A 72,089-nucleotide genomic window follows, 5' to 3' on the forward strand; every position below is an offset into this window, starting at 1 on the left:
TTAGCCTGATCGGGAATGCAATTAGAGATCTTGTTGGTATACGGTAAAATATAGAGCTCCATTCACAACACTGGCAGGAACTCGTACGTTTGCTCAAAAGAGGCACTTTCTATTCATGTGCCAATCACCAAGCTTTTAAAAGGTTGACGGCAGTGGCAGGGATCCATGTGCTTTCAAATATTTAGCCGTAAAGAATGGGACAATTTATTTCTTAGCACAGCCGCTCAATGGAGTTGACTAAATTGTGAGCACGTTTATGATAATATGATGCTTAGATTTGCAGAATATTAAGAGGGTCTCATTAGCGGATTCACGCATTTTTATATTATCACCATTTCAACTCCAGGCCCGCCTGAAGACACCCACACAAGCACTGACTGTGGCCAACACCTGCATAAACTCATATGATGGCAGCAACAATCTATTCACACTTGAATCACAAGTATTTCTGACGCGACTGAGTACATTTTAATCAGAAGTTAATAGATTTTCTCCCCCTTTTGAGTCTCGTGATAGAAAAACAACAAAGCAGCGCTATAGATTGTTCTTGTGCAAATCTATATCTAAATGCTGCTTCACTTTGAAGGGCTATTTGGAATTCAACTCGACTTCTTTGTTTGATTAAGGTCTCTGAGTTGCTTTTATTCATCATGTTTCTTGTTTAATCATTGATTGATACTTGAGTAGCATTTCACAATTACAAGATTGTTCTCATGTCCAAGAAGCGGTCTGGTCTTGCATTTGTACTGAGCCTCTGATTACTGTATTCTAGGAACTAATGCAGTTTAATTCTAGAGAAAATATCCTGATTGCCTGGATCAAATGGTTGAAATAACTTAAGAAAAAATGTTCTGCAGCATCCGTCATTTTCACTATAGCAAGTATTGTAACAACAAGAACTTTTAGTTGACGTCAATGCGAAATCAGTATATGCTCCATTGTTGAAACTCTGCCTGAATAGGACACTTGAACTTTGCATTCATTGAATCAACTGTGAGGTCAAAACACTGACAAATACATCACCTTGAGACATAATGCTCCAGAAACTAACTGCAATCCAGTAAATACACTAATATCAAAACCGCAAGGGAGCTGGCGACAAGAAAAGTATCTCAGAACACCAATTAACTGGGAATTTTTTTTTCTTTCATTCCCTGAAGATAGCCTTTCATCTTATAAATAGTGAAAAAAAATTCTGCTTAAACAACATGGCAATGCTGATAATACCATTCGTTGAGCTGGTCTCTTGGGAAATGGGAACACAAAGGCCTTGTTGAGAACACTCTGGGTCCCAACACGAATTGTGACTGTGGCGCACCTCACCTAGAAACAGTCGCAATTTGCATTCCTCGTACTACACCGCCTTGTCCCAAAGAAGCCACTCAGAAGAACGCATAATTAGTCTTCCTTACTTCCCCTCTCCTCCCTCATCTGCACTATAACTCATGCGCTGGTTCAAACAGAGGAGAAATCCACTTTCAACTTTCAAGTTACTCCCTTTTAATTACTTTTGCTGTTTACTTTTTCCTGGGGCTGATGGGTAAATCAGAGTGTCCTCTTTTATGTTTAGATACATGTGTTTGGGCTGGGGACAGTACGTAGAAAACAAAACATGAAGTCACGTTGACATTAACTGAGGCTATATTTCTGCTACGGCTGGTGTTTATAAGTTTATAGCCACTGTATTTCTGTATCTATGAGATTTGAAACAGAATACATGGTGATCTAAGAATTTCTGGCAAATACTAATTCATTTGCAATGTCCTGCCTCAGGAGTTGAAAAATAAATAAATTCACTCCACACTTGTCTAAACTGCAGTCTCACTTTCTGGTGTTCCTGTCCATGACATGTCTTTCTCTCTCTCTCTCCCTTTCTCTCTTGGGCACATGTCTCACTATCTCTCTTCCACCTATTCATTTTCCTCCTTGTGTAACCATACCAATCACCATCTTTTTTTTCTTTTTTTCTAATTAAATATGTTTTCTGAGCCCTTTTAAAAATCCAGTTTCATCCAAATACACAATCTAATTTTTCATTTGCTTTTGTGGATGATATAAGACATCAACTCAATAATTTATTAAATTACTTTTCCCATTCATTTCCTTCTATCTATAATTGATCTTCTCAGTTGAAATTTCTGTTGTTCCTCTCACTCAGGCTGACTAGCAGAGGGGCTGGTTGACATCGCTGCACAGGGCTAAGGAGTGTGGGTAGATAGCCACTTCAAGACCAGATCTTTCTCTCTCAGACACACTCACTGCTATCTGTCACACCACTCCCTCCACCACAACATGTGCGAATGAGGTCTTCTGATATGTCAGATGACTGAAGTCTATAGTTGATGAAGTGTGCAATGTCTGCGCCACTAGAGGCACTAAACGGAATTGCAAAAGTAATGGCAAATAACTTTTGACCAACAGATAGTCCTGCCCCAAAAGTCATGACATTAATGCTGCACAAATCGAGCAATGTTTTCATAGTGCCAACTGGACTGACAGTACATTACTGTATCCTACTTATTACATGGCTGATTACCATATAAATTAATATATGGACATTAAATATAGAAGAGATATTACAAATTAAATTGATTATTATATAGCTAGCCTATCATTTTATCCTTTTTCCAGTGTATGAAACATTGAGCATAGCAATAAGACAAATAACAATATTACAGTAATATTAATACTGAAATCCCAGGAGTCCATTTTTTACTACAGTTGATAATTGAGACGCACAATGGTGACAGTTGTGTTTGTATGAAACAAGAGCGGGTTTGCGGTGTGATACTAGAGATATAAATGTAGTGGCACTTTCAGTTACACAGAAGAGTGGTCTGATATACAGCATTGCCATGGAGACTGATTAAAATAACTGATTACTAGATGGCGTGACTGACCAATCAGAATCAAGTATTCTAGAGAGCCATGTATCAATGCTAATGCTGAACACATATACAAAAACAAATAAATAGTTTATCAACACATAACGGATGAATAAAGACTGGTTCTTTATAAAAAAAAGTTTTATTGCTGTTTCTCATTCTGTGCTTTCAATCAAAAATATCGATAATTTGTGTATACAAATTTCATAACTTTATGTGATAAGAGCATAAGAAATAATAATAAAAAAAGTCATCTAACTATTGAAAGTGTGCTGCTAAATGTGCTCCCTTTGGTTCTCAAGCACTGGATAATGACAGAACAAAATATTTTATGAAATAATCACTCTGGTTGTGAATGAAAGCATAGAGAATTAAGCTCTCTTCCTGATCCTCTTTTCAGCAACTCACGCTGAGTGACTGTGAAGAAGAGGAAAGAATAATAAGTCCAAAAGAGAAAGATGAACAAAGAGAGAAAAAAATAACAGTCTTGGCAAATTGAACCATAATTAAATGCTTACAAAATTCCATGCTTAGCTCGTTTCAAAATCAGGTGGTTCTTTGAGGCAATTTCCTTTCTTTAATTACAATTTCCTGTGTGGTTTGACATTTACAATACAATCTTCTAGGAGGACCCGTTTATGATTTATTATTCGTGCCTCTATCACAATGTCAGTCTCCAGAAATGAGTTTATAAAGAAAGAGCTCAAATGATTATGGCCTTTGACCAATAAAGCAGGCTCATTATTGCAGGCCACAGGAAAGATTAACATTTCTGACAACCAAATCGAGAAAGATTAGCGGGGGAAGAGATTGTTTCAGTTTCTATTAAATAAGCAGTTGTTCTAATTCAAAACTTGATCTTCTTGCCGTGACTGAGAGAAAATACAGCAGGAGGTTGTATAAATCTTCCCAAGATTTCATAGGAATCCAAGCAAGCCTAGTCTAATAACTATAATCTTAATAACTCAAAAACGCGTCTGGTTTCAGGGCACAGAAATGCACAGAAAGGACAGACTCATATATTTTCTCTCAGCAACATAGAAACAGTCATGTTAAAAAGATTCACACATCTTTTTGCTGATACTGCTTATTAGGTTTCATCATCTAACAGACATTCTTTCCGGAAAAAAATTAGAATCAGGGGAATACAAAACATGTCATATTCTGCATCGCTTTCCCATCCAGAATAACAATCCCTACTCAATAAACCTATATTTGCAGTGAGAGAAAATAAAATCTTCCCATCGCTTCATCTCACATCCCTTTGAAGGCTTCTAGAAAATTAGCACTGCTGCTTGATTTGTGCAATCACTTCCTGGTCAATGGATCATGTTTTAACACCACCCCTGATCCATCACCATGCTGGGAGTCATATCAATGCTTTGCCATTTTCCCATTTGTGGAAGATGAGCAGATCAATTCATTTATAGCTAGTCTGTGCCTGACATCTGTTTGGGAGATTAGAACTTATTGGCTGCTTGTCTGATAGAAGGCACAAGGTTCATTAAGTCAATGGAATCCTTAATCAATGGGAAAACTTCAAGTAGCTCTCTTGCCATTAGAGCTTCATCTGCTCTATGGAGGCACTTACGATATATTTAAAGTAAGGCCTATAGTACAGATTTGACTGTATTACATTTGACTGTTTTCAACAATTGCAGAAATACTGCACAATACAACAACGTTCTTGAAGACATGGTACTGGTTGTTACGGTTCATTACGTTTTGTGGTAAAGTCTATCACACAAGCAACGCATCAAGTATTTCTACTCGGGTAAATGCATTTTGCTTTTTTGCAGAGCTTTGTTTGTCTGGTGTATTTAAATTGGTAGGGAAACAACAGAATGCCTGCCAATCCCAAAGACAAGCTCTTCTCATCAAGTGCCAGCTGAAACGTACACTGACTCTTTGAAGGTCATGCTCTCAAACACCATTCAAAACAAAATATCAACTTCCAAATCTCCCCTATTATAAATAATGACCAAACATTCACCAAACTGAATACGAATAGCGCGTCCTTGTCCACTACAACCCTCCCTCACTCCCTACTCCACCACTGATAGGGGCTCTCTTTCTGGTGATTCTTAAACACTTCTGACCACCTGAATGGTTCTCCAACTGAATGTGTGTGGTGTGTAGGACGGCCTCTGTATGCAGTTGGAAATAGGTCTGGACCTTGCTGATTGATCGTTAAGTGTTGTCCATGAGCCCATCATGCGGCTCCCACTTAATAGCCTCCACCACAGAAAGCAATCAGTGGATGTTACTGAGAGTCCCAGTGGGAGCAGCTCTGCAGTGATTGATCTGCAGTAGACCTCCAGGAGGAACATGGACAAATCCGTCCTCTACTACAACCCCAGTGTCCCTGCATGATCTCCACACAGCAACGCAAGGCTGATGGACCGCCCTCAAAAAGTCTTGCGAGAACTTTCTTTGACAACAATGGAACCATGGTGGAACGAACAGCTATGCAATACAATATTGGGTGAGCAAGACATGGTGCTTGTGATCACTTGAGACAAACCTCTGGTAATTATTGCAAAATAAATCAGTCCTGTATCACTCAGAATATAAATATATATAATGCAATAATGACTGGCAGATTTTTCATTAACCAGCATATTACATCAATCGGCCTAGCAACAAGACAAACACTGCAACAATATTAATACTGAAGTCTTCTGAGGTAATGTCAGAAATAGATAAATGAGATGCATGATGGCACAAGCGCTGTCTACGAAATCTGATTGCTCAATTGACCCTTCGCAAAGACCCACCCCCCTTAGTTACTGTTACTGTGCGTTCACACCGCCGCTGGCGAGAGTGTCAAAGTGGCCGGAAGTCATTCATTTTCAATGTGAGTCTTGGACGGCGAGAGCGTCGAGGAGAGTTGAAGTCAGGTCAACTTTATGGTAATGAGCTAAGACGCGGTTCGGCGACAACCAATCAGAATGTAGAAGTCCCCCGCTTGAGAGGATTCCAGAGAACACAGTCCTGTAAACTTTCGTTCCGACCACATTAGTTCCCAAGCAAAATAGAGGAGAGGTTGATCATTTGAATTTGATAAGAAGGCGCGCAACACTATTTATAGGCAAAAAATTTTGCGCTAGAATGCTTGTTTTTCAGCGGGAATGCAAATTAGATTAGCACTTAACCATGAACACAAAAGCCACACCACACAAATGGCTTTTAATTGGTTTATTTCGTTAGCAAATATGTCACTATAATTGTTAAGTTCTTTCCATCGATCAATTTCTTACTTTCACATTTAAAAGATTCCATGAGGTTAACTTGTACCTTACTTGGTCAGTCTGCACAAATAACGATCAACATGCTTGTTTGCTTTGTGGCCCCTTTAAATAAAGTTAAAAAAAAAGACCAAACATTCGATCTACGTCAGAGCGTTAGAGCGTCCACGAATCTTTCTACGGTGTCGCTGGAAGGGCGGCAAGAGCGAATTTTGCCGCTCTCGACGGCGACAGTGTGAACGCACAGTTAGGGGTGGGCATTTAAAAAAAAAATAATTGCATTCGAATATTCGGGCTCATAAAAATCAAATATTCGAATATTCGCTTATTTAAATGACGTTTAATGAAAAGACGTTATTTTTTAAGTTTAAGTTTTTTAAAGTTGTCGTCACCATTTCTGAACAAGCTTATGATTAGGCAATATACACAACAAGCAGGGATGCACCGATACCGGCCGATACTGAGCTCATGTACTCATGTTCGTAAAAATGCCCCTATACCAACAACCGATACCAGGAAGCGTGTGTACAGTGTTTGTGTCCAGACAAAGAAACACTGACAACATAAATTTGAATGGGTATAAAAAAGAAGGCTGTCTATGAAGTAAATGTATCTTATCAGTGGAATATTAAATGGAATATAGTAACACCAATATAGCTGTGGTGCGCGAGCTGATAAGAGAAAAATGCACAGTGGATTGAGCGCGCAGTGGCACGCTTTCGGTCTTAAAGGGGCAGCAGTTTAATAAATCTGCTGCTGTGTTTTAATGTAGGCTAAATCAAACAAAGGACAAATAAATTACTTACTGCTCTTGACTAAATAGGCTACCTTTTTCAACTTTGCAAAAAGATCTATCTATATTTAATTTATACAGTAATGAATATGTAGTGTTTTTTCACATTTCATTATTTTACTCAAATGTCTGTACTCTGTACCTGTTAGATCTACCCAAAAAACTCAAAAAACACTGTTTATTTCATTAGTAGCCTTTCTTTGTTGTATTTATTTGTACTATTTGTAATTCGATTATTTGTTCTTATTTTATTACTGACTGCTTACTTGTCTTTAATAATGTTTTAAATTCACATTAATTAGGCTGGTAGTTGTATCAAAATTGGAATAAAGAATTGATATTTCACTGGTGTCTAAACATTTGTACCACTGACCCAATCCTCAGCACTGAGCCCTGCTGAAGCAGCTCTAAATATGTGCTGTGCTATGAAATATATATTTGATGAACAAATTAAGTTTAAATTAAATAAACAACAAATATGATTGATATACTTTTGGTTTCTCTACCAATACATTTAAAAATTACAAATGCAGTGAATTGAAAATTAATTGAAAATTAAAATTACAGGGATCGGTTACGGTATTGGTATCGGCGAGAAGAAACGGCTAATAAAGCAGACTGCGCCAGATATCGTACAGAACGTACACATACACTCGAGTCAGCAGCATATGAAATCGTGTTCATATTATTCACGTTTATGTTGAGAAAAACAATAACATCCACATGCTCAAGTGAGAAAACGTGCTGCGCTGACAGATGTTTCAGAGACACAAAGATAATGGTGTTCTAAGCGAAGTTTCTAACAGTACTTTGCGTTTTCTGTTTTTAAACCTGTCTCCCTCAACGAAATTTAAAGGAGTATATGTCTCAAAATAATTTTGCTATCAGATAAATTATCCTCTCGGATCACTCGGGGTACAGCTGTGTTTACCTGCAGTGATGGACAGCTGTCTTTCCTCAGTCAACTTTCTCATTGTGGTGATGATAACTCAGATTCATTAATTTATTTGATCAAAAGTAATTCCATTTAGTAAGATAATTTTCATCATTTTCAAGTAATTCCAAACTTTGCGAGGCAGACGACGACATTATGTGATCAAATACAATCAACTTGTTAACACTCTCCACAGCGCCACCCAGTGCATTTAATTATAAAACAGATATTTACCAGTCCTTGATTCTGATTGGTTGAGCCGATTTAGCCGAATTACTCAACAAACATACACCTGTGACCGCATTACATAAGTATTACTGCGTATTGCACAACTGCCATTTGTGATTCTTTGTTGCTTAGCAACCTCTTTGGAACTACATTGCTTGGCGGAGGAATAAATGTGTTAACGTTATGTTTTTGTTTGCTGATGTTTATTTTATGAATAAAATAAATATTAAAATGAATATATTCATAATATTACATATTCATTATATAGGCATATATAGGGTGGAGTTATGAGGTTTTACCAACAGTTTAAGGATCCAATGTAGTTAGAAGGTTTATTTACAAGGTGAATTGTGGCCTTCAGCAGCCAGATATACTTTATAATATTAAAATATAATATTCATTGTCGTCAATGAAAATGCTGTATATCATACAGAAAAAAGAGATATACAGCGTTGCCAGTAATTCTAAATATCTGACCTCTAAATTCCACAATTGACTAATTAGAATCAAGTATTTCGGAGAGCTGCATAATAAATATGTAAAATATATCTACACCGCCTGATGATGATAATGCAAATATAAGTTGAACATCAAAAGTGTTCATCACAATAGCAATCCACATGGTATATGTCACCAGCTGTTCTGCAGTCTATTTTGGCCTGCTCTTCAGTAAAGGAAGAAGAAAACGAGTAACTTAGATGAGAATTTTGTGCTTCAGTGGCTATTGAAAGATGAGGCAATAAACTGCTAAACTTGAGTAATCACACTCTCCCCAAGGAATGCCTCGAATGGGGATGGTCAAAAACCTTGAAATTTGAGCCCCTCGCACACGGCCCGGCCCGGAGCATTTGATGAGATTCATTATTGTAAGGGAGCTGAATACAAGTGTCTTCTGATTACAAGATCCTCCATTAAAAGTTCCCACCAGTGTGCATTTCCATGTCACAACGTCAATGGGATTAAAATCTCAATTCAGACCCAGTCAATTCTCCAGTAACAAGATTTCATTAAATGCAGGCAGGGAGGCAAATGGACTCGAAAGCATCGAAACAGCTGGCGTATAAATTATAGAAATGTGCTTTCTGCTAACTGAACACACCTTCGGTTTGCAGACGCATTATTATTTAATGTTCGGAGAGTCTGATTTTATGTAAATTGGAGTCATCCTTTTTCTCTCTCTAGGCCCCTTCTCGGTGCCAGGTACTCTGAAACCAGGCACGGGGAAAGATTATGCAAACCAATTAACATATGAAAATAACATATTAATATACTGTCTGTGAACTGTGTCCAATCAGTTCCTTTTCACTGGCGTGTGTACAAAACAATTAAAATTAAATTTATACCGCTTTTTTCTTAACATATTCTGTCTCGCGAATGGAATCACTGAGCAAGCGCTGAGAGAAGTTTTACAGGCCTTGCGCTCTCCCTTAAAGGCACACAGACGTTTCAGGGATATTTACAAGAGCCCGAGCTAATAAATTCTCATCTTTTGTTTGCTCCTAATGGTGTGCACATCTAAAACAAAGCAGTGAAATCCATAGTGGTACCCGTGTGCTAATGAAGGGCGTACATTATGCTGGCCACTAATTACTGTCTTTCCATAAATAAAACAGAAGACAATCAATTAGCCAAGAACGTGTGTCTTTGTTAGTCATGGGCAGCAGGTTCCTCTGGGCAAAAAGAGCTTCTGCAACACGAGGGTCTCTTCAGGGTGCAATTTCAAAATGGCCAGGAAGAGGACAGATAAATCACATTTCGAATGTTGTTCCGAAAAGCTCTTCAGGCAATCCACTTTGACTCACTGGGATTACAAGTAAATTAATACCTATGCAATTTTCCAACCGCCAGCACCGAAATATTAATGCAAAGAGCAGAAATGTCTTTCTCCATGGACGAGTGCTAGGCAAAAGAAACCAACATGTTATTATCGTAACCTTTTAGAGCCGCTCCGCTAAAAAGCTGCTCTCTTTCTAATTCAGAAATGGTGACTCTCTTATGATGTCCCACATGCTAGCCGACTGATGGATCACACTTGATGCTGACCAGACCGGGGCAAATCAGTGTGCATTAACAACAAACCTAAAAAGATTGTATCCAAATGATAGGAACATTATGCAGGCTATGGGCCAGGCATCACTGACTACGATAATGCATAATTTGAGCATTAATGTAATTTACATTTTAACACAGGCCCCTGAGTAAACTGATTAGTAGATGCTTATCTCTTAATGTGAAGGGGGTTGTTGCAACAGTGACATGTGAGGGGATATATAGGCAGGATTACAGCCAGCCAGGTCTGGGCCTTACCAGAGCACAGGACCAGTGTGTCTGGCACACTCTAAACACTGTCTTCAAAATCAAATGGCTGTCATTCAAGATTGCCCGGGAAGCAATTTCGTGTAGCGGGATCCATCGCTGCTTTTTAGCTTCAACTACCTTTGAAGAGAAGGTACCAACAGCAGGAAGCCTTTCCTATAAAACACAGTAAGACAGTAATGTAGGTACAGCACTTTCATTGGTCACTCAATGGGAAAATGAATCTGAAAATAAATACATTTTGGAGAGCAATTATTCATCTGGCATTTGAACATTCAATAAAAGCACATTTTCCTCCATCAAATGTCTTTTATCTGCAGCCCAGCAGACTTCTCTTTTTATGGGACAAATTAGCGCTCGGAAAAGATGGCAGAAGCCCTTTAAAAAAAGTGCGACAAAGTTGCAGTCCCATGATGCCACGCTCCCAGTGGTTACATCTGCTCCACTCTTTCATCTCGCTCTATTGTTAGGTGGGAGCTGTCACATTAGGAGGAGAATTGGTGGCTCTTTCCCACCCCCAAGTCCTCCTTTTCCCTATTCCAGTAGTTGGCAGGGTGGCAAACCCCATACAAAGGCGAGTGTACCGGGAGCATGGAGGGGAGCACCGTTAGAGGGAAAACAGTTTGGGAATTAAGGTCATTAATTTTCCACTTTCAAGGGCTGCCACACAGACGGAGATAAAGTCAGCATAAATATTCTGCACAAGTTTCTCCTGTTTTTCTCCTCTCCCCTTTTTTCTCTCTCTCTCTCTCTCTCTCTCTCTCTCTCTCTCCCTCTCTCTCTCTCTCTCTCTCTTTTTTCATCGGCAGCCCATTTATCTCCATACTGTCAATTAGAGGCAAAAGCAAAGAACTAATTAGGAACTGTGCAATTTTAATTAGCTGTTTTGATAATTAAACTAATTGGTTCCCTTGTGTTTCTGCAATGTGCGCCGAGCACTTTTTTTGATATCTGGGCTGCAGATTTCCCATCCGTTGGTTAATTAGTCACTTTTGCATTAAAAAGGAGCCTTTCTTAATAGCCTTAATTTGCAGTTGAAAAGAGAATCTACCATCAATAATTTGTGTAATTGGTAACCGTTTGATTGTAATTTAGAGGCACGGCCGGACAGCTCTGCATGTCTAATTCTTAATGACTGGGATTAAAGTTGGATTAAATGTTTGGGAAGAGGATTCTTTGCCCCCAAATGACACCTAAGCTATTTTTGACTAGTCCCATTTGGAATGAGTAGGTGGACTGCAAATTGCCGTTTCGTGCAATCAAACATTGAGGAGCATATTCAAGTGGTAAGGCTCTCTAAGGTCACAGGCAGTTTCTTGGTTTATATGTAATACATTGTTGTAACAGGAAGGAGAGCTGAAAAAAGGCTCTTGCTTGTTCACTTAAAAGTGAACATGCATTATGCAACCACTAGGAGGGGCTACATAAACTGTCAGAAGAGTAAACAAACAACTATTGTCCACTGCTTCAACCTGATGTGGTCCTGTGGAACATTAAAAAATATTGCATTGTAATAGTACAAAGTTACTGCATCCATTATACAACACAAAATTAAACTGAACTCACTGCCAGAACGCAGAGGATGTGGCAAGAAAGACAGGAGGAAAAAACATCTTGGGAAACCAATTACAATTATAAGATAATTATCTGCAATAAAGCATCATTCTCACACATGAAATAAAAATCTTGAGTGCTGTCCATCAAATGAAAGAAAATGAGGACAACTTTCAACTGGTATTTGAATTCATTTAAGAAAATGTAAGCAAGCACCATCTATTATGTGCATCATTTATCTAATTTATCCAGATATCATCACGACAAGCCTCTCTGAGTCTTTCCTCCAAGCAGGACTTTCCATTGAACGCAGTTAGAGAGAAGTACCATGTCTGATATTGGTTTATTATCAGCTTAACCATTATGAAATATAGGAGAGGCTCGTGTTCAACCTCTCCCTGACTCCACCATCCACTGATTGTTTGCCCCAGGATAAATGGGAACCCAACTCGGCTCTATGCTATCTGATTAGGTAGGGTTAATTACTGTGCTGTGTTTTTGAACTGGCTGTATGTGAGCCCCAGCAGTAAATAGATGGGCCTGCTTAATTCCCAATCAAAAATGAATTTTAATTAACTTAGCAACACAAGGCCCACACTCCAGGATGGTTTCCAGTCACAGCTGACCCCGTATGCAGTGTGCCGTAGAACACGGACACACTCTAGGCCTCCTAATAATAAAGAAACAATGGATCGCTCCATCACTGACCATCAGCTCCGAAGAGAAGCATGATACGTGTCACTGCACTCGAAGTAATTCCTAGAGGGCTTCATAAGAAGCCAGAATATCACAACCTCATGTTTTCTAATAATGAGCCACTCTATAGGCTTACATCTCACTGTCAGTCTGAAAATGACCCTTTAAATGTAGGACATCATTTGCGTTCATATTTAATCAGATGAATCTTTCTCTTTTTGTAAGAAGTGTCTTAACAGCATATGGCTTTTAAAAACACTATAGCAGCACTTAGAGACCGTCCATGTTATTGTTTTCCAATTTAACTGTCAGCAGGCCTTTTGTAGCCCATGCATTCAACAACAAGGGGCCACGCTTTCCTTGTTCCCTCAGTTTCTTGTGATTGGAATAATTGGGTGTCATTTACTTCTGCAAGAGGTCAGCCGACATACATTTGTGGTCAAAAGTCATCCATCTATCACACTGCAGAAATGAAAAGTCAGACATGTCAAGCAAGAGAGGCAGAGAGCAAAGGCTCAAACAATGGATTTTAGGGGCAGGGTAATGTCCCAATCTGCTAAGGTTGCGACAGCCTATAGTTTGAATTAAACTACGAATGAATGTCTGGAGGCATAGTAGATTTGAATTACGATTTCATAATTTATGTCTATTCATCACCTTCAGGGAGATCCAGATCTCAAAGACATTAAAAGAGGCACCATTTTTTCATCTCTACTTTGACAGGGATGTAAAATAAAGTAAAGGAAAAGTAGTACACCAGATTACTTGCTAGCAAACAGAGCACTTGTAACCTCTGCATCTCCCCTAATGGTTAATCTCGGGTGGATCTCTGCCTTGATTGGTTAAGAGTCTCCGCAGGGCAGGTGAAAACCCCACAAATTGTCCACCATGAAACAGTAACACTTTTATCAGCAAAGTAACAGCTAACAATTATATTACCAGAGCCAAACGCGGTCTCCTATCTCACCGCTAATCAAAACACAGCCCATCTGTTGTGTTGTTGCTCTCAAAATGACTGTTTATCTGTATATGGAAAGTGAGTCGTCTAGCCGATCATACGCATGCAGTGGAAATATTATAATGACAATAATAAAGAATATGAACAAATTAGATCATAAGCATAGTTCAAAATGTTTTTAAAAGCTCAAACCTTCTTTTCTCTATTTATAACAGACATCCGAATCACACAAGAAAACACACACACACACACACACACACACACACACACACACACACACACACACACACACACACTTTCCCTTAGCTGTGCTTTTGTGTTTTGTCAGAATTAATGAGAAAAGTTCCCTTGCCCTAGGGGTAATTAGTGTCCTTGGAGTTAAATAAGCTAATACTTAGACACCTCTGGCACAAGCAATTATGTTTGTGTATTGAATAATTGATTCAAAGAGGGGGGAAGGGCTGCTAATCAGATCTGAGCATAATGAATTGATTTAATTAACAGGGGAATCCGTGGCTCTCTGGGAAGCGCGCGCATTTATTCAGAAGCAGGAGCGCGCGGGGCGCATAAATTGGGTGAGAAAGGCAGCGCGAGCATGCTGTTAGGAGTTGTCAGCCTCAGAATTGGATTTCTTGAATATAGTTACAGTTTCGGAGCAAATGAGAACTGGGAGGAACACGTTTCTACTCCGAGAGCTTCTTCGCGGCAGCTCAATTTAAACGGGTGTTTAAATTAGATTTGAGTTAGTGTAGTCGTTTCATTTTCGCATGGAATGCACCGTGGCGTCTCACTTTAGTTTTAGACATCGTTAATTGCAAGCGTGGATATTACTGACGCGCTGCGTACGCGAACACAACTGGGGGGACATCGCTGCATATAATCTCCGAAATACATTAAAGAATAGAACAACAGACACACATATGCTACTCTACATGGCTTTCCGTCTCTGAACAGCGGAAAACCACACAGACGAACCTGTATAATTAAAGCTTGTGGCAGCAACACGGACGATTATTATTTTGTTGTTGCAAAGCAATTTCTTCTCAGAGACGCGAGCGGCGCGCGCAGAAGTGTGCTGGAGCCGAGAACGGATCGCCTGGAGCCGGACTCCTCGCTCCTCAGGACGATGGTGTTAGACAAGGAAGAGGGTAAGTGCACGGATGATTATTAGTGCAGTCATTTGCTCTCTACGACTATGAAGAATGCGGGACAGTAAGGAAATGCAGCATTTAGCGTCCATTTTCTCTCCGAACGGCACTTTCATGCTCCAGTTAGTTTGTCATCAAACGGACACATTCGTTCGTCAGGATTAGATGGGAGGAAGCGCGTACGGTAGTCTACTCTAAAAGACTTAGAGTCGGGAGAGAATGCAGAATGCGGTGCACTTCTCTACTGTCCCCGTGTATGAAATATGATGTTATCTGTTTAAAAGACGTAGATAGAGCTGAACCAACGTCGCTATTCGCCGCAGTATCAGTTAGCGCTCGTGCAAATCTGTGAAGTTACGGAGATGTTTCATTCGCAGCGGCTGCCCTCGCTCACAGGTGAGAGCATTTGAACCTTAACCCTTACTAATGATAAGTATAATCGAGAACTATTTTATCACCAAATTTATATCAGTGTATTTAGTTTGTAAGCATTTTTGTGTTTAAGGACAGGCACATGAATGCACGTCTCTGTATATGCTACACTCTGGTTCCTATGGAAACCGTTTATAAACTTTTCTTTTAGAGTTTGTGGTGCTGACAAGTTTTTGTCAGTTTTTGGTGAAGCTGAATCCCGTTTTTTGTATTTTGATATGTTTCTGTAACAGTGTTGAGAGAGGAAAAAAATCTCTACAAAGCGTCTCTGACCTAAAAATGCCTTTCCTGTCATCTTTCATGGAATATTGTCATCACGCACACATTTAGTTTTAGCCAGGGGCCCTTTCCCCTCTAAAGTAATGGCTTGCATTTCAGGCCCATATTTATGTTTGAAAATGGATATTTCATATCTCTTTGAGCCAACCATCCTTTCACTAACCCATCTAAAAACCAATAAAGGGATTGCCGTAGAAACATAAATTGGTCTGTCTCGCTCAATCCATGTTGCGCTAATGTACCCAGATTAACTCAACTGTAAATTGTCTCCTTTGGATGTCTGTCTTGCTAAAAGTTCCCCATATGATTCATGATTGAGATTGCTTTTAACAGCTATTGGCTAAGCAATATGGTAAATGTACAAGGTGATGCAAATGGCATTAGTAGGAGAGGATGCACAGGAGCATGTAATGCAGTCAATACTACATTAACTACTGATGCCCAATTACAGAAGCAGGGAGAGTGGCTTTTAGGAGCATTAGGACTTACAGAAAAGCTTAGATCACCTGCTGCTCATTGCCTAAAAGCTTCACCCTTTGCTTGCTGGAGCCGAACAACTGCGCTGGCATTTTGGCAGGAATGGGGAGGCAGCTTGGATCTTTTCTCTCTCTCTCTCTCTCTCTCTCTCTCTCTCTCTCTCTCTCTCTCTCTCTCTCTCTCTCTCTCTCTCTCTCTCTCTCTCTCTCTCTCTCTCTCTCTCTCTCTCTCTCTCCTCTGAATATATCAGTTGAGGTATAGTACCCTAATAGTTCGCTACATCTTGTACTGGATTCAAAGTGAGGGAAGCTAGTGAATAATATGCACAACCCTCATGTTAGTTAACATCACCCATACATAAGTCAACAGATCCTCAGTACTTATGAACTTGCTGGTGCATTATGATATTTCAGATTTAGAAATGTACTTCAAACAAAATGTTTTATGATTGCGGTTTTGTAACAATTAAAAAAATTACAGATGTCAGTGTCAGCTCTGTATTTGGTTTCCATAGCTGAACTTCCAAAGGGTCTCAATATGACTCTGTGAAATAACTAAGTTCAGCAATAGAAGAATTATCCTGTCACCTTCTCCCCAACATCCTCATTAAAGTAGGATACAAAATACTCTAAGCTTGCTTTAGTTTTCTGACCTAAAATTCACCCTGCACTCTTAGGAAGCTTTATTAGGAAGTTTCAAAATGTGTACGTTTTTCTATGTGAAATATTGGGTCATTCACTTCTATGCAATGATGTATTAAGCGCAGGAGATTGAAAGTAGAGCGATGTGGGGCTTGTGACGGGGTTTTGCACACTCTCGCTATTGTACTATTACACTGCCTTCCCAAATCATCAACCCTTTCACATTTCAGCATTGTAGGCTTTGTCATCAGTGGTCCTTTGCACTGTATTTGATCCTTGCAAAAAAGCTGTACTGCTTTCAGGCCATAACACAATACCATACAGTACTTGCTCTTGTACTTTCTTACCATGACTTTGAGGAGGGAGTGGGGAAATGTGTTAAGGTACAGAACAAGCACAACTCCTTTTCATGACTACCTTTAAATAAAAGAAGCTCTCGGTTGACTTTTAATTCTCTCTGGAGAAATACGCTATTCAGCCATTTTCTTTCCCTTCAAGGTATTTAAAACTATCTGGATTGGGAGGAATAATTGGGTCCTCATTGTGGACTTGTTCAGGATTGATCATTCGCATCGCTGGGCTCCCTAGAACCTGGTGAAGAGAAAAGAACACCGTTCTATTCTTCATCCTGATGATAAATTCTTGGTTACCGTTCACCGTTTAATTTACGAGCCATGCGTGCCGACTGACCAATGAAATCTGTTCGTTCCTAATGCATGTATTTGAAATGCAATGTTTCAAATGAATACTAGACCCCTGATCTGTCTGCCGCTGTAATAAAACTTGGAGCTTCAGGCACCAGTTTTTATTTAAAAAAAAAAAAGAAAAAAAGAATTGCTTCATTCTTTACTTGAGTTACCATGGTAATTCTGTCTCGTAGCAATTTTATATTGATTTAGAGAGTGGACAGTAATATTTCTTTTCTGTTATTCCCCTTTCTGTGGGTTGATTTCTAATTTCCACTTGGAGATTACTTTTATACATTCCTTAAGTCTTTTCACTTTTTTCATCCTGCAAGGTAATTTTCTCTCTTGTATTTGCTATTTTCTCAGCTTATTGGCTTGTTCTTACTCTAAATTAAACTTGCCAATTTCAAATATTGAAATTACATCAATGTTTCTCTCGCCCTGGGTCTCTCGCAATATTGCGCCTGGATTCGGGGCCTAATGCTTGTGTTCCTACCACTCATATTGCTTAAGCCTGAAGAAATTCCTACTTTATAAACATTTCCTCCTGATGCAATTACAGTTCAATATATCTGCAACTGATGTGTCCTCAATATAGAGATCCCTCATCGCTCTGTGGTCTCGAATTGGCATGCTCTTTTTGTTTTTTAGATGATGGTTTTGAATGCATGATGGTCTGATACATTTTGATGTTGAAATGTTAAACATTACAAGATGATGCATCATTTTCAATGGTAGAAAACTGGATAGCTGGTTGTACAATTTTACCATAATTGCATGCAGGGTCGGCGCTTAAATCCTGGGGACACATGACCAAATTTTATGGGCGGGCCCCCCTCATTGCAACACCTGGGACAACATTCCAATCCTTTTGACGAGAATTAAACTGAGCAAAAGAGACCGAATCCAGATCTTATGTGATCGACTAAACGAGCAGTTCACCAAACTCATTTCTGTCTCTGTCCCAAGGCACTTGATCACAATCAAACTTGTGCTTTCCCACATCAGTGACTAGAGATGTATATCATTTCCCATCATTTCAACACAACTCAAAGGGGACCTAAATAAAGACGAAGGTTCTAGAGAGAGTGAGAGTTAAAGTTACGATGCATCTGTCTATGATGCAAATGGTTGCGTTCATCGGAACCGATTACAAGCTCAATCACATTCCCTTCCTGTGCTTCATGCAAACACTTTTATTAAAATTTACACCCCAGCACGTTTTACATTTCTAAACACTCTGTCAAACATCAAGGGAGCTGGCTAAGGCTCACATTGCATCCATACAGTCTGTCACGGCAGCGTGTTTCTATGAATCCTTCCCAGTCTTGCTTCTACATTATTTTCCTGTGTAAAGATGTAGTTATTGGCAAGTTTTTAAATAATTTCAATAAACATGGGATTTTTGAAAAGCTCCAAGGACGTACAGTCCATCACTGAAGGATTGGGAACACCAAAAACCTTTTATAACATCCTCAGACATGCTGCCAGCGAGATGAATCGTCATTTTTAGGCTACCTTTTAAAATGTCTCAGAGCAACCTTATCTTTCACCTTGAGTCCTGAGACGAATGCAGACAGGTGCAGTGTTCAGTAAAAAAAAAAAAAAGAAAAGGAACATGAGCAAGAGATGTGCAGAAAACAATATCTAAGTGTTGTGTATATAGTATGATGTTTACTCAAATCATGGCCGTCCAAATTTAACGTCATCTTAAAAATAGAAAAACACTATATAATGTTACACTTTTGCTACAATGTCTGTACAAATGTTTGCCTTTTTTCATTTCAAATTTGTTTCTGCTCTGGAATTCTCAACAATAGTAGCTTCTCCCAGTGGACATGCTCCAAGTAATAGTACATATGCTCTGCTGAAAAAGGGATATACAGCTACATATTGATGATTTTACAGTAGGTGGTTTTTAATTTACTTTCCTTTGGTCTTTAGACCACATGTTATTCCCTCGTGTCACCTTGTCGCAGCACCTCTCGCTAGCACGTCTCGCTGCAAGGGTGAGTTGCTTCGTCTATTGCATTTGTGTGCGATCACTTTCTCTTTCCCCTCACACACACACACTCCGCTTCTTTTGCAGCAGGTCGTCACACTTGGCTCCATTTCATCAGTCCCTCTTCCATTCCTATATTTATTTATTTGTTTATTTCCCCCCCCCTCCTCCCTTCATCTCTCATCTTTTGCGCCGGTTGTCCTGTGAAGCTCTAGGAATGTTACTTTACCACTGACTGCGACCTATAGCACTAGGTAAAGAACGACGCAGTGACCTACAGATCAACACATGCACGCAATTTTCACGACCAAGTTCTGCTGCTGCACTTTTGAGTGTTACTTTTTGGCATGACCTTCTTGTTTTAAAAGGTTCAGCCTTTCAAAAAAAAAAAAAAGTACAGGTGGCCATGCTAATGAAATAAATGACTAGCATACTTTGCTTAAGGTCTCACCCTCCCTGCCAGCTCTTTCCATCCGCCAGAGACACTTTTATAAACTCCTCATTAACCTTATCACATTCTGTAACTTGATAAAAGCTTTCCTAATGATACCTACACTGATATCCACATTTGGCTCTAATTAAGTTAGAAAGTGCAGCTTGAGGTATCATAGCCGTTCATTAGTGTTGCCATATATATGTGTGTATGGGTGTATGTGTGTGTATATGTATATATGTGTGTGTGTGTATGTATATATGTGTATGTATGTGAGTGTAAAAAATAAAATAAATCACACCATGATTCTGCACACCTCGCCTTGCTCTCCCTATTCTGTAAATATCAACCAACTCACATATGATGAAACAAGGGAAGATGCCAGACATGAATTGTGAAAGGTATTTAGTCACAGAAAGGGAAAGCATTGTGAATGTTTATGAGGGTGTGCTACGCAGTTATGAATGATTAATGTAGAAATAGAATCTTGTGGCATAATTGTAACGGGGTCTGTTTATGCATGAGAGTTTCCATCTTGTTATACATTGATCTTCCATTATGCCTATTAGTTGGAAGGCCTTTTTTAATCCCTCCTGAAATGTTCCCTAGATACATATTCACAAGAGTGTGTTTACCGGAGAACTGCATGCACACGCTGATAACCGTTGTGTTTTTAGGGTGATGTGTTTTGTAAGTACAGGGTATATAGGTATGTGTGCACACCTGTATGGGTACATGTTTACTGTGTGCATTAGCGTGCATGTATATGTGTGTGTGCAATTGGTTTGCATGTGCAGAACGTATTTACCATGTATGTTTACAACATGTTTGAATGCACGCACAAAGCATGTCTCAGTGTGCCATTGAAGTTCTAGTCCTCATAGCTGATGTGCATCTGTGTTTTGCAATGGCACTATTGAAGATCACAGAATAACGGAGTGCAGCGAGAAGAATTCTGAAATGAGTAATGATACACTGTTCAATATATGATTCAATTTGTCATTCCTGGAGTGAGGAATATAGTCAAACTATTGCTTTAATGTTTTTGGAGATTGTAGCCTCTTGACTCACCTCACAACCACACATTATCATGCAGATATGATATAGGTTCTCTGGGACTGGAATCTGAAGGAAACTATTGTACTGTATGTATATGTCTCTCTCTTTCTCACTCTCTCTTTGTGTATGTACTGTATAAAACATATATTATGTATATTTGTTTTTGAAAGAAGTCTTATGCTCTTTAAGGCTGCATTTATGATAAAGTAATATTGTGAAATATTACAATTTCAAATTACTTTTTCATTTTTTATTTTTTTTGTAAAATTGAATCCCAATTCTTGCGATGACAGAGATTATTTTTTTTATGACCTATTACTCCAGTCCTCAGTGTCAAATTATCTTTCAGAAATAATTTTAGTATGCTAATTTGGTGGCCAATATATTTTGTTTATTATCAATGTTTTAAATAGTTGTGCTCCTTAATATTTTTGTGGAAACTGTGTTTTTTGTTTGTTTTTTTTTTAGGATTATTTTAAGAAAGTAAAAAAACAACAACATTTGAAGTATTTATATATACAGTGGGGAGAACAAGTATTTGATACACTGCCGATTTTGCAGGTTTTCCTACTTACAAAGCATATAGAGGTCTGTAATTTTTATCATAGGTACACTTCAACTGTGAGTGACGGAATCTAAAACAAAAATCCAGAAAATCACATTGTATGATTTTTAAATAATTAATTTGCATTTTATTGCATGACATAAGTACTTGAACACCTACCAACCAGTAAGAATTCCGTCTCTCACAGACCTGTTAGTTTTTCTTTAAGAAGCCCTCCTGTTCTCCACTCATTACCTGTATTAACTGCACTGGTTTGAACTCGTTACCTGTATAAAAGACACCTGTCCACACACTCAATCAAACAGACTCCAACCTCTCCACAATGGCCAAGACCAGAGAGCTGTGTAAGGACATCAGGGATAAAATTGTAGACCTGCACAGGGCTGGGATGGGCTACAGGACAATAGGCAAGCAGCTTGGTGAGAAGGCAACAACTGTTGGCGCAATTATTCGAAAATGGAAGAAGTTCAAGATGACGGTCAATCTCCCTCGGTCTGGGGCACCATGCAAGATCTCACCTCGTGGGGCATCAATGATCATGAGGAAGGTGAGGGATCAGCCCAGAACTACACGGCAGGACCTGGTCAATGATCTGAAGAGAGCTGGGACCACAGTCTCAAAGAAAACCATTAGTAACACACTACGCCGTCATGGACTAAAATCCTGCAGCGCATGCAAGGTCCCCCTGCTCAAGCCAGCGCATGTCCAGGCCCGTCTGAAGTTTGCCAATGACCATCTGGATGATCCAGAGAAGGAATGGGAGAAGGTCATGCGGTCTGATGAGACAAAAATAAAGCTTTTTGGTCTAAACTCCACTCGCCGTGTTTGGAGGAAGAAGGATGAGTACAACCCCAAGAACCCCAAGAACACCATCCCAACTGTGAAGCATGGAGGTGGAAACATCATTCTTTGGGGATGCTTTTCTGCAAAGGGGACAGGACAACTGCACCGTATTGAGGGGAGGATGGATGGGGCCATGTATCGCGAGATCTTGGCCAACAACCTCCTTCCCTCAGTAAGAGCATTGAAGATGGGTCGTGGCTGGGTCTTCCAGCATGACAACGACCCGAAACACACAGCCAGGGCAACTAAGGAGTGGCTCCGTAAGAAGCATCTCAAGGTCCTGGAGTGGCCTAGCCAGTCTCCAGACCTGAACCCAATAGAAAATCTTTGGATGGAGCTGAAAGTCCGTATTACCCAGCGACAGCCCCGAAACCTGAAGGATCTGGAGAAGGTCTGTATGGAGGAGTGGGCCAAAATCCCTGCTGCAGTGTGTGCAAACCTGGTCAAGAACTACAGGAAACATATGATCTCTGTAATTGCAAACAAAGGTTTCTGTACCAGATATTAAGTTCTGCTTTTCTGATGTATCAAATACTTATGTCATGCAATAAAATGCAAATTAATTACTTAAAAATCATACAATGTAATTTTCTGGATTTTTGTTTTAGATTCTGTCACTCACAGTTGAAGAGTACCTATGATAAAAATGACAGACTTCTACATGCTTTTTTGCTGTTAAAGGAGAAAGCAAACCATTTGTTATCATAATACCTTTATACCTTTTTTGGTGTTGTTGAAATCTAGGGATTCACTTCATCAGTATTTGTAATGCTGCGTGGGTCACTGTTATAAATATAGGAAATGTATGCCAGAGGGTTTTTCTTTTCTATTGGGACAACATAATGAAAACTCCCCCCAGCTCAATAGACTTTCCATATATATGCCACAAACCGATAATAACAAACCTCATGTAAAGTACTTAAGAAAATAGTTGGGAGAGAGAAATCCAATATAGGCTGTGTAAACACATTCCATCCAAATATTACATGGATATTAAAATCTATTCCTTTTTTAATAAAAAAAGCCACAACATATAAGGGAGGACACTGTTAGAGAAAGCACTGGAGGGAGGCTGGCAAATGGAAACACAGTCCACTTAATGAGATCCTAACTTCCACAACTCATTGGCCGACCTTCGATAAATCACATCTTGAATACCTAATTAAAGGCAGTGATTGCCGGTTAGTTTGTATTGTTCCTTAAAGGGGAAGGACACAGTATTGGTGAGGTTGATTTAATCGATGCTCAGCGTGAGGGTTCTGAGCCATTAGAGTGGCAGCTGTGGTCCAAAGCGCTTGGCCACTCTGCTCGGCTTTAATTGAAATTGGAAACTGAGCACAGGCTGAATAATGCTGTCCAGCCCCCTTTCTGCCGGCCGCTGATTTTACCCTTTCTTGACACTTAAACGTGGCGGTCTCTCGTGCATGGTTGGAGATTATAATGGAGTGGCCATTCGATTTAACTCTTGAATTCTCTAGCAACGTCAATAACCTTGTATGGTGTGGCCATTCAATCATTGTGCTCTCAATGCTGCTATGGAGAAGGTTAGAATACATTACACCCATTTATTCGTCATCTAAACATTTCTTCTAAATGAGAACACAACCGTATTAAACATAAATAACAATAACATTATTTGGCTAATTATGATTAGTAGTGATGCTCCGATCAGCATTTTTGGGACCGATCACCGATTACCGATCACCAAAATCATGATCTGCCGATTGCCGATCACTGCCGATCACAGAATGGAAATATGCTAGAGTCAAGAAAATCTTGAAGAACCACCAATATTTATTTAATTGTAGTTAGAAAACAAGATAACATAAGGCTACTGTAGGCCACCTTTTCCAAATAAGGCACAGTATAATTTTTCAAAACAAAGAGGGGTCAGGCAGACTACAATGGATGTAGTTGAGGAACTAACTACATCAGATCCAAAAAATAAAATAATGACAATGACATTTGAGGTTATTAAAACAGTAAGTCCCGCCCCTCGACTGCCAAAAATAAAAGTGTTCGAGCGAGCAAAATCAGCAGGCGAGAGGAGATCAAGCGCGAGAGTGTGGGGAATGATCATGCGCGCGAGGGCAGAGATGTCATGCGCCCGCGCAGGGTTTGAATGAGCTCGCGAGTTCCCGTTTCCTCGCGCGCAGATCTGTTATCCTCTCGCGAATGTCATTTACCGCGTGCGCCAGCATCAGCTGTGCGCTCGTTTATAATTGCCATGGAATTGCCGTCATAGGAGAACTCATTTTGCCACTGTTAAGCAAGCTCTGCTCTGCTGTTGTGTTGCCGCGCATGCGGAAAAGTTGCGCGAGTTATTTACGTCACGTGATCGGCTTTTTTGATCGGCGCTTTTGGGGGTTGCCGATCAAGCAATTTTTTGCCAATATCGGCCGATCATGATCGGCGGCCGATCAATCGGAGCATCACTAATGATTAGACCCAAACCGTATTCCTATCTAAAGAGAGATTAACATTCTGGCCGGTAACAGAAAGCTAATTATTTTCATGTTATGGCCAATAATCAATACATAGCTAATATTATACATTTAAAACAAGGCAATTAAAATACACATAACACTAAATAGTTTGTATACTACAAGTAAATGTATGCAGCATAATATTATACTGTACAGTATTGAAAGATGGATAAATATTTCTTAATTTAATTGCTCAAAAAAAGAAAGAATTACAATGCACAAGTCAAGTCACATTTATTTATCTAGAGCTTTTTACGATACAAATAGTTTCAAAGCAAATTTACAGAGATAACAGGAAAATAATGCAAAAAAGTTTGTTTCCAGAAGAGTTCAGTGATGTTTAATTTTTGTTTTAAAGTTATTAATTTAGTTAATTTATATATAGCCGCTCTGGAGTAAACCGTGATGTCATCGTCCAGCTCAATTCAGTTATTATATAATAGTGTCAATGCAGGCATATCAATATTATTGTTGAATATTAAATTAAATGTTAAATTTATAAAAAGCCATTTACATACAGCTGACATGCACTCTTAAATGGAAACTTCAATAGATCCCTTAAAGGTTTAATTCACACAAAAGTGAAAATTATCCCATACTTTACTCACCCTCAGGCCATTCAGGTGTATATAACTTTCTTCTTTCAGCCAAACATAATTTGAGTTATATAAAAAAAAAGTGACAAAAATAAAAATCTACAAAAACGCATCCATCCATCATAAAAGTAATCCGTACGGCTCCAGCGGATTAATAAAGGCCTTCTAAAGCAAAGCGATGTGTTTTTATAAGAAAAGTATCCATATTTATAACTTTATAAACTATAATCACTGGCTTCTGGTAACGGCCGTATGTGAGTCTAGTTCCCGCATAAGAGTGACCTCTGACCCAACGCATGAGGTATTGATGAACTCTGAAGCACAGAGGATAGAGCAAAACAAAACAAAACACTGTTCATGAACTAGAAGTCTAAAATTAGATTTTTAAAGAGGAATTATGGAGGAGCTTGAGTTTGTTGCCCAGCCCTATTTGATTGAACCGCGAGAGGAGCTCTCACCTAAGTATGGCCGTTACCAGAAGCCAGTGATTAATAGTTTATAAAGTTATAAATATACATTTTTCTTACAAAAATGCATCACATCGCTTCACTTCAGAAGGCCTTTATTATACTATAATTTTCATTTTTGGGTGAAATAACCCTTTAAAGGGTTAAATCTATGTCATAAAACTATCACTATTCATCCCTCTACATTGCAACTAAATCTTCACTCTGGCGACTAATGTCTATCATTAGCCATTGGCTAATACATTCTTAGATTTTACTCACCAGTGTATGTGTGTTAGAGATAAGTTTAAGTTTATATTTTCACTCGCTGAACACTGACTGAGCGCTTGAGAGAGTTGTCCAGAGCTGGAGAGCTTTCCATCAATTAAGCGATCTGTAATATTTCTATTCAGCTCAATGGATGTACCTGTATTTGACGTACTGTAAACTCTACTGTTACACACACACACACAGAGAGAGAGAGAGAGAGAATCTTATGTACCACGCAGAATCGACGCGCTACATGTAAACGATATTATTTGTTGTAGTTCATTTTGAATTATTCAGCTTTTAAGAACAAGCAGAAGATATGTCGGTTTCTCCAGTAGTGGGCGGAAACTTTCACATCTCATTGGCTGGCGCTAATTCCTGTTTTGATTTCACCAAATCAGTTTGAGGGAACACAGACAACATGATTAATATTCATGAACCCAGCATCTCATCATTAGTGTGTTTTTATATTGCTATTAGTAGTAGAATAAGTACTACTAAAAAATAGATTATAGTAAGATCATAAATTATTATTAAAAGATAATACTACTACTGTAGTAGTATTATCTTTGAATAATCATTTATATTATATATTACTATAATAATTTTTTTTACAGTAACTGAATGACCAACAATATCTTAAGCTCCTCCACCAGTCCTAAGTTCAGTGAAAATGATAAATATGCATACATGGTTACCGAGTTTTAGTTCTAATTACTGAAGTTCGATCATTAAATAGTGCTTGATTAGCATATAATAATGCTTGATTGACTGATGTTAAGAGTGTACGTAAAAGATAAACTGATTGTGTGTGTGTGTGTGTGTGTGTGTGTGTATATATATATATATATATATATATATTTTTTTTTTTTTTTTTTTTTATTTGAACATGGAGCTAGAATATGGAAATGTAATCTAGATCTTAAAATAAGCGGAAATTCAATTTCTGACTATAAATATCCAATTTAGTGCAATACGAATACTATAAAATATTTAAAATATTGCGAGTAACTGTCACTATTGCATCGATAAACATTATGAATGATACCTAACAAAGTTTACCCAAGTAAAACCACAAACACACAGGCTGGAAATACTGTAATTGTGTACTGATAAGATTAAAAAACGAGTATCGGAACATCTTGTTCTTTGAGATTGAGACCTGAAGCTCTGAAGTTCGCATTCTCCGATGACTAGGAAACTGTAGCAACTACAACTTGTCAAATGACCGCTAATATACTTTATGTAATGTTAACGACAATGTTCACCTGATTAAGCTTGGACAGTAAAGGCTGGTCCCAAATGTAATTTGCGTGCCCAAAAGGCCTGCAAATGAAATGTAACTGTTGCAATCCAAACCCTGCTTCATTATTTACCCCATAAGGAGATGGGCATCTGAGAGAGTGTTCGAGTGACACAGAGGCCCCACACACCAAACAAATACCCCCTGTGGTGGATTTGCATTATTCAGCTCTAAACGGGGCCCAAATGGAGTTGTGCTGCGTGCAGTTTCTTCCATTTTCAACCTTGCAGCATGGTTCTGAATGGCACACCTGTCTCCTGGCATATCTTTTGAAACGCTAAATGTGTAGTAATTGCTGGGAGAGGGGAATTTCATACATCCCTCCCCTAACCTTAGGAGTGACACAAACTTTAGAAGGCCTGCATTTATGCCTAACCAAATGCATTTTTAATGTTGGCTAAAAAGTGTTGGAGCATCATTGTGCGACAGATGGTGGAAAGAGGCTCTGACAGTGCTAATGGTTACATTCTTGCCAGGAGTCATGAAGTAGTAGATAAGATTGTCCTCTTTTTTTTTTTTTTCTCTCAAAGACTGAAAAGATCTAGAGGGAGAATAGATGGATTTATTCCTTTATTCAGATGCAAATGCAATCTGTAGGAAAAGAGGGGGAAAAATGAATTGAGTTCATATGAATTCACTCATCAGCTGGGGATATTGGCAGTTTATGCCTTCTGGTGGAGTAAATGGGTAGGTTGCAGTCTCCGAGATCCGTCTAAATGAAGACCCAAAACAAACGCGCACTCCAAGCCTACTGTAGAGAACAACTTCCAGACGGGTGACGTTTGATTGTCTAAATGTGAGGTCACACACCTCCCTATTCTTTCTCTATTGAGCGACTGAATGTTCCTCAAACTCTTTTAACCCCTGAGTCGGGTGTGCTCTCCCACTCCTTTTGCACAAGCTTTTCTGATTCTGTCGACAGCTCACCTTCCAGAGCTGTTTTCTCACCATGCTAGCGAGCGAGCACCAAAGTGTTGGAACAACTTGCCTCTTGCAAAAACACTGCCAGTTTTCGCACGTCTCCAAAATAAGCAGTAATGAATTTAATTAGATAGCTGTTGCATATCTCCCTGATACATTTCTTTTAATTAACCCCATGTGAATAAATTAAAATTAATAGGAGAAAGAAAAGTGTAAAGCAAAAAATAAATAACGAACACACACTTAGAGAGAGTTAATGAAGTTATCCGTTAATTGGAATCGCATCTGTTAGCCAAAGCTTTAGCAGGGCACCAAGAGCAAACAATGTGTTTAGTAAGCCTCTCAATCTCCTCATCCTAGAGAAAAGGGAAAGAGAGAGAGAGAGAAAAGGCTTTGGATCCTAGAGGTGACTGCAAGTGTAAGAAATACATCTCTGACATGATGGAAATGACCGCCAGGGCTTGGAGGTATCCCGGAGACTCCCCACGCTGCTGTGCTTGAAGCCGGGCCAGTGTTATTGCAGGCCTAATGCGGCTGCCTCATTTGGGCCGGATCAGAAGTAATTATACTCGGGGAAAGTGCCTGCCGACCGCAGGGGTCAGGACACTTGTAACATGTGAAAAGAGCAATTATTCCCGGAGACAAAACCCTCCCTTATCCCGGGCAGTGCCAGGGTCACTGCGAGGGAGCAGCGCTGCTCCGTTTCATTAGGGCTTATTAGCAGCAGCCGGCTGCTAAAGTTTGCAAAAGTGCATTATATTAATGAACGGTACCCTCGTTCCAACCATACTGGTCATGCCAGTGCTGATCTCTCACTTTTTTTCTTCTTTCTTCCTTCATCTTTGTCAAATTTACTCCCTGTCTACACTTTTATGGTGTGTTCATTATCATAATCATAGCAAGCAAATATAGCAAATATAGGCCTGATTTCATGCTCCGAGCACTCTTGAAAAGATGTAATTGCATCCACAACTGCTTTACCTTCATTTGCCCACAAGCTACAGCTGAGTATATTCTTTTCTCCAATTATGTGCTGCATCATGTCCACCAAACACATGAATCAATGTTCCAGATCATTCTGCACTGGGCTTATCAACTAGCATCAATCTCTTATTTATTTGTCTGTGTTTTAACTGGCATATTCTACCTGACATTATTACCAGATGTGTTTTGTCTTGGCAGTAAAGGAGAATGAGTCTAAAGGCTCAATTACAGTAATGATATGGACTGAATGAAAGGAACTGATTCATGCAGACAATGGCAGGACATCTGCCTTAGTTCCCCATTAACCTCCTTGGTGGCTGTCTGGCAAATTCTAGATAGATAGATAGATAGATAGATAGATTGTTTTATTTAATGCCATGTCAGCATCTAAGGCTATTTTCATGGCAAAAATTCAATTACAAAAATACAAATATCATATAAATGCAAATTCAAGACCAGATTGCCATGGCTGCAGCGTTTATAGAGCTTACATGCGGACAGAACCAGCTCCTATGCACAACTGGAGCAAACACAAAGCTTTGGTTTACGATAAAGTTCAACTGAGGTGCTAGTAGTTTTTATATAGTCTCTTAACTTTAAATAGCTACCTCACATGAGTATTTGCCATTGTGATCTGGCAATGTATTTATTAAAATAATTAGCATGCTGTGCTTTAGCTTTCGGTAAACCAGTCAGAAATTCATTAATAATTAATTATTAAATATTCATACACCTTTAACTAAATAGTCCAAATATAATATTTAAATCAGTCCAACTTTTTAAAACATTAAAGGGATAGGCTAGTTGACTCAATTTTAATTGTCATTATTTACTAGCCCATGCCAGTTAAAACTAGGGATGTCCCGATACCACTTTTTCACTTCCGATACGATACCGATGCCGCAGCTTTGGCTATTTGCCGATACCGATATCAATCCGATATTTTTATTTTATTCTTGAACTAATACTACTAATAATAAAATATATGGAAGCACTTTGCTCAATTAGCCACATAAAAACATCTCACTCAAATGGAGAACAAATACTACTCCAGTATATAGTCCACAACAACAGTTGATAATGAAAGACTGCCACCCTTTATTCAAAAGACCTTGAGATATGTTTGGTAATTGTACCTAAATGAATTTAAAATGAATTTGCTATATTTCAAATCAATATATTTGTTTCCTTAAAATTTTAATTAACTTTAACGTTATTCTCATCTGAATTATAATTTATTTCTGTATAAAATAATACTACCATTAAAAACACATTTGATTTTCTTTTTTAATCAATGTAGAATGTGTAACTTCAAAATAAACAGATTAGTGCTCTGTTTTAGGACAAGAAATGAAAACCAATGCAATATGTCCAAAAGATAATTTTTGCTTTTAAACTGTGTGTGTGTGTGTGTGATTTTGGTTGGGTGACAGTTGAAGGTTACAGTTTGACAAGAGTTTACAGTTTGACAAAAGCACAATGTTGTGTTTTACACAAATTTAAGTAGGCTAAACACTTTTTGCAGTTTTAATGATGCCCTGTAAGAACAATATTATGGAGTATGTTTTTGTTTCCACTGTTCGGTCGCGCCCGTGCCTCTCTCTCTCTCTGACACACACACACACACACACTCCAGCATTGCAATCTTGACATCGCAGCCTGTTCATTTTGCTGCGTTCACACCAATCGCGAATAGAGCGTCAAATTCGCATCTATCGCGTCTAGTTCGATGCTTTGAATCCATTCGCGCGTATAATGATAAAGCGAGCGTTTGAAGCGAAATAGACACGCGTTCAGAGCTAAGGTGGGTCTACAGATTAGGTGTCCCTAAATAACCCGCACGTATCTAACAGTAGTTCCGCATTACATTAATTAATGTGCACGCAAGTTTTATTTATTTTTATACCGTGTATTCTCTGTGTAAATCCATGCACAGAACCGTGACGCACGTACCCAACATACGTTCAATACGAATACACGTACCGTTCCACCCCTAATAGGTATCGGATCATAGGTATCAGATTTTTTTTTCTCCCCTCCGATATCCGATCTAGCGTTCTGGGCCAGTATCGGCACGATACCGATGCCGTGGATCGGATCGGGAGATCCCTAGTTAAAACCTGTATGACTTCTGCAAAAAAAGAACAAATATATATAAATATAAGTAAATGGAGTCAAAAACAACATTGGACCCCATTGACTTTTATAGTATTGACAAAAAACAAGACTTAATATCTTCTGTGTTCCACAGGAGAAAAAATGGATTCTGGTTTGGAACAACATGAAGGAGAGTAAATGATGGCAGAATTGCTTTTATTTTCCTTCCTCTTGCATTCTTTTCTAATGCTGTATGTTGAGCACAGTGTCTTTTTTTTTATTTTTTTATTTTTTATGCAAGAGCATGTTGTATGTAAATGTGTGTTAAGGAACATGTCTGATCAGGTGAAGCCAAAATATCCCAGCGACTAGTTGATTTAATTTTTTTTTTAGTTTTGCCCATCAACACCATAATTCAGGACTGCATCTGCGCACTCTCAGGTAAGCTGCAAGTGCTTATCAAGTCCACAGAGATCATCTTCATCACATGCCTTGGAGACATGCAGTTAATATCATCACAGACCTCTCCCTTCCCTGTCACCACCAGACTCCCTTCTGGCAAATTGTTCAGCTCAGTCAAAGACTACAACCTCCCATGGCTTGATCAGCTTTCATTTGTCACACTGTGGCCTTCTGGTCCAATCTGTCTCAACCACCATACACTCCTCTCCAACACATTCTACTGCCTCTTTTCAGAGAGTTTCTAATCTTACATCGCTTTTGGAATCAGACCTCTATTTAAAGAATTTGTTGTATCTTTTCACTAAAACTCTTTGTACTGTATGCAAACTCTCCTGTCAATGAAAACAGTTCAGACACTTTTCATTCACTGCTAGTGTTTAATATTTTGGAGAACCCTTCTGCTCCATGCATGCATTACTCCATGTCATACATGAAAAATCATGCCAACAGCTTTGCAACAGATGACTGCCTGTAATCCCTCATACATCTGTAGTTCAGCACTTTGTCCCTCTAAATTGGTCCCTTTCTCAAATGTTTTGAGGTCATGGGCATGGTTTATGCCATTGAGGTTCGTTTAAGGGCATTGTGGGATCCATATGCATATGCCCTCATACAGCACAAAGCCATTTAGTAAGAGTGGCTTTAGTCTAAAATACATACATGCATATTATAATTATTGGTGTGTCTGAATTTGATGCGGCAATGGACATCTCCCCCCAAAAAATAAAGAAATAAATTATTTACAAATGTCGTCGTACCAAACCTGAATGAATTTCTTTTCCCATTGAATGCAAAAAAAAAAAAGATTCAAAAGACTAGGCTGGTCTTATTTCATGCAGTTATAATGAATGAGGATGGAAACTTTTAAACTTCAAAATAGAATGTTCCATAAAGGTAGTCTGAGCTCTATATTTTAAGTCACACAATAGCTTTGCAGTAAGTTTTTAGTTTAAAAACTAAAGTCTGAAGTCAGAAATCTGATTCTGAACAAATCATCCAAACCTGTAAGTCATATGGACCACCTTCATGATACTTGTGGCTCTTTTTGTCCATTTTCAAGCTTGAAAGTTTCAGTCCCCATCCATTGTAATTGCATGGAAAGCAATGTTTGAAATTTCTTCATTATTTCTTCATTATAGTAAATTACATAATTATTTTTGGGTGGGGAGGGGGGGATCAGAATCAGCTGAATCAGAATCAGCCCCCCCCCTCACCCTCCCCCTCCCCCCCCCCCCCCCCCCCCTCCCTCCTCCCTCCCTCCCTAGATATGATAATTGTGATGTAATGATTTAAAACGATTCCTTGACTTTTTTCCCTCTTGCTCTAAACTTTAAACACATCAAAAGGGTACCACATTGATTTGGTTTTTTTGGGGGGGATATCCACAAAAATGGAACTTGAAATGAAGGCCTACATAGAAACCGGATCCTATCTTTATAATGGAAAGTACATGGTCTGACAGTTTCAAATGCAAAAAAGCATCTGTACATATTCGAACGAGATAAGGTCTTTAAAGGGTGTATGGGCGGAAGAGAGGCAGATGACAGGGTGCACACCAATTACTAATAGCGAATGGTTTTCTTCCCTACCTTTTATTTGTTTGGGAGAAATGTTTGACAAGGCAAACGCTGCCTCTTGAAGGAAAAAACGCATCTACTGTTAGGATATGAATCAAGTGGCAGATAGCAGGATATGCTTTTTGTGACATGGAATGACATAGGAAGGTCAGCAGCACTTGTATCGGTTAAATGGATTGGATTAAGTGGGAGCTGCCTCCTCAGTTTGCGTCTCCATTTATAATGTTCCCCTTTTTTGTTCTGCAGGACAGAAATGAGGGAAGGGGCAACTACCAAGATTCCAAGCTGTTCAAAGAATGATGACAGGTGCACTCTTCTGTATAAACCCCAAAATACCAGTTTGCTGATATAAGAGTCAACATTATGTACTTTTATTCAGTCATTTACTCTGCGTTTTAGATTTAAAATGTGCTGAGGCTATATAGGGCTTCTAAAAGCATATCTCAGCTGGCTCTTTTTTGGAAAACAACAAGAGGTTTCTCAGAGATGGCAGAAACAAGATGATTAGCTCAGACAAAATACAGTGCTATTCACATCAACTAACTCATCCTGGAGAATGCTCTAGCCTAGTGAGACAGGAAGCGTTAGCCTCCTTAAATCTGGGTTAGGAAACTTGTCACTATGTGACATGTCATTCAGTTACCTGAATTCATCCAGGTAATTACAGAATGGGGATGCTCCAAGGTTTCTCGTATATGGTTTACTACAGAAAGGGTTCTTTATGGTTAACTTTTTCTTGCATGCGTGTTGTTAAAAGGTGGGTGGAAACTGGAAAGTGTGTGTGTGGGGGGGTTGTGGCCTAAACCAATTATGTGTGGTTCTCCTGAGGTGGGGGAAACGACCTTTGTGTATAATTAGTTCTCTTATTTAAAGCAAAGATTTTGAATAGAATAACTAATTAGCTGTCATAAAAGGCAAATTAAAGATTTTTGTGCCATCCCTTGGGGAACTGAAGGAGCCTGATTCCCAAGCTCGTTTCCGTCTCGTTCGCACACTCACGTACAAACACAGACACACTTTTTCCTCTCCTCATTAAGACTGTTTCTAGTTCCGTAGAAGGCTGACAGGAGAGCACTGTTGGCATACCTGCAGAGTGCACCTCTAACAAGCCATGAAATGCAGGTAGAAAACGACCGCCCTCAGCTAGTGTGGCTTCAATTTAAAGGCTTTTTACCTTCATTTATACCGAACATTGGTATTTATAGCGAGTTTTGTGATCCTAATGCGGCGGCTTCAAGAGGCCCGTATTGGGGCCGGAGGAGGGATGGGGGAGGAAGCTGGAGGGGGAAATCACACCGCTACTTGATGGCTCTCATCAGTGGCGCTAGACCAATTAGCTTCCCTCTTTTTCCAGTTCTGATAAAGAAATAAGATGGTTGAACACCATCAGAGCTCTTATTCACATACAAGTCATAAATTTAACTAACAAGCTCTCTTTCAGTCTTTCCTGAGTGCTCTCACATTTTTACCTCATTTTATAACCGAGGAAATGCTAATTATATTATATTCCTATTATATTATATTATATTCATAGCACCACTGATGTGTGGACAGTCCAGAATCATTGAACAAATCTGAATCCAATAAATGAACAAGTGCATCACAGAGAGAAAGTGTGAGAATGAGCAGGTACTAGAGTTGTGGCTATTCAGAATTGAATTGAGAATGCAGTTTAAATTCTAATGTAGTCCCTGGTGTCCCTGGTGGAGGAGGTAGCAAACAGAATGCAGAATTGTAATTCAAATTTAAATATAAGGAAATAAAATCAAATGAATTTGTGTAATTTTTGACTGGAAAAGTTAAAGGTGCAGTGTGTAAGATGCGGTTTGAAATGGGTACAGCAGTTCAAATTCAAAATATTGGAGAGGGTTGTTTCCCCTGCCCCTCCTCCTCAGACTCGACGCTCACGCGGGTTTCCAGATTGAGGACAAGCAACAGGAGCGAGCGCAATTGACAATGGAAGGCGAGATATACACACTTGTAAGTTGATGATTTGATTTATCCGTGATTTAATTAGATGGATGCCGACTTGCCGAGGCTTTTTAGGTCGGGTAGAATCTGCGATCTCTGACCTAGTTTCTTTGCTGGCTTCGATGGCTGTAATACGCTGTGTTTTCCACCAACTGGCAACCCAGGGGGTCGAAATAATATTGGGTAAATTGGCAGTGGGCGAGATCACACAGACTGAAACAAAAAAAGACATTCCGACACGGAACACACATTTTAAAGTAAAATAAGTAACACATTGCACTGATGAAGGGTTGAACTCTTGCACTTTTTTGCATCGGAAAATAAATCTTGTGAGCTTTTTGGCCGATATTTGTGTGCGGATCTTTGATAAGAAAAGAGTAAAATAAGTAAAATTTTTAAGTAAACAAGTGTTTTTTTAGAGAAACAAGTATGTGATCTTAGTATGTTTCCTAAATCTCTGCTTACGTATTGTGGTATTTTTATGCTTTAGTACAGTCAACAAGTTACATGCAGCACCTTTAAGTTTGTCAAGACAAAATTTGAATATTGGCTTTACAAAATCCCAAAACATTTAGCCTTGTCTGAAAGTTTGAAAAGATTCAGAAATGTGTCCAACTCTGCCATGTAAACCTCCCTTAAGTACAGTGCAAGGTTAGTCCAGTTAGAGGAGGAGGAGGAGGAGGAGAACCCTGCCATGTAACCGCCCTAAAAAAACAAAAAAAACCACATTAATATGCTGATAGTTGCATGCAGGGTAACGGATAATGGAGTTCATGCCCACTGGCGTACATTTGTTGATCATGTACAGTAGAGCCATTACTGGACATTAAAGCTGAACTAGAGCTGCTGCCTGTGACCTCTGCCATCAGGATACTCTTAACAGACATCTACAATGCACTAACAATAAGCTAAGAACAAGCTTTATATAAACATGGCGATACGGGGAAAATATGAATTTAAACGGGTAGTCCAACCAACAACACAATAAATTCTGTCATTTACGCTCATGCCTTTCCAAAACTAACTTAATTTTGTAGAATGCAAAAGTTGTTGTCTATGCAATGGAAGTTAAAGGGGACCAAAATAACATTGACTTGGTGCCTAATTGACTTTTTATGGTATGGCCAAAAAATATATATTTTTCAAAATATCATTTTTTGTGCACCATAGAAGAAGGGTGAGTAGATGACATAATTTTGACTGTTCCTTTAATTCCTCCCACATTCAATTTAATAACACAAATTCTTTAAATATTTACAGAGAATGTGTTTACGCTTTTTCTGTACTGTAAAACTGTAAAATGGCTAATACTTGAATCAAAAGCCCTCTGTCCAGATTGGTCTGTCTCCATATAGGATTGGGGGCTTTTAATGGTTTGACCGTTCAGGGCACAATACACCGAATGGTGGTGGAGGAGGCATGGAGGTGGAGGTGGAGGGAGGGGGAGGGGGGTGTCAAAGAGGGCATCACACTGGGATTTCTGAGAGAAATGTGTTTTGAAAGCAGAGAGCAAAAGAGAGGTATAGAGAGAGGGAGAGTGCCGGTTTAGCTGCGTGTTCTATTAGACGGATCAATAGCTCAGTGTGGGAGAGAGTGTCTTAAGAGCTGTTGTCCTGCGCTTTCAGCTGTGGCAGACCTGTTAGTGCTGGCAGAGGGGTGCCGAGTGCCAGTGTTACCAGCTCTGGCCCGGGGGCGGCTTTTAGTCCACACACAAATGTCAGACCGCAGATAGACTATTAGTGTTTAGTGCAGTTATTAAATGGACTTTATTTGTCCTTTAGGAGGCTAAAAGGCATGCTTAAAGGGGGAGGCTACATGACAGCACGGCGATTTAGCCTGTTTGGTTACTCTTCACTGGTTGTGAGTGTAAAAGGAGATTGGGCTGTGGCGCGTGTGTGTGCGCGTCTTTGGAAGGCACTTAGGCCATACCGTATCTCATTGGAAGCTGAGAGCAGCCTTCTTGCGGTCAACAGTGCTCTAAAAGGTTAATGTTGATCTATACCAAACAAAGCCCATGGGAGGCTTTTAGCATGGCCAACAGTTCTCATACTGATGAAATAGGGCCATGGCTAATCTTCCAAACAACATAAATACCTCTGTCAGCTATCTAAATAGAGATGGTCCTGGGGCATCCCAACATAGAGATGCATTCAAGCCCCAATTAAACGGGTGTATGTCACTTGCCAAAAATAACATCTGTTCTTTTGAGCTGGGACAGTGACGGATGAATGCAGTCCAAAGTGACCCGCGCGCCTATCTGCGCGGAAGAGCGTCCCTGGCTAATGCATATAAAACATCGGCCCGAGCTGCGGTGGTGTCGCCACCCTTATCAAAGAGCGCGGAACATGAAAAGTCACTGGTTTAGCAGGCAGTAAATCACAACACTCTGTGTTTGTCTCCCTATCGCCACAGGTGTGCCGATGCTCTCCGTCCAGCCCAAAGGAAAACAGAAGGGATGCGCCGGCTGCAACCGCAAGATTAAAGACCGCTACCTGCTCAAGGCCCTGGACAAATACTGGCACGAAGACTGCCTGAAATGTGCCTGCTGCGACTGCCGCCTGGGGGAGGTGGGCTCCACCCTCTACACCAAAGCCAATCTCATCCTCTGTCGCAGGGACTACCTGAGGTAAGAACACGCTCCAGTCAAAGTTCTGCCAAAGCAGAAAGGGCTTGTTACACCTCAGGCTGCATGACATTCAGAAAAGTACACCCTCATCTAACAGACGATGATTGCCACCCTGCCCATCTCATTCCTGGCCCTGTCCTCTGTCTCTCTCTCTCCTGTTACATTTATCTGCTAACTTGTGGGGTTAGAGACAATATTTTTTGCTTGTAAATGATGCTTTCTTTGAAGCTGTTACAGAAGATTAAGTGCTTGTTCATTCTTCATCGGAGTGTACCGACCTAGACTCTGTGTGTTCCAATTAAATCCCAGTTGTGCAAGTGAGCAAATAGCTTGTAGTGGCATCTTGTAGTGACTGTTTATGTTCAGCTGGGTGAGGTTTTGCATGTCTACATGAATGTGACGTGCCGCCCATTTTCTAAGTTAAGTGATAAACTGCTGTGTATCAGTGCATGTATGGACTTTCTGCTCACCCCAGGCATCTGAGTGGCAGAACCGCAGGTCTAAGGATCTGTTTTGCCTCCTATCTCTGAGCCATCTGCTTGCTAAATTAAACATGATTATTTCCTGGGCGTTAAATCCCAGTCCCTGGGGTCTCCCAACCAGATCTAGTCATTTATCCCCAAGCTGCTCTCCCCAAAGAGCCCCCACTGGTGAGGCCCTTCTTAGTAAGACATGCAGTTCAGCAATGTCGTCATTACCAGTGTTAAAGAGATAGTTCACCCAAATATAAAAATGATGTCATCATTTACACACCCTCATGTAGTTCCAAACCGGTACAACTTACTTTTTTCCTGTAGAACACAAAAGAAGACATTTTGTCTCTTGCTTTTCAAAGAAAGTCAACGTGGTTAAAAAAAATTTCAAGTATGAAAAAAAATAAAATAAAATCACTAACAATATTTTTCTTAAACTGAAAAAATTTACAAATAATAATGTAGAATAATGATTGAGCCACAGGCTCAACAGTGAATAAACGCTGGTACACTGAAGCGCTTTGCTAATGAGTTAACTCACCCAAAAACAATATATATATATATATGAGATTAATCAGATATACACAAAATGTCATGAATACTCAAGTGAACATAACTATATAACGTACAAATTCTGACTAGCATGCAACTCGTATTGTTAATATGCTTTTCTGTAATGCACCAGAAAAATGTCAAAAACACACCTAAAACACTGACAATAAATAAAGCAAACATATTCACAATATTGTACATACAGTATTATAATGCTACTTCAGGAACTCAAGATTTTTACATGATTTTGTTAAATGTTGAAACATCCTTAAATGAATATACTGTATAAAATCTTTGAATATTTGGATTCATATTTCACTCTCGTCAACTAAAATATTATTTTTGACTACAATAAGATGGAAACTAAATGCAATAAAAGTGAAACCAAAAGCCTTTTTCTTTTTTTTTTGTCCAAAAACTATTAATAAAACAAAAAACTATTAATAAAACAAAAAACGGTTTAAAAATTAACATTGGCCATTACTCATTTTTCACATTCAGTCACAACTGTTATGATACTGTAAGAGTAACCTGACAAAGTTCCCAATAGGTAAACTGAAGCATGTGAGGTAATGATGAAATGAATAGTTTTAAAAATCTAAATGAATACAAAAATGTTTGGCAATTAATTTTTTGTTTGGTGGAATAAAAGTAAGGTGGAGAAGGGAGAAACAGCACAAAAACAAGCTTCCTGTTGCCGCTGTACTGGCTCTGATGTCCTAATGAAATCTAGCCCACTCGTCTGCTCTTCAGCCTGTGACAAATGTGTGCTACTTAATGCCTGGAGATGCTGGATATGAATTCTATTAAGGAACAAATTAAGAAGTATCCCTCTCCTTGCAGACCAAGTGAGGCAGCATTGGTGCGTTCGCTTTGAATGCAAGTGATTGAGACTCCACTCAGGGCGTCCCACCTAAACTTCACCTCCAGCGCACTGCTGGAGAATCAGTCTGCTCGCCTTCAGTAATGAAGCTGAAATCTCACCCAGAATTTGTCTCCCATACAGGGAGGTACTTCATTAAAGACAGGCGGGTGGATCAAACGCATTTCTTTTATTTTCGGCTGGGTTTTTTGGAGCCCTGCCATACGAACATTAATTATGAGCTGCGCTCCTTCTGCGTTTTGTCCTTCAGGAGTACTGTAGAGCCATAATGAACCCCCACCCCATGAAAACGCACACAGTCCCACCACTGCACAAACTAGCTCAAGCTATTGCATTTGACCATCCTTACGCAGGAAGCAAGTAAACGCTGGATTCATAAGCTTTCAGGCCATACTCTTTCATTACTGTGCACAGAAATAGATGAATCTGTTTTGCTGGGGTCAACAATCTTTTGACCTCATGACCAGAGAGTGAGAGTGCCTCTGTGTTTGACTGTGCTCACCCCAAGACCTGAAATTATTTTTTTTGTCTGAAACATCGCATTGTATTACAGGGGACACATCAGTCATTTACTAATCAAAGAAGGGTGCTTTTAATTGAAATATAAAGTAGATTACACCCCCTCCTAATGATGGCGCAGCATGTGAGTATGATTAAAGGGCAGAGATAAGTCTCAGCAATCATTCAGTGTATTTTGATGTTAAAATAATCTACTGAGCAAGCACGGCTCTTCCAATGAGGTAAAATAGAGACATCAGTCATATTGTTTGAGTGGAAACACAATCCCAATGTCAACCGTATCTCACTTTGAAGATGAACTACTACGCCTAAAAACACAATACAGTGACCCCTGCCTGTAAAAGAAAAACTACAGTGGGGTCCAATAGTCTGAGATCAGTAGTGAAAATGCATCGGTTTCAATCACGAATGATATTATCAGCATTACAATTTAAGAGAACAGTTACTGTTCGTATTAGTACGATTTTTTATTATATACAATAATAATAATAAGATATATACTGTAGACCAAACGGATAGGTAGAACAATTAGAATATAATAAACATTTGGTTTAGGTCTATTTAAAAAAAAAAATGTTAAAGGGAAAATCTCTGACTTTTGATCCCCACTGTATTCAGAACTTGTGCAAATTCACATACAGTATTGAACCACCGTCTCTTTGAACGCAAGTAAAGCACTAGAACAGCTGAAGTCTAATCACAGAGAGACTTTAAAGGGAAGGAAGCTGATGCCGGCTTCAGAGGAGTTATGAAGAAACACCAGAAGAGAAACACCTGTCTACACAGAGCCACAGGGAATCATAGAGAACAATGAGCAAAGGCTTTCAGCTTTAATACTAAAGTTTAGTTAAACACAAACAAGATTATGAAGGGAAAAGCTCTGTTCTCCTTTCCTTTATTGTCTTAAGAATTTTCCCCCTTATTCAGTGGATTTGGCATGCTGGGGACTTTATAGTTTTTCTAAGATTTCTAGTTTGCCAAGGCTATGCTTACATTAAAGGAATACTACATTGAGTTGAGTGCTCATTAATCTTATCACCAGTATCTGTTATTGAATAGACTACTTTCTTTTCAAGAAAAGAGTTTAAAAGTTTGGTTGTAAATGGCAATTCATTAAGCAAACATTATGCACAATGGACGTTTTAGGCCTGAAAGTTCTTGAGTACATTTTGCTTGGAATAACACATTAAATGGCCTTGCTGATAAAATGGTTTCACTTTATCGTGAATTATATTGCCTGAAAATCCAAGCCATTGTATTTCAAAGTTTGCTGGTGACCTTCCAAATGAGTTTCCGTAACCTCCTAATCCACTTAAATTAACCACCAGTTAAGTCTCCATTTTGAGCCGGGCCATCATAGTGCTGCGAAAACCTACAATTAAACCACCGCAGATTTCTTTGCAGAACCCTGGTTATCTGTCACTGTGTGTGTGTGTGTGTATGAGGAGTCCCTTCTCTTTTAAGAAGACTGCTGTGCTCTTAAACCATCAAGAGGTCCCTGAATTTTCACAAGTCAGTAACAACCCTCTCAAACTGCCATCCCTGTGCTTTCTGTGACCTGATTTAGAAAAGAAGGGAAAATGGGTCTTGTGATGTGATCTGTAACACCCTCTACTGTGCAACATGATGGACGTGAGCCATAAGAAATTGTTTAGGTTCCCCAGGGACTCCGACCACCTTTTCAGTAGCAAACCAGGATAACACAACATTGAACTCTCAACTCCAGTTGCTTGCTGCATTAAGGCATGACATTTGAAATGTGTTCGACCACAATCTGTGCTATTCCCTTTTAGAGAACACGGCCCTTCAGACAGACACCTTAATCCTTCTTTCTGCCTCTGAACATGTATGTGTGTCTGCAAACGTTAGGATTATGTGGCCCGCCATCTGAGAACTTGCCAAGATCGAAGAATGACTGGTAGATCTCAGCCAACTACAACTGGCATTCTTACCGTTAAGGGTTGTCCTGTCAAATGTTGTGGCAAATGATTTGGCATAGTCTCTTTAATATGCTGCCAAAGGCCCTCATGAAAAGACTATTCTTGGACGGATCTATCTTTGTCAAAAGCATGAAATACCAATACATAGAGATGTGTAAAAATATAGATTTTCCAATTAATCACAATCTTTATTTTTAATAATTCATCAGCACCACAGCTAAATAAATAGAGTTGAATGTGATGCAATAAATACAGCACAATAATGGCAAGAAAAGTCTGTCTATTGAGATGTCCTCATAAGCTGCACACAAAAACAAACGTACAACATGCAGTGTCGTCCAATTTGCAGCCTGATTCATGAACAAATTACTCTAATGAGCAAGTTCTTTAAATGAATCAAAAACATACAGCTCGACCAGGGTTTGAAATGAACTTTTTCACTCACCGGCCAATTTTGCTACTAAATTAAAGGGATGGTTCAGAGTACCGGGCTTTTCCCAAATCCCAAATGGTACAGGCTTTTCCCAAATCACGGAAGTGACGTCGACATCCGGGTTAGCGGTAGCATGAGCCATCAGGCAAGTGTTATTTAAATAAACTCCTGATGTACTTACAAACTTTCCAATGCCTCGTTTTATGAGTACAGAACCTATTTGTACTACTGTAGAAGATTGGTACCATTCTGGGCATTATTAGTGGGGTAATTTACGAGATACATCCTTGGATCCATTCGGCTGATATCTCTAAATAAGCTCTAACTTTAATAATGTTCGACCAAGGAAAAAAAGGCTTCTGGGGGGAGTGTTTGGCTCGAGGTCATGGTGCAAAGGACCCTAGGTTGAAATTACTCCGAACCATCCCTGTAAGTTACCAGACATTCAGAACTTCTACTAGCCAAAAAGAAATAAACCAGATTAACTACGTCGCAGTTTATAATGTGTATATTATTATTATTATTATTATTTTATTTATTTATTTATTTATTTATTTATTATAAAATTTTAATTTCATACAGGAATTTCTTATCCAAACAAAACCCTGCCATCTAACGTTTCTTCAAGTAAGCCAGATATGCGCAGATTCTGCACAATACGCTGTATTTAATATAACTTAATTATTAAATATTTGTATCGATACCCAGGCTTACCAATAAAAAACAATAATTTGGAATACATCAGTTTTCTTATTACAGTGATACATTAGAAATACAGATAACATGGAACTAAGCAATTATTTTTTAGCAACTTGTACAGTAAATACACTTACTGTGGTAACAAATATACTTCTATGTGTAGTGTGTAACAGACACTAATGTAAAGTGTAACTGTAAAATGTAAAGTATAAAATGTGTATATGCAATTATTAGTTAGTTTCTGTGATGACCTTGGAACAGAGCTGCAGTTGAACCATTATTTTAATAAGCTAAACTCTTTTGTGAGGCAACACCTCGCTGGGGTTGCACGGCCTCCTCAGAGTGTCAGAGTTCCACATAAACACATTTTACTGGAGCAGTAACCCGATCTAACAATGGCTCTTTTTAACACCTCACCTATCTGATATAACAACATGCCCTCTCCCACCATAAGACTCCTCTCCGCTCGGGTCTGTTGCTCTAATTAACAGCAGGGTCTGCTGGATAGATGCTAGCGGTTACGCAGGGCAAGCAGTCGAGAGAGACTAATATGGACTCGCAGCAACTTTGTTCTGTTTCCTTATCTTTTCAACCAAGTCCTTAACTTTAGAGGAGTGTTTAGCATACTGCCTCATCCTGATCCTGCCTTATTTTTCCCTTTTTCCTCTCCCTGTTCTTCTCCATTTGCTCTTCCTGTGTGCATAGCATCCCTGTTCTGCAGAACGTATATCTATATCTCTGACTCTGAATCTCCAAATTAAACATTGGAGCAAGGGCTTTGAAAATGAAAATGTAAATCCTACGGCGGATGTAGTGGAGGAAAGCGATCTGCCTCGATGCCTTGTTCTGTTTGTGACCTTGGCGTTTTGCATCCCATCTAATAAGCTTAAACAAACAGCGGAGAAATGTGAGTTTTGTGTCACTTTCTGTGCTCCAGCGAGCATCTACTTACCTCTCCAAGGTTACGCACCATACTGACTCTCTCTCTACATCTCACTCTCTGTTTAGCTGGTCACAGAGAAATGGGGAGAATGAGAGGAGGATAGAGGCAGTATCCTTGTGAGGGGAATCTTTTGAACTTGACTATATTATAGTATTTAGCCTCTTGTGTAAAATCCAGCTGGCTTTGGTCTGAGCAAAGTCTCATTAGTTACTCTGGATTTAAAAGAGAGAGGAAAAAAAAAACTTTTAGCAGTTCAATTGCTCGTCTCAGACCTGTTTTCATTGCTTTTGCAGTGTGCTAGGCAAAATCTCTTTGAAGAAGGGGATTAGAACCATGTGATCATTTTAATTAGATCATTAGCTAAGAATTAACATCTAGGTTTGTACCCTCATTAACAAAAAATACCTAATGTGTGCCAAGCTGAATTCACGTATCGCATTAGATGTCCAATGTTTTGGGTTTTTTTTTTACTTCTTTAGTTGTTTTCTTGCCTTTTTTGGTTTGTTGCATGATTTCGTAAAGGCTAAGAAAGGTATAAGTGAGTAAATCTGCTTTTTGTGTTTTCTCTCACAGGCTCTTTGGTACAACGGGGAACTGTGCAGCCTGCAGTAAACTGATCCCAGCCTTTGAAATGGTTATGAGGGCCAGAGATAATGTTTACCATTTGGACTGTTTTGCCTGTCAGCTTTGTAACCAGAGGTAAGGAGAAAAAGATTACAACAAGCCTGCAAGATTGTCTTTCTTTCTATCTAGAAATGCAGAAGAACTTATTAGCTGACACAAAAATCATTTAATGACTTCTAGCATTGTGACTTTTCACATTCCGATTGGCCCGTACCCCGTTTTACTCTGCATTTTCGTCTCAAACCTAAGTTTTTTTTTGTCCTGGCTTATATTTGTGACCAGAAGCAGGATTATAAGCTTGAGTTGAGTGAAATTAACCAGCGCTTCAGTGGAGATACCGTTAGCAGACCAAATACCAAGCCTGATCAAACTGTGAATGCCTTATTGAACACAGTCAGCCAGAAAGCTCTTACTCAATACACAGCCAAGCCGAGCACGTCACCACTATGTGTCTCGCCGAGGGAATTAAGCGGCCGGACGAATGAACTTTTTAAGGATCATCCTTCCAAACATTCCTGGGGAGCAAAGGAGTGTGACAGTGTCTTAAATGCTCTAGTGTGTGACCTACTTCTAAAAAAGACTTTTGTGTCATTCTCAAAACCCGCTGCATGCACGCTACACTCATTGAATACTACAGTAAATACAAACAAGGTCAAACTTCATTTCAGAACAGATGCTGCAAATACAATATTTTTCAGCTATTTTGTAACTGACTACACCTCCTCTTAAGGATCTAGATGTTGAATACATCTATAAAAAAAATAAAGCATATGGTAGGAAAGAGGAATAAAAAGTCAAGTGGCATATTTGATAAGAACCATGTGTGTAGTAAAGTTTGGTGAGTGAAGCATCACCGCTGAAGGATGGCACACGAGGAACTCAGTTCTATTCCCCCGCTCTATTCCTTTGGCAACGCAGAACATTGGTGTGGCACTGATTGATAAGAGAAAACATCATTGGCTTTCATCATGGCCGCTCTATTGTACATACAATATGCATGGCTTTCATATGCAAACTTGTTAATGTAAAAATGCAGTGCACACATGGAATGTTTTTCTCTTTAATTGGCATGAAATTTCATGGGAAGTTTTTAGAGGCTAACAATTTATACTTTGGCAAGGAGCCCCAAAATAGGGGGGGGGAAAGCTCAGCTGTGGGGTTTCCTTGGAAACTGGTGCAGCTTTTTGGGGGTTTCTTTTGCCAATGAAAAGAAATGGTGGCATGCTTTCATTGGATGCCAGTCCTGTCCTGCTTTGAAAAATGCTGTTGGTTTTGAAGACATTTAGTTAAAGCTACACCTTATTGCTACATCACAGGAGACTTTGAGGCTGCCACAGAAACAGTAGCATTCCTAATGCCAGTGATGACGAAGACGGCCCACTGCATGTTCATTTACACTGATGCACTATTACCTATATAAAGAAAAAGTAAATTGATATGTATATATTCAATGCTGAATAGCCCATGCACATATATTACATATAGCTTATTAAAATAGAAAACCGTTCATTTAAATTGTTTGATCAAATAAATGCATCCTTGGTAAGCATGAGACTTCTTTCAAAACATTAAGGAATCTTACCGACCCCAAACTTATGATGGATAGTGTATATAAAATTGCAGTTCAAATTTTAAATGTAGAAAATTAATAAAGTTCACTTAGATTACCACTTAAATAAAAGCTTCATTTCCCAGAATCCATTACCCATTAACTACAATAATTCCAATACAATAATTGAATTACAGTAAAGTCCAGCCATTTCAAACAATTCTTTGATTCTGAATGTTGTCCAACTAAACCGTAGTGTTTCAGTGTCAAAGTCTGTTCAAATCTGACCAAAAAAATCACAAAACTATTGAGTCTGATGCTGAATCGGCCTTATTTCCTGAGATACCTGAATTATCATTTGTTATCCCTATTATAAATGAAACAACAAGAACAACCTAGCAGCACAAAAACAAAACAAAAAGTTCAACATAGTAAAATATTTCAGACTTAAAACTGATTTTAAAATCTGTTGCTGCCTCTGTTGTGGACTTGATGTGAATAAGCTAAATAGATTTGTATGTTAACCTGTTTGTTTGTTTGTTTGTTTTTTCTGCAGGTTTTGTGTGGGCGACAAGTTTTTCCTAAAAAACAACATGATTCTGTGTCAGATGGACTATGAGGAGGGGCAGCTCAACGGGAGCTTTGAGACACAAGTTCAATAGCCAATCAAACGATGGCAGCGGCAGCTCTCGGTCCACAAACACACACACAAACACAAGCTTCTGTGCGATGGATGTTCTGCTGCACTCAGAGAGAAGAGCATCTGTCTGCTTGCCTGCAATACTTTTTACAGTAAAAGCCCTATTGGTCCCTGAGGACTCTATTGTAAATGTACTACTTTTTGGCCCTTCCTGTCCCCAACACTGAGCAGTTACACGTTTTGATGTACAGTTGTGCCTGCTTAGTTGAGCACTGTAATGCCTGTATGGTTTTTGTGATGTTTTTCTGTTTTGGTCTCTAACTATTTCTCTCTCTCTCTTTCACTTGTTCTTCTAATGCTTCTCTGAGGGTATGTACAGTCGGTTTTCTGTATATATAAACTGGAACATTTATTTTATGAAACTGTAATGCAATTTTATTACCAGTGTGAATTAAAAAGATTCTTAAATGTTCATAGTTGAGTTTGTTTTCTGATCCTAAAGCCAAAGTTTGAAGAGGCTGGCCCATGTATCAACAAATGTAATTATTGAACACTCTTAAAATGGCTAAAGCTTCAAAAACATTTATCAGACAACTACAAAGAAATAATAAATGATGACAATTTTATATACAGAATGGAATAATAAAACAGCATATTTTAATTGCTGATGGACTAAGACAAGTTGTTTTCAGATGAATTAAATACGGTCTTATTTCGAATAAAGGAAATTAATTAAAAAACTCCAAGTTGTTGTTGTTGTCGTCGTAATAAAATAACATAGAGTACCACAATACATCTGTCAAGTCTGGTCATGCTGAGTGTTTGAGTCTTAAACAATTTTTCTGTTTACTTGTATAAATACTTATCCTTAGTATTGGTGATTCAAGTCTTGATCAAATCCCTTTTGAGTTCATGTCTGACATGGAACAACTCATAATGAACTGTTGTCGGGAGAAAAATAACAGCATGGTATTTGTACGCAAAACATACAGCTACATTTTTCGTGCCACCTTGGGTTTTTCAGTCTTTTTAAAGCATTGTGAGAGTTAAACTGCTCTCTCAAAAGCGCTGCATTTCCGAATGGCTTTCATGAACAAAAGAAGTGCAATTAAAGGTTTGCGACTGAGGTGACACAATCTTCTGTCCCATTACTTTTGATTTTCATCTGTTGGTGGTAATTCTTGTTTCTATGAGCTCTGAACCACAGGAGAGCTGCTTCACAGAGGATCTGCCATTTAAAGCAATTAGTTTCATTCATTGTGGGTAAGAAATGGGAAGGGTATCAGTTGGGGTCTTACAGCATATTGAAATTTCATTTACAGATGTCCAATACTTAAAGCAGACTCTCCAGTATAATTTTGCTAAATAGAGCTTTTCATGCTATTCATACGGAAAACTTCTCCCCGTTTCCCAGAGTGCTTTGAAAACTTCAGACTTAAAAGAGCACAAAGTAATTAAAGAAGTACAAACATGAACTTAAAACTAAAATGTTTTTATTATAAATGCTGTCCAATGAAGGGGGAACATTTTTTAATAAAAACTGCCCATTTTTAAGGCACAAGTACAATACCTTACAATAAATAAATAACTACAATACTTATAATAAGACTTTATTATACTATTTCTTATTATCAAACGTATACAAGCTCAAACTGCTAGTGTAGTAACAGTTCTTGGTAAAAAAAAACAACAACGAACCGAACCATTCTCCACCCGTGGTTCAGCATGCAGTTCCGTATCAGTGTATTGGATCCGTGCATTGTCTTAAAGTGACAGTAGCCTAGTATTCCTGCTGTTTGATTAATGTTAATTAATGTTAATCAAACAACAAAATACAAGGAAATCACTCCCTGCTCTTGACCGAATAGCTTTTGTAACTTTAACACTGATTAATCATTATTTAATTTATACAGTGCAGATTATATGCAATGTTATTTTACATTTTGATTACTTTATAAAATCTGTACCTGCTACTGTTAAATACCTGAAAAACATGAAAAGCACTGTTTATTTTGTTATTTTTGCTCTATTGCATTCATTTGTGCCGTTCCTTGTAATTTATTTATTGATATGTTCCTTATTATTATTTGACAGTAGTCCTTTTTTCCCTGAACAAAGCACATGCCAAACCGTACTTAAACAGTGCCCCTAACCATGATGAAAAAAACAAACGGCGAGTAATTTAAACCGCTGCACCCATACAAACGACACACCTTTTTTTAAATAATATGTGTATCGTGTGGCCAAACAAAGCCCTTAAGAAAACATTTCGCACAACGCTAGCACAAAGCACAAAATTATACAAACACACACAGCCACCAAACTAAACGAAAAGAGACTCATTTATGTAATCAGTGCAACAGTGATAAAACTGCACACAAACTTCACACACACTGAACACACGTGGATATAACAGGCCATCAAATCAATGAATAAAGGCGGCCAAACAATTGCAAAATAACCATAAACTTTTAATGTTTCTCCCCACCTGCATCGGCAAGACGTTTATAACCACACATGGACAACATATGGGTTTTGACCTATAGGCCAGACATACATGTGCATATTTTCACCCAAAATGTGGAGAAAGTACCTATACTGTGGATGACAGCAGGCTTTTATGGAAGCACTGCTCCAAGTAGGGAAAGCAGACCAGCCACATCATTTGCTAACAAATAAATCAAGTGTACAATGTGCATTAATTAGAAATTCATTAAAAATTCAGACTCACCGGCAGGTGTGCAAATAAAGGATTAGCGAGACAGCAATTACGCCACATAAGAGTACCTTTTAATTGCAGCTCCTGGATTGATTTACAGGGGGAGACAATCAGGCTCTGTGCAAGATGCCTGATTGCTCATTTTCTAGAAAAATAATGAGGGAAAAGGCCACATACACAACCACAGAGACACACACAGACACAAGTATCATCCCCAGCTGCAGCATTACCTCACACACACAGACACACACACGACTGCACATGTACTTACTGGTGATTTAAAGGTGAGGTGTGTGTAATTAAAACTACAGGTGCCTTGTCTGTGCTACAGTGCATTTCCCTGGGCAGGATAAAAATATGTTGCAGCAATACGTTGCATTTTGAAAGGTGGTTCAAACCAGCATTAACGTCTCAGGTTACGTATGTAACCCTGGTTCCCTGATAGGGAACGAGACGCTGCGTTTGAGATGCTGTGGGAACGCCCTGTGGGATAGCGTCATGAAGCACGTGTATAATCAGTCCAATGGAAAGACGAGACGTCATAGGCGGGTGACGTCATCGACCAGGAAACTATAAAGCACCCCCTGAAACAGATTGCGCTAGCTTCTGAAAAGCCTGAAGCAAGTCGGTCAGGGCATGCAGGAAGTATGGCAGGCGAATGCAGCATCTCGTTCCCTATCAGGGAACCAGGGTTACATACGTAACCTGAGATGTTCCCTTTCAAGGGAACTCGAGCTGTGTTTGAGACGCTGTGGGAACCCCATACCCACTACGCCATAATACCAAATGCTTGTTCTGTGTGAAGTCCTTGCGCACACTAAGAAGCAAGCAACCTAGCCCCAGGAGTGGAGAGGTCTAGATCATAAAACCTGACAAATGTATGAGGTGAGGACCAGCCCGCCGCATTACAAATATCATGGAGAGAAACTCCCGAAATTAAAGCCTTAGAGGCAGCAATACTCCTTGTAGAATGGGCCCGAACAGCCAAAGGTGAAGGCTGTCCGGCCGCTTCATAAGCCAGTGAGATAGCCTCAACTACCCACTTGCTCATTACCTGTTTAGATGCAGGGCAACCTTTCTTAGGTGACCCAAAGCAGACAAACAATTGCTCTGATTTACGCCACAGGGCAGCTCTGTGGACGTAAGAATCCAAAGCCCGAACGGGGCATAACAGATTAAGTTTTTCCTGATCTGGGGTTTAAACGGTGGAGGATAAAAGGCCTGCAGCACTACTGGGCCCGCAACATTAGTAGGGACCTTAGGGATGTAACCCGGTCTAGGGTGAAGAAATGCTTTCACCATACCAGGTGCGAATTCCAAACACAAAGGAGCAACCAACAAGGCTTGCAAATCTCCAATTCTCTTAATAGAAGAAATAGCAAGAAGAAATAAAGTTTTTAGAGTGAGGAACTTTTCTGAAACCTCTTCAATGGGCTCGAAGGGAGCCAAAGCCAGACCCTCAAGTACAATGGCCAAATCCCAAGCCAGTGCTCTAGAGTGCAGTGCAGATCTCAACCTCAATGTACCACGGAGAAAACGAATAATAAGAGGATCTCTCCCAAGAGAAGTGCCCCCCAGAGGGGTGTGGTAGGCCGATATAGCCGCCACATATACTTTCAAGGTAGAAGGAGATAATCCAGCAGAGAAACGGTCTTGCAAAAAATCAAGAACTGAACCAACAGGGTAGTTAACAGGATCTAGGTGACGTACACCACACCAGGTAGAGAATAATTCCCATTTCAGTGCATAAAGTTTTCTCATGGAAGGTGCTCTGGAATGGAGAATGGTCTCAACGACCTCAGTCGAGAGACCGGATTCTATAAGCTGGGCCCCCTCAGAGGCCAGGCCCACAGTCCAGAAGGGACACTAAGTCCGAGAACCATACTCAAGACGGCCAGTGAGGGGCTACTAGTAACAGACTGACCCCTTCCCGGCAAACCCTCTCCAGAACACCCGGAAGCATAGATATCGGGGGAAATGCGTACAGGTGTAGCCTCGGCCACACCTGCACCATCGCATCCAGTCCGAGAGGAGCTGGGTGCGTAAGGGAGAATCACATGGGACAATGTGTTGTCTCTGATGATGCAAACAGATCGACTTGAGCTTGACCAAATTTCTTCCAAATGAGCTCCACCACCTCAGGGTGAAGTCTACACTCCCCGAGCCTCGGCCCCTGCCTCGACAGGATATCTGCTCCCAGATTCTGATGCCCCGGAATATATACCACCCTCAGTGACAGAAATTTCCCCTGGGCCCATAGGAGGAACTGATGGGCCTGCTTGCATAAATGACGTGACCTCAGACCCCCCAGATGGTTGATATAGGAGACCACCGATGTGTTGTCCGTGCGGACAAGCACATGGTGTCCTCTCAGGTCCGGCAGGAAGTATTTGAGAGCTCGAAATACCGACATTATTTCGAGCCGATTTATGTGCAAAGAACGTTGATGGTCCTGCCAAAGACCTTTCGCCAAGCAGCGACTCATGACCGCCCCCCATCCCGTGAGGGAAGCATCCGTCGAAAGCGTTACGCGTCGACAAGAAGCCCCCAGCACTGGGCCCTGGGCGAGGAAACAAGGTTTCTTCCACATGACCAAAGCACGAAGGCATCGCCGCGTGACCTTGATCGTGCAAAATGGATTTCCCCTCGGAGAAAACCCCTTGGTCCTAAACCACCACTGCAGAGGTCTCATGTACAGAAGGCCAAAAGTGATTACGTTGGACGCAGCTGCCATGAGCCCCAACAGTCTCTGAACCGGTTTCACAGTGAGTGACTGGCCTAGTTTTACCCCCTTTACGGCTGTGAGAATCGCAGAAATATGTGCAGGAGACAGATGTGCTTGCCTTATTGTCGAATCCCATATAACACCCAGAAAAGTGGTCCTCTGAGCTGGGAGGAGCACACTCTTCTTGGCGTTGAGCCGCAACCCCAACCTCTTTATGTGAGACAGAACGACATCTCGATGCCAAACTGCCATCTGCTCGGACTGAGCTAGAATCAACCAATCGTCTAAATAATTGAATACGCGAATGCCCTGGAGTCTCAGAGGAGCCAGAGCTGCATCCACAGATTTTGTAAAGGTGCGGGGTGATAAACCTAGGCCGAAGGGAAGAACCCGATACTGGTATGCTTCGCCCCCGAAAGCAAACCTCAGGAACTTCCTGTGATGAGGATGGATAGATACATGGAAGTACGCGTCCTTCAAGTCTATTGTGACAAACCAGTCCGCGGACTGAATCTGTGACACAATCTGTTTGAATGTAAGCATTCTGAACTTGAGTTTCTGAACTCTGCTGTTTAATTGACGCAGATCTAGAATAGGACGCAACCCCCCATCCTTCTTTGGAACAATGAAATAACGGCTGTAAAACCCTGACTCTCTGCTGGGAGGAGAAACCCTTTCTATAGCCCCTTTTTGTAGAAGCGTCAGTACTTCCTGTTCCATAACCAGAGCCTGCTCGGAGTCCACCACTGTGGGAAGGACCCCTTGAAATCTGGGCGGACGAGAACCGAACTGAATTCTGTAACCCTTTTCTATTACATTCAGGACCCACTGAGAAATATTTGGTAGAAGTTTCCACGCTGCCAAAAATTCTGCGAAGGGAACCAGTCTCTCGAGACTGGCTCCTGGATTTGGTTGAACAGTCATTTCAGTGCCCTGAAACAGCGAAACGGCGAACCGGCAGGGAACAACCGAAGTGGCAGCGCTGCGACTCTCCTCGGAGAATCGCCTCCCAGAGGGCGCCGAGGAAGAACGGTTTCTCGAAACCGTCCCTCCCCGGAGGGGACCACCCTCAGAAGCCTGACAGCCTTGGCGTCAGGACTTCTCTAAGAGAGCATGGACTAAGAAAATGACGGTCCTCAGATCCTGTCTACCCCTAACAGGCTTGGACTGCGACCGCCACCCAGGCTCCCCAGGTTATACTGATTGGACTTGATTAGGAACGCCACACACCTGTCTATATAAGACTTTACAGCTCACAGTGCCTGTCAGAGCAAATGAGAATCATGAGGTCAAAGGAACTGCCTGAAGAGCTCAGAGACAGAATTGTGGCAAGGCACAGATCTGGCCAAGGTTACAAAAAAATGTCTGCTGCACTTAAGGTTCCTAAGAGCACGGTGGCCTCCATAATCCTTAAATGGAAGACGTTTGGGACGACCAGAACCCTTCCTAGAGCTGGCCGTCCGGCCAAACTGAGCTATCGGGGGAGAAGAGCCTTGGTGAGAGAGGTAAAGAAGAACCCAAAGATCACTGTGGCTGAGCTCCAGAGATGCAGTCGGGATATGGGAGAAAGTTGTAGTAAGTCAACCATCACTGCAGCCATCCACCAGTCGGGGCTTTATGGCAGAGTGGCCCGACGGAAGCCTCTCCTCAGTGCAAGACACATGAAAGCACACCTGAAGGACTCCAAGATGGTGATAAATAAGATTCTCTGGTCTGATGAGACCAAGATAGAACTTTTTGGCCTTAATTCTAAGCGGTATGTGTGGAGAAAACCAGGCACTGCTCATCACCTGTCCAATACAGTCTCAACAGTGAAGCATGGTGGTGGCAGCATCATGCTGTGGGGGTGTTTTTCAGCTGCAGGGACAGGACGACTGGTTGCAATCGAGGGAAAGATGAATGCGGCCAAGTACAGGGATATCCTGGACGAAAACCTTCTCCAGAGTGCTCTGGACCTCAGACTGGGACGAAGGTTCACCTTCCAACAAGACAATGACCCTAAGCACACAGATAAAATAACGAAGGAGTGGCTTCACAACAACTCCGTGACTGTTCTTGAATGGCCCAGCCAGAGCCCTGACTTAAACCCAATTGAGCATCCCTGGAGAGACCTGAAAATGGCTGTCCACCAACGTTTACCATCCAACCTGACAGAACTGGAGAGGATCTGCAAGGAGGAATGGCAGAGGATACCCAAATCCAGGTGTGAAAAACTTGTTGCATCTTTCCCAAAAAGACTCATGGCTGTATTAGATCAAAAGGGTGCTTCTACTAAATACTGAGCAAAGGGTCTGAATACTTAGGACCATGTGATATTTTAGTTTTTCTTTTTTAATAAATGTGCAAAAATGTCAACAATTCTGTGTTTTTCTGTCAATATGGGGTGCTGTGTGTACAATAATGAGGAAAAAAAATGAACTTAAATGATTTTAGCAAATGGCTGCAATATAACAAAGAGTGAAAAATGTAAGGGGGTCTGAATACTTTCCGTACTCACTGTATATGAGTGTGTGTGTGTATGCTTGAACTTGACAGACAACAATAAATAGACAAGGACAGATATACAGAGAGCGCTTGCTGAAGACACAGAAGCTAGCGCAATCTGTTTCAGGGGGTGCTTTATAGTTTCCTGGTCGATGACGTCATCCGCCTATGACGTCTCGTCTTTCCATTGGACTGATTATACACGTGCTTCACGACGCAATCACGCAGGGCGTTCCCACAGCATCTCAAACGCAGCTCGAGTTAGAGTCCTGCACGGGTTCAAAATTTTGCTCAAACGGGTGAAAAATATCCAACTGTGTCGGATACGGGTACGGGTCGGGTCGGACACGGGGGAAACACGGGTCTAAACACAGGTTTAAAACAATCACATGCAAACGTAAAAATATATGCATATTTTTAGGAAATATTCCTGTATTTCAAGTTGATTGAAATGCATTTTCGTGTTGGATAGCCGCAAATGTGGAACTTCATCGCCAAGGAAGCACGCAGATAACTGTGGTAACAAACCAAGCAGTTCTATCGAACAGTATTTTTCAAATTTAACACTGTTCAGTATGTGTGGTGTGCAGGGCGTGTTTGAACCCAAAATTGTTAGATGTAGGCTAGACGAAATTGCGTGGCAGATATAGTGTTGTCTGTTAGGCTACTCAGTTTTGTGGTAACGTTGGCCATCATGTGCCGGCCTTTTGACAGCTTCGGCTGAAGTTGTCCTTGTGTTAATTGTCGTTATAACTTCTGTATGACCTGGCAATAAACATTTTTGTAATTGTGTCTATAATGTGAAGATTGGCTAAACTGATTTTATTTCGGGTGCGGGTCGGGTGTCGGTTCTATTTTAAGCGGGTCGGGTCGGGTGCGGATTTTAATTAGTGCTGTTGACGGATAACGGGTCGGATGCGGTTTGAAGCACTGCGGGTACGGGCGGGTGCGGGTTTACAAAATCGGACCCGTGCAGGACTCTGGCTCGAGTTCCCTTGAGAGGGAACTAGTATAACCAAGCATGGTCTAATGGCAAGTTCACATTGCACAATTTTCAAAGTCGCCAGATCACTGTTCTTTTCACACTGCACGTTTATCTGGGGTAATATTCAGTTACTGCTGACAGAGGGTTACATATTGCACAACTTTACAATAGGAAGAAATCGCAGACAACTCTCTGTCTGTCTGGTCCGCAAACTACGTTTCACAACCAAGCACACGCAAGATAAGTGATAAGGAAATGACTTAAGAGACCGGAATTGTTATTAAAAATGATACCCCGCAAGAAGCTTGTGATCCAAAATGTCTGTGCACTGATTTGCAGCAAAAAGGAGAGAGAAAAAAAGATTATAGAGGAGGAAATGGTTGGGGAGAGGCGTGGAGCAAGGATTGTGTGTTCTTCAAAGAGAGTTGGAGGTAAATAAATAATTTTGCAATGTGCTGCTGTTGCGGCTGGTCAAGCAAATGTTTGTGCTTTGTTTCTGTTTGATATAATTGTAAAGCTTATGTGTAATAATGATATTCTGGTCTATAACTTTCCGCTGCCCTGTATCTAGCTCTCTCATTGGCTGTAGGTCATCGCCGATGTAATTTTCAGTCAGAACACATTTCACACAGCAGGATTTTCGCAAACAGGTCCAGATATATTTGGCATACCAAATATCTCACGGGCGTCAGCGATTCTCTCAGATCGCGTCTTTGATAACGCACACTGCGTGATTGTCACTCTCGTGAACGAGCACAGATTTGTCTCAGATTTTGGGCATTTGTCTGCGATTTCGCAAAACCTGTCGGCGAGTGAAAATCAGGGCTAAAATCGGGCAGTGTGAACTCGGCATAAGCGGGTGTTTATTGAATTCGGGCATGAAGCTGTCATGGTGCACATAACCATATACTGTAAAAAAATAAAAAAATCTTATAAAATATATGGTAAAAAAAGGGGCAGCTGTGGATTCTAGAAATTCACTGTACAAAAATATGATGCTTCTATTTTTTACAGTATTGTTAACTGATGTTATTATATAAACTTACTATAAACTATAGCTATATACAACTACTAAAATCTGCTTTGTACCTATAAATATAAAAAAAATCACCATAATAATAAAACTTGTAAAACAGAGCAGAAAGTGGCCTTTCTGGATAACACAAAAAGAGAACTATAATTAAACTACAAAACATAAGAAAAAAGTACATAACTGATAACAAAATCAAGAAAAATAAAATCTAAAAATTCAATTTAAATAAAATATAAGAGAATGTCTTTTCACAGTTAGCATAAAAACAATGTTTTACTGTAAAAGTGCACATACTGTCTTGCAAAATAAAATATAGATTTTCACCATAAATTGTATAATAATAGGAAACTTAACCAAGTAACAGGTTTTAACTGTAGCATTATTTTACCATTATGAAAAACAATCCCCAGAAAGAGAACAGATTCTGTTTTGAATTGGGCGTTGCAGAGGATATGATATTCATACTGTTGTCTCTTCATCAACATATAATATCTATAAAATAAAGATACCACCCCCCCCCTCCCCCTCCTCCCCCTCCTCCCCTCAAACTACACATTAGTTCCTGATATGCTCAGTTAAGTCAAGTTTTAAGCAAAGTGATCAAAAAAGAGGAAGTCGTTCTACATCAAAGACACAAGTTATTAAAAGTGCTCAGACTGAGACTACATACTTCATTGTATAATATGTTAGCTTGATAACATATGCTGTATAGCAAGCTGACCTGCTTGTGCACCCCTGGGTGAAATTATTCCTGTTACACACTTCCAAATGGACAGACTGCAAGAGATCCAAAATAAATGCAGAAATACATACACTTGCCCCCGCAGCATTTTGCTTATTCTATGATCTCATTCTTAAATTAAACCAATTTGCCTAGAAATTGGTTTTAGGGTCTACACAGAGTGTTTTGTACTCTAGCCCCTGCACACACACATACACACAGAAGAAATTTCAGTCACATTCCCTCCTCTCTCTCCCCCCTCTCCCTCGCTGCAAATCATGTTTGACTTTGAAGTGCTAATTTTGGAAGTTTAGCCAATTTTTATTTGCTGCTTTGAAATGTATCCTCTAAGCTGCTGCAGCAGCAATGCAATATACAGCCTCTCTACAATGAGGGATAAGTGACCAAAATGAGAAGCGCCTGTTTCTCGCCCAGTACATTATATAACTGTGAATAATCTGCACGGTGCACTTTTCCTGCGTTGTATGCCGGCTCAATTTATTTCTTCAAACATTAGCCACCCTCCCCCTTTCAGATATCCTCAGTCCGTATCCTATTTGAGCTAGATGGGCACTATTTTGAATGCTGATGACACATTTGTGCAAAATGCATGGCAAAAAAAAAAACGAACACGTATCTAAAGTCAAGTCATAGACGGCGCATAGTCGCTTTGATGAGGCTGTACAGAGACAATACGTTTTCAATCCTGTAGGACAAAGATCTGCTCAACCAGACGTCTAGAATCCAAATCCAATAATGAAAAGCTCATGAATAGCAGGGCCATATCAGTGGACCCACTACACAAACAATACAATGAAATTATCATTTTTCTATTCCAGTAAATGAGCTCAACAGAATAATATGATACAGCTGTAACTGGGAGACAATTTGTCTCAAAGCACAGGCTAGGACCTTTTGTTCAGAAGGGGCAGGGGAGAGGTGAGGCCTATTTATTGGAGCACGCCGCCTATGTATTCCAATCAGGGAAACGTCGGGACTGTTGTGGTGGGAAAATATCATTATTGCAATCAGCCTTGGGTTAGAGAGGGACTCTGCTGTATGGAAAGCAGTCGAGAACAATGAGAGAAGGCCTCTGTAATGGAGGAGCCTTGAATTCCACTTCATTTGCTGCTCTAATGGATGCAGGGCTGACCCCAATCACAAACCCCTTTTTATTTTCATCAGAAGACAAAGAAATCCCAGAAAAGTTGAGCGCATACGGATAAATAAATATACTCACACATAGAGACCTACGCATACACACTTGCACCTGGCCAATAACAACGCAGCAGGCAAAAAGGTAAAAGAGAGAAAAGAACCCCCACCCCCCGTTCACCCCCCAACACATCTCTGCTCTACTATGGTTTTGGACTTGGCAATAAATTGCTTTGGTAATCAGCTTTTTGAAAAGCTTATTTACTGCTTGTTCTCTGTTTATTGTGCTCCTCAGAATGAAATATAAAATTGGATTTCATTAGATGTGCAATTTTCTCTTTCTCGTAAAGAAAGGAAGAGAGAGAGAAAATCACCTTGTTGGATATAGAGAATGGATTCGGGGCGCACTGTATATATTACTGTTGATTAAGTTTCTCTCCGGGCTGACGTGGTCCTCTATTGCTCTAAGTACTGATACGAGCCAGAGTGCAATGTGAGCTCGGGCAGTTACAGTCAGATATTTCATCCGCTAATCCAGCGATAGACTCGCTTACCGTCAGTACACCAGAACCAAACCGAGAATGCCATTTAGATTCTCCAATTCAATATGTGAATTTTAGCCTAACTGATATAGCAAACTAAATACAGAATTGCAATTAATTGAAATTCATACAGTTGCAATCAAAATTATTCAACCCCCCGGAGACTGTAATAATTAATGTAGGCTTTTCTAAAGATACAGAGTAAAAAAAAGAAAAAAAAAGTATCATCTATAACAGTTTATTGGCAAATTAAAAGTGATAATGTCAATATTAAGGTTGGGTACCATTCAGATATGAACCGGTACCGGTACCTGAAATTCGTACGGCACGTCTGCGCCACTCACTCACACAGAGACACACAGCACATGTAGGATTCGTATTTAAATAGTCTTACTCTCACGCGCAGATGCGTTCTCAGGTACCGAAATTTGGCACTGATTGATTTAATGTGAATCGGTACTCTGTACTACCGACGTAATTCGGTCGGTGCCATTAAAAGTACCCAACCCTAATCAATATGTAAATGTAATGCTTTTGAGTAATAGGATTTTTTTTTTTGTAATACAGCTACAGTATGTCAACCCCTATTCAACATTGCTGTTTTTAAGGGCGTTTTCATACCTGAAAGTCCGCACCAAGGTCCGAACCAAAGTTCATGTTTTGATACATTGTAAACATTCGGTTAGTTTTGGTTTGGTTTCACATTGCAATTATGCAAGCGCACTAAAGAACTTTACATGACGTACTTGCGTCCTGTCGTCATCATCTATATGGGCTGCATCTTGACATTGATTGGTTTGTAAACGGACGTGCATCTGACGTCAGCGTGTCGTCAATTCGGCGGGTAACTTTGACAAGAATGAATGAACAGACGCATATCGTTGCCACTATACTTTTATTATTATGGCATTACTCCCTGCAGCACCAACTATACTCGAGGCTAGTTCAAATTCGCCAAATGAACGTCCTCGTTGTGCGAACATTTTATCGTTGCCATCAGGACGCAGGACAAATACTTAAAATATTCTTCTTCAGTTGTTTAGGCTACGTGGGAACCACCGGAACTTCCTGTAAATGGTCTGAAAGTCCGAACCATACAGAAAATGCTTTCACACTAGAAACGAACCAAACCTTTGTTCAGTTTGATCCGGACCGAGACTACCTCTTTTTGTCGGACCAAATTTCATCTGTTTGGTCCGAACCGTGCTCCAGGGGAGGTTTCACACCTGTAATTTTGATCCGGAGCAAACTGAAAAGTCCGAAATTCCGGACCAAACAAGGTAGGTGTGAAAGGGCCAAAAGTTACTTACATAATATTGTGCAAATTTGTGTTAAAACACAATTAAGCCTTTGGAAACTCTAAAACAAGCTTTTGCTGCTACACAAATACATTTAACCCATGCATGTGCTAAAGTTGAGTAGCAAATATGGCCAAGTCAAAAGAGCTCTCACAAAAGCTATAGAGAACAAATTGTTTAATTACATTAGAAAGTCTATGGCTACAAGACAACTTCCAAAACACTTAAAGTTCCTAGAGACACAGCTGGCAGCCTTATTCATAGGTTTAAAATGTATTGTACCAGAAAACATTTGAGGGTGTTGAAGAAAAAGCACAATATCATTAAAATGTTTGATCAGAGCAACTGAGAAAAACCCTCATGACTTGATGACCTGATGAAAGGAGGAAAAAAAAAATTCAATGTAGAGTATAAGAATAACACTAAGCACGACCTTCATGTTGGGACATTTTGCCGAATGCCACTCTTGACCAAGAAGAACATAAAAGGCTGAATTAAATATGCTAAATTTCATATAGATAGACCTGTTCTGGAATAATGTTTAATGGAGTGATGTGACCAAACTGGAACTTTTTGGACCCATAGATCAGTGGTATGTCTGGTGCAAAAAAGGCAACGCTTATGAGCAGAAGAACGGCATCTCTATGGGGCATAAAACATGGGGGTGGTCCAGTCTTCTTATGGGGATGGATTGCTGTTGCAGTAAGTGGAAATCTTGACTCTATGAATGACAGCATGAATTCTTTGAAGTATCAAGCAATTTTGTCGTAGAATGTTCTTGAGTGGCCTGTACAGTCTTTAGATTTAAATCTAATTGAAAATATTTGGGGGAATTTGAAGAAAGCAGTGGTAACGTGAAAACCAAATATTATCAGTGATCTGGAAGCTTTTTCAAGTGAGGAATTGGCCAAGATTGCAGTACAGATGTGACAGAAGCTTCTAAGCACTTACAGGCAGCCTTTATTGGAGGTCATAAAGAATAAATGATTCTGCACAAAATTTGACGTTTGGGGGTTGAATAATTTTGAACACAAATGTTTAGAGCCAATTTGATTTTCATTTTTCATCAACTTTACGTTCTCATATTTACTCAAATGTTTAATAAACTTTCTATAATAGTTCACTGATGCCTTTGTTGAATTTTTTTCCTAAAATGTTCTTGCCAGCAAAATGTAGGACAAGGGGGGTTGAATAATTATGATTACAACTGTATATCTGTGCATATAACTTTAATAGGAAAAGATTTTCAAGACAAACTTTGAATGTTGAAACGATAAAATGACAGAACGAAAGATATGTATCTAAACTATAGAACGACAGATAGACTGAGAGATATAAATATAGAATGGTAGAACAATAGCAAAATAACTATACTATATAACAGTATATACAAACTGATCAGTCACAACATTAAAACCAGCTGCCCTAATATCCTGTAGGTCCACTTTGTTCTGCCAAAACAGCTCTGATGCGTCAAGGCATGGACTCCACAAGATCTCTGAATGTGCCCTTGCTCGGTAGGATTGAGATCTGGGCAATCTGGAGCACCTTGAGGTATTTGTCTTGCTCCTCAAACCATTACTGAACTATTTTTGCAGAGATTTTGGAGAGTTATGGAGATTCTCTGACCAAGTCGTCTAGTCATCACTATTTGACCCTTGTCAAAGTCGCTCAGATCTTTTCGCTTGCCCATTTTCCCAGCTTCCAACACATGAAATTCAAGAATTGACAGTTCACTTGCTGCCTATCCCACGCCTTAACAGGTGCCATCGTAACAATATAATAAATATTATTAACATTGAATGACAGAATGATAGATAGAATGATAGACATAACAATAGATAGAACAACAATAAATATATAAGGGATAATGTATAGAGAGAAGGTCGTTATAGCGAATAACAACCCCGACAGGCTGAACGGGACTTGAATCAGCCTGAAGGGGTTGTTATTTGCTATAACGACCGCCTCTCTATACATTATCCCGCTTATTACATGGCTACCTACAAAATAAATAAATAATTTGACACAAATTATTGATTTAAAAAGGAGTTTATTGATTTAAAAACGATAGGCCTATGTCACACTTCCTGCTTCCGGAACGCGGAGTAGGGATTCAGAACTTCCGGTCAACAGTATTTCTCGATAAGGATTTAGATTATCAGCCATAATGTCTAAACCATCCAAGGTAGACTGACCACGAGCTATGAGGTTGTGAAACAAAGGTTTTTGCTCCTGTAGAAGCAATAAGTTCGTATGAAATCAACCTTTTTTTAAGAAAAACATGTTTTATCCGCGATCTTATGAAAAAAAAACTACACTACCCACAATCCTAAGCGTAGCAGCAACGTCTGCTGATTGGTCCAACTCGCTGTTACCATAGAAACGTTTACCTTACTGGCGAACAGCTAGAGCTATAACAACAATGGCAGGCTACACCCGAACTTGTACCCTTTCCTCAGTTTTGACGTTTCCACTTGAGAGTTTTCATTTACCATCCGAACCACATCGTCATAGGTGACTTCAGGCAGGTTGCGGAGAGATTTGGTCCAGCGGTATCTATCGGACTCCGCCATTGTAAAAAGCTAACCGGAAGAGCCGTATCCCTACTAAAAGACTTACTTCCGGTCTTAAATTTTTTCGTGACATATGCCTATTGTATTGTTTCCGCCAAAGAAAATGGGTTTGTTCCGCGTCCATAGCAACGCGCTGTTTTTCATGGCAACGGTGTGTTATAGTTCGCATCGGTCTGTTATCAAGAAATAACAGACCGCATTCTACATTGGAATTCAACCAAGCCATGTAATAAAAAAGAAATAACGGATAACAGAGAGACAGACAAATAGATTTACAGACAGTCAATAAACCCTCATTCATGAAACTGATTCCAGGTGTGGTATTTTTAGCCAAGTGTTTTCTACTGTAAATTGTTTGTAAATTATTTTTAGAACTGGGGTCATGACGTGCCTCGCTCCTGCGCTGGCTATAATTGCATGTGTTGCTGCTGATTGAGTGAGCTTTGATGCAACATTCATTTAACCACAGCTGTACTTTGCTAATGTACAAACAGTGTACTCAATCACTGCAGTCCTGCAGCTCCTTAACACAAGCACTTCTGGTCTCTCCCGCCCTCTGGGGTCTTTAGTTTTTTGATGTTTTCGTCAATATCTGTTTCTATGAAAAAGAATAGCCACTGACATATTCTAAAAGATCCCTTTGATGTCCAGACTTTGTGAACAAGTGCTACTGCTGCGCCTTTAAGAGAACACATTCAAGATATAAGGTAGAAAACGAATGCAAACTTCTCCTGTTGGTATGGCACAAACTAATGGAGTAGCCATTTGACTAACCATATCAGCTAGACATAGACAGGGCTTATTTAGATGTGCTAACAGTAAGACAGAGTGCAGAATTGAGCACAGGAACTGCATTTCACGCCACCATCTTTTTTAAAACAGCACCATCTGCAGGGTACACGCTGCCTCCAGAAGGGGAGACGGGTAGAATAGATCACAGGAGATGACTAAAGGGATCAGATACATTACTGTTGTATAGGTGTCATTTCCATACAGTTGAGCTCAGGCAGCCTTGAACTATTAATCTACTTTATTGAGCTTTGCTGGAATTGTGGGTATGAGACAAAGAAACTACAGTTTATCGCCAGGCTGAATAAAGAGAAATGGAGGTTAAACTACATATGCGTGAGTGAGGAAAAAAGTGAGGGGGGAAAAAATTTGTTTTGCATTTATGTGCATATCAGTATGCCACGCTATCAACAGGGTAGGGTTGGGTACCGTTCACATTTTAACCGGTATCGGAACCGGTACCTGAAATTTTATATATATATATATATATATATTTAATTTAATTTCTATGAAAAGATTTCCCACAAATTCTGTGTTGCGTATTTTCTGGTAATCAAATGAAGACATATAACATTCATTTAATTTATCTTTTAATTTAATTAAACTTTTTTGTCAAACAAAGTGCTGCACAACTGAGCTTTATACTCTTCAAATTAAAACATGGAAGAAAAAATGTATTATCATACTTAAACAATAAAGTTTTGATAATGTATTATTATTACATTAGTGTTAGTATTAGTATTACATTGAGATGTATGTAAATTCTACTGTACAACAGTAATATATTGGTCAAGTTACTTTTATTTTGACGGGTTGCCGTGAAGACCTTTGAGTTTCTGTGTGTTTATGATATGACGGTAGTTTCTCTCAAATGAAACGGTAAAATGCTAATGCTCATGAAGGGTCTGGAGATGACGTCCATTCATTCATGTCCACGTATGACATGGCAGAGATGAAAACACGTGACCGTCATGCGCGATTCAGTGTGAGGTAAATTAAACTGCGCGTCTGTGCCATTCATTAACACAGAGACATGCATGATTCATATTTAAATGGTATGGTATAATGCCCCTTTTTACAATATGTAAAATAAGTCTCTGTTGTCCCCAGAGTGTGTATGTGAAGTTTTAGCTCAAAATACCCCACAGATAATTTTTTACAGCATGTTAAAGTTGTCCCTTTTTGAGGGTCAGTAAAAATGCGTTGTTTCGTGTGTGTCCCTTTAAATGCAAATGAGCTGCTGATCCCGGCACAGAGGGCGGAGTTTCAAGAGCCTGTGTGTGTTAGCAGCTCCGATTACCTCACACAGACATGCACTAAAATGTCAGAAACTGTTCTGCCTTTTATGTTTAAACTGGAGTCGGACAATGATGGAAAGACTCAAGAAGAAGTGACATGATGTAGAATGCAACAGGACGTTTCTGAATGGTTAGTTGATGAATTTATATTGCTGATGTGGAGTTAACTATCTTCAATTAGTATATTCTGTCATGATAATCTATAAAATCGCTTGTGTGGGAACTGTTGTAAGATGCCTACAGAGTGACATGCTATTGCATTTGTGTTACGTAGTGTACGTACTGTATGTTGCATGTGAAAAGACGAATGCAACAGCTGGAGCAGACTCACAAATGTGCTGTACTACAACTCTTCCTCTTCTCAACATGGACAGCGTGTTCCCGGGGACTGCGTGTTCCCGGTTTATGTAAATATTGGGGTTGATGATGTCACTAACCCGGAAGGAATGTCATGTAGTTCCTACCAGCCGTCTGTTGTAGTCCTTAAAAAGCAATTTCTTTAAAAGCAGATATCTTCCTTTGCTTTGAACTTTGAGCGTCGTAACTTTGCAGATGTTATTATTGCTCAAACAGTAACATTACACACGAACTAAAGTTAGAAAAGTGAAATCATAATCAACCACCCCTTTAAATAGTCTTTTTGCGGTTTAATATTCACAGACACATGACTAGTCTATATCTCACCAGAAGCGTTTTCAGGAACAGAGTTCGGTACCCAACCCTACAACAGGGGCACACTTTTTGACAATTAATATTTGCATGACCCTGCAGAAAAAACCCCACTCAAACCAGTCTAAAGGGCCATTCACACCAAAGCACAAAAAACTTTTATAACTATATTAGCGTCCAAACCAACAGACAATAATGTTCTGTTTATTATAAGCGCACGCTGCAGTTATGCCAGTTATGTAAGGTTCTTTAAAATTAGATTCTTTAAAATATCTTCTTTTGGTTTCGCAGAAGAAAGAAATTCATATAATTTTGGAACAAACTGAGGGTGAGAAAATTATGACAGATTCAGACAGAATTTAAATTTTTGGGTGAACTATATAGCACACCACAACTATAATGATCACGGCACCTTTAAAAAAATTTATTGTTCATCAGCTGGAAAAAAAATCATTCTGAAAGTGAATCCAATTATATTGTTACTCTGAGCAATTTTCATTATAGTTGTTTCTGTGTATAGTAATGGCTATCCTTTTCAGTTTTGAACGATTTTTTAAAACGTTATCTTTATCATTATAGTTACGATATAGTCCTTTGTTTAAATGGGCCTTAAGTTGGTTGATTTAAACTGGTCACCTACCCTGGCCAACTGGTGTTAGCTGGTCTCACAACTGAAATGTGCCAAAAAACCCATTAAAACCAGCCAATACCAGGCTGGGAAATCAACTAAGACCAGAAGACTTGCTTAGCCTAGTTTAAGATGTTTTTTTCACCATGGAGTCCTTGCTCCGAATGACAGGGCCACCCTGACGTTAGCATGGGGCAACGGGTCCAGACTCAAGGGTCCACACAGCTGCTGTTTAACAACATATCCATCTCCATCCCTGCTCCAGGCCTCATGTCCACATTCATTACCCTCACTTTTATAATCCTTTAAACATACTTCATGGTGCTTTCGTGGAAATTTAATTACTTTTACAAGGTGACAAGACTTTCCAAAGTAGTTTGATTACCTGGATATACGGGATATACAGGAGTTGCAAGATGGCAAAAATATGGTAGAAACATTGTCGCCATATGAGGGCCCACAACAATACCTCCACATCAGCTTCCAACCAGGTCAGTCAACTGCAAATAAAGCCTGTAAAGCAATAAGACACATGCACTCCTTAAAACTCAAGATAGATTAGATAGATAGAAAATAGATTCACTTCTCCATCTCATTATCCAGAAGTCTCCAGATAAAAAATAAAATAAAAAGATTAAAAAAAAGGTTAATATGGAGGGTTTGTGAGATCTTTAAAAAGAGTTGACATTTTCCTATTTTCCCTCAAAAATGCAGTTCATCAAAAAGCTCAACAAACCAGAGATGGAAAAGTCTGTTGACAGGCGCTTTTGCATTGATATTCTCGCCGTCAGTGAATTTTACAGGCTAATTATAAAATAATGTTTGCTTTGAAGCAGATATGCCTTTCATTTTTTTCTTACAGAGAGACGCACACATAATGTGCATATCTTCTGTTTTTATATCCCTCAGGTACACGACTAACGGGCCTAAAATGAAATTCAAGCCATACATCTAGGGTAAGCACCAGCAATGTTATTCAATAAGAGCCAAGTCAAATGAGAATCTGTCAGTCAGAGGGGGATAAGGAGGTTCAAAGGCTGCACGCTGCCACAACTTTTACAATACAGTTTACCAAGCACTAACTACGCTTGGCACTTTTCGCACAAATGAAAGAAGTTTTTTAACTGCAGGTCTTTTTTCTGTAGACAAATACTGAGGTACATCGAGATCCAAATTAGATCTCGGTAGCATTGACATACTTTCCGCTCACAGGTACTGGATGCTTCATATATGATTAATTAATCGAGGCAGGCTGCCATCTGTGTTTTAACTGATTAAATAGTGCACAAAGTGGGATGCACCTTTTGATGTGATCCTTTGGGGAACCTGTGCCGGCTTTGTGTTTCTACCTTGATTAAGCACAATACTCCAGCATCTTTCTCAGCCAGTTCAAAGTCTCTTTAATTTGCGAAGAAAGGGCACAGAGGCATTAGATGTGCTTTCAAATCCTGCCCATCTCCATCGGCTCTGGTGGAATCCTTTTATGAGAGCATTTTTCACAAAGATCCAGGCTATTCTTTCACTCGCTCATGCATTCATTCACTTGCTCACTCGCTCATTTGTTCGTTCATTTCCTTTTTTGTGCGGGGGCCTCAATCTGTCTGAGTATAAAAAATTGATTCCAGTAAAATCTCACCTGAGATCTGTAATGGGGAAAGGCTTTTAAAGGTCACACGTGTAATAAGTTCCGATGGTCTCACTCAGATAATGGCTCTTTAGTCCATCTTGCATTGCTGCTGTCCTGAAATAATGGAGCAATCTGTGGACCAATCAGTACAGGAGTGCTCGAGCTGTAAGGCAGGCAAGCATACAAGCTGGCTTGTGCTTGGGGAATGGTAACCCCAAGAGGAAGCAGAGCTCTGGCCCAACACTTCCCTCTGCATAGCTATGGTTCACGTATATTCAGTGGCTTTACATGAGCCTCATTCAGTCCCCACACTCCGACTGAGTGAACGAAATTAGGATAAGGGGGGAGAAAAAGCTTCCAGTACAGTGCTAAATGATGAGCTCCCCGATAATTGTCCTCACTGCAAATTAATTAGCTTTCAATAGGCGCCCAGTATAGTCGTAAACCATGTTCATAATCGAATGGAAATTGCACTCTGATTGCTCTAAAATAGAATCACTGTGTGATGATATATTCCATTTTATGTTAATTATGAGGGATAAGCTACCATTCTTGATGAAGTCCGTAATTGAAATGTTAGCCCTAAATCCAAGTGTATTGCTTTCTTCCCCCTCCCTGATACTTACAAGGCAATGACAGAGCAACGATTGTGTTGCAATTCCAAATAACGTTTTGGATCACATTTAGTGATGCACCAATCATGATTTTTCATGGCCAATTGGCTGATTGGCAATTCTGATACCGGTTGCCGTTTTTTTCTTTTTTTTCTTTATTTAAGCAAATTTATTTCTTGTTTATTTGCTATATTACTGGCCTTAAAAAATATCTGTAGCCATTTGACATTAGAGGCAACCACTGCATTTTAATCACAATCCAAATAAAGATGCTACACATGTGTAGCATGAGCAGTTGTTTATGATTTGAATTATATTGTATAATTTCTAGCAAGCAAAAACAGAATAGTTTATTTTTATTTTGGCCGATCTCGATTCTGGAATTGCACACAAACTGCATTGCACAGATGCGCCAGCAGAGAAAATACTGTACCAGGCACATTACAATACACAAAGATCAGTCGCTACTTCCGCGACTTAAAAATACTCAAAGAGTAGTATAGCCACATGACATTGAAAATGTGTGTTAAAGGGATAGTTCACTTTGAAATAAAATTTTGGTATGTTTTAGCTTACCTCAAGGGCATCCAAGATGTAGGTGTCTTTTTTTCCGCAGTAGTTTCAATTTTGATATTTTTAGGTCAAACCGTTCTTGTCTGTCAGTCATATAATGCAGGTCGATGGTCACTGTCTCAAAGAGCATGCACAGAGTCCAAATTAAAACAATTCCCCGTCGTCCAAATTAAACAATTCCCCATCGTAAGTACACATTGATGGCCTAAGACACGAAACGAGCGGTTTGTGTGAGAAAACGAACAGTATTTATATAGTTTTTACCTCGTGAACACAGCTGCGTCCAAATGATCGTAGCGAAACCGTAGCCAATGCGACATCTAGTGTATATATCTATACCCGCCCGCGCTCTCAGATCATTTGGACGCGGCTGTGTTCAAGAGGTAAAAATGATATAAATACTGTTCGTTTTCTCACACAAACCGCTCGTTTCGTGTCTTGGGCCATCAATGTGTACTTACGATGGGGAATTGTTTAATTTGGACGATGGGGAATTGTTTTAATTTGGACTCTGTGTCCACTGACTCTTTGAGACAGTGACCATCGACCTGCATTATATGACTGACAGACAAGAACGGTTTGACCTAAAAATATCAAAATTGAAACTACTGCGGAAAAAAAGACACCTACATCTTGGATGCCCTTGAGGTAAGCTAAAACATACCAAAATTTAATTTCAAAGTGAACTATCCCTTTAACATGATTTTAGTGAAAAAGAAAAAAATCCTGGTAACACCATTTTAAGGTGGCAGTTACACATAACTACCAAATTCCGGTAACACTTTAGGTAACACTTTATTTTACAGTGTAACATATGTAACAAGGACATGTACTTACCATAGTAATAAGAGTAAATTATGCATAATTACATGCAACTAACACTCAACCAAACCCAAATCCTACCCTAACACTATAGTATGTACATGTAGTAATTTATTATTACTCAGTACTTTATATATAATTACACTGTAACAATGACACCTTAAAATAAAGTGTAACCCAAATTCCTTACTAACCTTTTCTGTATGAAGTTGAATACAAGTTTTACACTTCATTGCCATAATGCCTAAAACGACAACAAAAATGAAAAAATAAAATAAAATAAAGGTAACACATTAGTTTTGGGTCTAATTCTCTCTATCAATAGTTGCTTATTAGCATGCATATTACTAGGATATTGGCTGTTTATTAGTACGGTACTTATAAAGCACATATTAATGCCTTATTCTGCATGACCATATTCTACATTCCTTAATCCTACGCAATATCTAAACTTCACTACCTTACTAACTATTAAGGAGTTTATTGAGGCAAAAGTCACAGTTAATAGTTATGAAAAAATTGTTATGTTAAATATAAGTTTTAACAAAATAATTCATGTGCTTCTATAGAATTATAAGCCCATTTACATAGCCTATATTGTAAGCCTCAGTCAAACTTTTGCGGTAATCAAAAATATGCCACAAATGCATGAATTTGGAATATTCCTTTAACAAGGCCTTAGAACTGAATCTCTGCACCAACGTCCACTGATTAAATTTAACATAACAGCTGTTTGAATTTAATATAGAGTGTGGGCTCATAATTCATTATTGGTGCATCCAAAGACATAATTTCCAGGGTCTAATATTAACCCAAAAGTTGTGCCAGAACACTGTGGCATGGTGAAGTCAGGAATTTACTGGTCCCAGCAATACATTTGGCAAGACATTCCTGAGTTCGCATTGCAAATTAGTGGTGGAACGTTCCAATGTCAGCCAACCAGCACAGAGAGCATGAAACTGCCTTATATAGCTCTATTTGCCTTCAGACTACAATCATGACCTTAGCCAGGGTATGGACATTTCTTTGAGAGAGCACCAGAGACACAACAGACATCTTAAAAAAAGAACAACATAGTAATTCATTCTGCATAATGGGACCAAAAAGCCCTGTTTTATCCTCATTCCCTCTACTGTGAGGAAGCCTGCATTATAATCACAACTTTGAAGCTCAACTACTCCATGTTTCAATGTTCCCTATGAATATATTGTATGATATTTGAAAGAGGGTTGTTTAGCAGACTGTACAGAATGTGAAAAACTAACAAAAAGGGGAAATGTATTGTAATTGATTGTTACCAAAGATTACTTTCTGTGAGACAACACACAATGATTGCAGAACTGCATCTGGCTGCTGGGAGTGCTGTGTGGAAGAAAGCATTGCTTTTAGCATCACACATTCCCGCTGGCATTCAGCTCGAAAAACAATTATTGCACTTTGTTGTTTTGTCTCCAACTCTTGACTTGCCAAGGTACAGCTTTAGTAGCTCTTCTTTCCAGACACATGCTTAAACTCTCTCCTAACTCTGGCAATTACAGCCAAATTTTTCGACACCTTCTTCAAGTGATTTCACATCAACAGCAGATGCATGTCATCGCTCTCACTATCCGCTCCTCACCACCCAACACAAAGAACTATGACAAACTGTCAAGAACCAAGC

At 39.6% G+C, this 72,089-nt stretch overlaps 1 protein-coding gene across 3 annotated transcripts; it reads left to right on the forward strand.

The window, feature by feature from the left end:
* The first annotated feature begins 14,149 nt into the window (after positions 1 to 14,149).
* Positions 14,150 to 47,643, forward strand: lmo1 (LIM domain only 1). Of its 3 annotated transcripts, XM_082150482.1 has the most exons (5): positions 14,150 to 14,760; positions 33,566 to 33,625; positions 37,703 to 37,916; positions 44,932 to 45,057; positions 47,088 to 47,643. In XM_082150482.1, exons 2-5 carry the CDS (start codon positions 33,616 to 33,618, stop codon positions 47,191 to 47,193), a joined length of 456 nt encoding a protein of 151 aa, XP_082006608.1. In that variant the 5' UTR covers positions 14,150 to 14,760; positions 33,566 to 33,615; the 3' UTR covers positions 47,194 to 47,643. The 3 variants fall into 3 exon arrangements, with proteins under 3 accessions (XP_082006608.1, XP_082006607.1, XP_082006606.1); XM_082150481.1 differs by lacking the exon at positions 33,566 to 33,625 and having other exon boundaries at positions 14,159 to 14,760; XM_082150480.1 differs by lacking the exons at positions 14,150 to 14,760; positions 33,566 to 33,625 and adding an exon at positions 14,799 to 15,156.
* The last annotated feature ends 24,446 nt before the right edge of the window (positions 47,644 to 72,089 follow it).

The sequence above is a fragment of the Leuciscus leuciscus genome, assembly GCF_965113295.1.
Source record: "Leuciscus leuciscus genome assembly, chromosome: 2".
In the NCBI taxonomy this organism is placed as follows: Eukaryota; Metazoa; Chordata; class Actinopteri; order Cypriniformes; family Leuciscidae; genus Leuciscus; species Leuciscus leuciscus.

Excerpts from the sequence above, each read along its gene's own strand:
- lmo1 (XM_082150480.1), top strand. The coding sequence starts at position 15,123 with ATGTTTCATTCGCAGCGGCTGCCCTCGCTCACAG. Across the intron at positions 15,157-37,702 it reads GCGGCTGCCCTCGCTCACAG|GTGTGCCGATGCTCTCCGTC; the intron begins GTGAGAGCATTT and ends CTATCGCCACAG. Across the intron at positions 45,058-47,087 it reads TGTCAGCTTTGTAACCAGAG|GTTTTGTGTGGGCGACAAGT; the intron begins GTAAGGAGAAAA and ends TTTTTTCTGCAG.